Below are 72,089 nucleotides of genomic sequence, written 5' to 3' on the forward strand. Positions count from 1 at the left end.
AGACTCATGTGATCTTTAACACGGTCAAGGAGGGTATACTAGAGATTTTGGATGAGAGGCTTGGAGCCTTTCACGCAGAGATGATGGCTTTGATAAGAGTGCATACGTTGACATTTCGAGTGTTTAGAGCTTGTGGGGCACCAGATTATCATGGGGGTAGGGACCCCATTGCTAGCAGCAGGTGGTTGGAAGATGTTTCCAACGCTTTCCGCACGAGTCGGTGTCCCAAAGGGGACAAGGTCAGACTCGCCTCCTGTCTTCTGAAGGGCAGAGTGCGGGATTGGTGGGAGGAGGTTGTTCATGACTTGGGGGATGATGCCGCGTTGGACGCGATGTCATGGAGTGATTTCTCGGCTAGGTTCAGGGCTGAGTTTGCACCGGTTATTGAGGTGCAACAGTTGGCACGAGAGTTCCAGGATCTTCAGCAGACTACTGAGACGGTGGCGGAGATCACCGCCAAGTTCAGGGAGAGGGCTCTCTTGGTTCCATAATTTGTGGCGGACGAGGAGATGAAGAAAGCTCGATATCATGAAATGCTGAGATATGAAATCAGCCAGTTTGTGAGCAGGTCCAGCTGCAAAACGCTGGAGGATATGATTGCTCGGGCCAGAGAGAGGGAGATTGATCTGGAGCAGATCAGGAAGAGGAAGCAGGATGAGGTTCAGGTAACCATAGGTTCGGGTAAAAGGCCCAACGGGTCAGATTCGAGATCGGGGGATTATTAGAGCCACAGCCGATGCAGAAAGTGTGGCAGGACGCACAAGGGTGCGTGTAGGAGTGGTAGTGGTGGTGATTATGGCTGCTTCCGGTGCGGCCGGACTAGTCATTTTAGCAGAGATTGTTGTGTTACCACCACTCAGGGGTCAGATCTGATATGTTTCCTTTGCAGTCAGTGGAGCCACAAGAAGGCCCAGTGTCCGAGTTTGCTTCCGGTAGTACAGGTGATATCACCTGTCCCTGCCACTTTAAGGATCACCAATGGCTGTCAGGGCCGGGTAGAGGCGCCTACGGTGGGAAGCATGGATTTCGGTTGTCTGCAGTGGATTCACGAGTAGTAAGTGAAGAATTACCCGACAATATTGGGTTAGCAGCTAAGTTTCAGGGTCATTTAGTAACCACTTAATCGATTAATGAGGTAGTCGGGGTAGCTCGGGAGAAGGAGATTGGTTTGGATGGGCAGCACGGTAAAAGGAAGCAAGCACTTATTTCAGGACAAATGGGAAAAAGTGAGGAGTCATACTCAGCTGACTTGGGTGTTGGAAGTCGGGAGGACCTTGAGGTGTGTGGTAAGTATGGAGGAACTCATGGGTTTGCTTGTCACAAGTTCAGGTGTTTCAAGTGCGGGGAAAGGGAGCATGTGTATTAGGATTGTAAGAAGAATCAGATATGTTTTCATTGCCACCAACCTGGTCATTTCAAGTCTTGCTGTCCTGTTTTGGTGGTGGAGAGAGTCTAGGTTTAGGCGCGCATTGTCCCACAGGAAGTCAAGATCGAGCTGCACTAGATCGCAGGTATGTCGTTTGAATTCTCCCTTTTGTAATAATTCTATTGTTAAGGCTCTACATCGGTAATAATAATGATACTTCAGAATTTTGTGGCCTGCTTGTGATTGATTGATATGCCATCTGCATATATTGGATTTTAGAATGATAGTTGGAGGAAATCCCTTGTAGAGCAGGTTACTTTAGATGCAGTAGCGGTAGCAAGTATGTGTGAGACTCGGTAGCATCTCACTACCTTCGAGAAGGTGTTGTTCGGCTATAGATTGGTTATATTCCAGCACAAGGAGTACATGAGGGAGGTGCTAGAGACTTTGAGGAGGGAGAGACTTTTTGCAAAGTACTCCAAATGTGAGTTCTGGTTGTGCAAGGTGCAATTGCTTGGGTACATTGTCAATCAGAAGGGTATTCTAGTCATTCCGGCTAAGATAGAAGCCCTGATACAAGGGGAGTTTCCGAGGTCTCCAATTGGGATTCGGAGCTTCCTGGGTCTAGCAAGTTATTTCCGAAGATGTATTCGGGTCCTTGGAAGTGGTGTGATCTTTTGGACTGGTTAGTATTGGCACACTAGAAATGGTAAGCGTGGTTTTCAGCAGATTGCACATGGAATGGTAAGAAGGATTGAGAATCCTTCTAGTATTGTGTGCTGTAAGACGTTAGTTGAATTAAAGTGGGGGAGAATCATCCAAGGATTTAGAAGTAAGAGTAGTTTTGAAATTGGGATAAGTTTCGCATCCTTTTCAGAAAGGAAGATAGCCCAGGCAGCTGTATGGTTTGAGGATAGTGTGAGATGGAAGTTTGGAAAAACTTACCAGTAAGGAGATCGCGTTCCCGTAATGTTTTCCAGCAAGCCTTAGGGAATCAGGTTGGGAATTCCAGTCAGGACATGGGTTAAGTCTTGAATGATAGGTCATGTGTATACTCGTCATCGAATGTGTTCGGATCAGTAACCAACAAATGAGATAGTGTTAGAGTGTTGTAAGTCTGTGGGTGTAGCCGTAGCATTCGCTAGCATCCAGATAGTGTTAGAGTTTTGTAAGTCTGCGGGTGTAGCCATAGCATTCACTAGCAGCCAGATAGTGTTATAGTGTTGCAAGTCTACGGATGTAGTCGTAGCGTTCACTAGCCTCCAGATAGTGTTAGAGTGTTGTAAGTCTGCGAGTGTATCCATAGAATTCACTAGCAGTTAGGTAGTGCTATAGTGTTGTGAGACTGCGGGCGTAGCCATAAAATACACTTGGCTGGTAGACAACATGAGCGTGTTGTTAGGACGCGGAAGGAACAATAGTACCCACCAGTTCGGGCATAGCAGTAAGGATATGGAAATCCACGGATTGGATTTCAGAATTATCTGGATGGATTAGACCTAATTGACCCAGTGATAAGACTGTAGGAATGCCACTGCAGTTTTGAGATCGAGGAAGAAATGGATTTCTTCAGGTTACTTGTTATATAAGGCTACAATTGGTCATGTAGCAGTCACGTTTAACCGTGATTTGGTAACATCAAGATTCGACGCACGGACCCGATTGGTTGGATCAGGAGGTTGTTAGAGCCTCAGTGACATGATAACTAGTGGTAACTAGTTCCAGAGAAGGATTTTGTTCAGAAGTCGTGTGAGGTGACTAAATAGGGAGTCCTTTGGCTCCGCAGCCGGGCTGGAACCCGATATTTTAGATGACCGACGAATGAATTGAGACCAGGAAGGTCTCGATAGATGTTGGAAAGCAGCCATGTAGCAACATGGTGGTTCAGGCAATTCGGTGTTTCAGGCAGTCAGTGTTTCAGGTAGTCCAGTGTTCAGGCATTTCAGTGTTCAGGCAGTTCAGTGTTTCAGGCAGTCAGTGTTTCAAGCAGTTCAGTGTTCAGGCGGTTCAGTGTTTCAGGAAGTCAGTGTTCCAGGTAGTTCAGTGTTTTCAGGCAGGTCAGTGTTTCAGACAGTTTTGGGTCCACTACTAGAAAAACAGCCTTTTACGACGCTCATTGCGCTTCGTAAAAGGCTCAGACGACGCGCAAATGCGCGTCAAGGAAGGCCCTGTCATAAAGAGAGACGACGCGCATTCACGACGCTCATCTATGACGTGCAATTACGACGCGCGTTTACGACACACAATGCGTATCAAGGAAGGCCCTGTCATAAAGGAAGACGACACGCATTCACGTGTCGTAACCTTACGACACGCGTGTTTATGACACGCAATGCGTATCAATAAAGCCCCTGTCAAGAAAGGCCATGTCATAAATGAAGATGACACACATTTTTGCGTATCATAATTTTTACTGTTTAAAAAAAATATTATTTATAGATTTACTAATTTTCAAATTAAATAATACATTAAAAATCTCATAATACAAAATAAAATACAATAAATAACAAAGATAATTCATTTCACTAATATGTCAAATACAATAGTCAAATTATGTCTTCACCAACCCATGACCTAACAATAGTCAAATTAAGTCTTTGACAAATCTCCATGTATATTACACTAAGTAAAATCGCTGCCAAAAGGGTAGTTTATATATATAAGCTATTAAGATTAGGTTCAAAATTCAGATCTGAAGCAAGTTTATAATATGAAATAAGACGAAAATATACCACTGCCACATTTAGAGCTTAAAACAGAATGCAAGTATGAACATTTTGAATCGTGCGGTTTTTTCTGTTACTTCCAGGATGCTTGCAGCTGCCCTTGCCACTAGTCTGCAACTCTTTGAAATCAGGAAATCTTAAATGAGCAAGCTTGGACTTGAATGTTCGTGGTGGTACAACTGTTGCCCCAGGAGCCCATAATGTCTTTAATAAATCTCCAAATGCCATTCCAATCTCACCCTGTCATCATACCCATAGGCCATAGCCATAAAAAATCAATAATCTTCTACTGTTTGTTTGCTGCTATAACTATTCTTGCAGAAATACAAATGAACAAAACCAATCATTTATATGGGACATTTAGGGCTAATTACATTAATGATGACCAACACCAACTGATCTGTTATGGAGTATAAGAAGGGCAGACATCAAAACAAACAAATTACAAAACCATGTAAGTAGGGTAAATTCAATTTCATTCTTACTTTTTTTCTATCATGTAGATGGCGTACAAGAAGGGCAACACCAAATGCCCCCTTTCCAAATTGCTCAAGCACTTCGTAGATAAAAGTCAACAAACTCAGGGAGTACATGGTCAAACTGTTTCCTGAACATGCTTCTGGTCAACCGAAATCTTTGCGTTTGTCAGTCATGTGATGGATACAGTGTACATTTGATATGAATTATAAAATGTGTATAGTTGTATATATTTTATATTTATCGATATTGTCCTTTTACACATACACACACACACACACACTGGTGTTACAGTTATGTTCTTGTTTCTTGCATAAATCTGCATTTTGCACATGGAGTGTTGACTGAAAAAACCAGGTTTCAAACTTCTCAATTAATGCATTCCCTTGAAAGAAAACTTTACCTTACTACATTTGACTTTTACACCAAGTTAGGTTTTCCTTTTTTTACCAAATTTGCCACTCATTTTTAATCTTTACAAACAACCAAAAAGCAACCAACTTTAACTAAAGAAAAATCAAACCCTACCCTCCAAATGCATCCAAAAATCAAGAACAATCACCATTAATATCAAAGCATAAAAGTTACCAAAGTGGACCCACAAAATAAAAACAAGATTATAAGTTTTTAACCTACCTGAGTATCATAGGCATCTGGTAATTTGATAATGAACGAATGAGCATTTGACACATGTGCAGCTTCTTCAATCTCACCCATGTATGCATCGGGTCGACCCAAGAGGATATTTTCTTTAATGGTGGTTGCAAAAAGTGCAGGTTCTTGGCTAACTAGACCAATTTGTTGCCTTAACCATCGCAAATTCAGACCTTTTATGTCATGCCCATCAAGCATTACTTGTCCTGTGTTGAAATTAAGCAAGATTAGAGGTATTCATGTTGTACTATGTGCGTGTAGGGTTGTACATTGAGATTGATTATTACCTGAGGTGGGATCGTAGAACCTTTCGATTAGAGAAACCACCGTGCTCTTCCCTGAACCACTGCTTCCGACCAATGCAATTGTTTTTCCGGCAGGAACAGTTAAAGTGAAATTGTTTAGAATTTTAACATCTGGTCTTGAAGGGTATGAAAATTCGATGTTTTTCAGCTCTAATTGGCCAGAAACGGAATCCAATTCCAATCCCGATTCAGAGTTTTTGTCGACGCTCGGTTTATGATCGATAATTCTATAGATTTTACCCGCTGCTACTCGTGCTTTCGCAAACGCGGACATACTTGGAGCTGACTGGCCTAAAGCTCTGTCAAATTTTGAATTTTGGAATCGGAATAATTAGAATAAAATGAGATTGATTAATGGGGTTTACTGGAATTTTTTGAAAGAAGAAGACTTACAGGCCACCGATCATGACGGAGAACATGGTGGAAATGGCGAGTCCTTCGTTGGTGTAATGGTGGCGAACAAGATAGCCTCCGTACCATAGAAGAAGAGCATAGCAACAAAAGACTGTGAAATAAGTTGCTCCTAATCCTAATCCTTTTGAAAATCCAGTCTTGTATCCGAGTTTTTGTGAGATCTTTAATGCAGAAGAGTAGGCTTGTAATGCTCTTGATTCACCAACATATGCTAATACTGTTCGAATTTGTGCGATTGTCTGCATTTTTGATGGATCAAGAAAGTATCCAGATGGTAAAAAGAGAATTAGCTTTTTGAGATTGATAATAAGTTCTTGAATTTGGCTTTCAAATTCATCCAACACCCAGATGCAAGAACATGCATGTCTTTTTTATTTTTTCGCTTCAGTTTGTCCAAATATAACAACATTCAGATTATAAAACATTAGAAAGATTATTTTTTTTTTGAAGTTTGCTCTAAAATATTGATAGTCAGATTAAGAAACAAGAAAAATATGGATTTTTTTCCCCAAAAAGAAAAACAAATTAAGCTAAGATTCAGAAATACCCAGATAGAAAATTAGAGGAAAAACTGATATATTTCTTAAAAATCGAAAGAAACATGGAAAAAATGATTTTTTTTCCTTGATCCAAATAGAAAAAAAAAACAGGGGACGACTGATGTTTTCGTCATCTTGAATTTAGGTCAAATCAAACAATACCCAGATGGGAAAATAAGAGGAAAGACTGATATGTCGTTGAACTTAGCTCAAATTCAGCAAACTCACATGAAAAAAAAAACAAAAGAGAAATTACGGCTTTCTTGAATTCATTTTATAGATTTAAGGGAATTATATCTATATAAAAGTAAAAAAACACACCTGCTCAGCAATATTTCCAACTTCCGAAAGAGCTTCTTGACTCTTAGAAGACAGTTTCGCTAATGTAATTGTATGAATAGCTCCAATTATCAATTAAAGGCACCACTGCAAGTGTCACAAGCGCCAATTGCCAAACTGCTGTGAATCCCACCACAAATCCAGATACAAATGTTGCCATATAGTGTATAAAATTCCCTAGCTACACGCACACACACACACACAAACAAACACAGAGTTAATAATCTCATATGTATGAGTCAAAAAGATTTGATCTTTTTCACCTTTTTACTAATGGCGTCTTGAACCATAACAACATCAGTATTGATCGCATATACAACATCTGAAGTTCTGACTTCAGTGTCAAAGAACTGAATATCTTGACTCAGTGCTGCTTCAAGATATTTGATCCTCATTTTTGTTGATTGTCTCTCTCCAACCAACCGGGTTTGTTCAGGTGGAATATTTCACAGTATCTTACTTTATCAGGTGAAATCACAACCAAAAAACTAAAAGACATCATCATCACTACCAAGTTCCTGCCACTTCCTTGATCAAATAAGCATTAATATGCATCAACTAAAAACACAAACAAACCTAATCAGCCAAAAAGATGAACCAATGAAAGAGATGAGAATAAAACCTTGAATTTTGGTACAGTTCACACAAGTCTGCCACCAAGTGATTATAGAAATTGATTTTAGGGACAACATTCTTCAAATTACCTACTCTATAAATGAAAAAAAAAAACCCTAATATAGTGTTAGAAAACCCTGAGCATCCTAATTCGATTGTAGACTTGATTTTTTGCCAATTGAATCGCACAATAGGGACGTGAGTGTGTATCTGATGGTATCTCTCCAATCTACCTTTGCTAAATTCTACCATTTCCTTTGTGTGCGTGAAGAGCCGCAAATCTGTAAATGGTGCCCTACGATTGGAGAGATACCACCTTGAATCGACAGATGACGTGATTCTCTCATCTGTACGAACTCAAAAGGAGAAAAGTATGAGGGGAGGATATCGCACCTAGGAAATCAAACAAGAATGAGAATAAGGGAGAAGGAACGAAGAATACCTGAGATGCATAAAGAGTATAAGTGGGGATCGTGGAATGAAGAGGAGATCGCGGTCTCCTCCACAGGGATGTGAACGAACCCTAACAAATCAACTCCGAAAATATAGGCATCTTTCACTTCGATCGATTGAAGATAATGAAATCGACTGGAGACATTGAAGCGAACGATTGAAGATAGTTGAAGAGATAAGAGTATAACAATATCAAGAAATATTACCTAAAACTTTGAATCAACAATGCCATGAAATTGAACCGGAGGGTGAAGAAGGTGCGACTTCATCCAAGTTCTCATCGTCTGAATCAATTAGGGATTTAAATCTGGGTTTTTTTCTATTGGGTGTTTTAGGGATGATGTGCTAGGGTTTTTCCAGGATGTTGATTTAGGTAGGGTTCAAAATCGAATTGAAATATCGGGGCTTTATATGAACGAATGAAATATGAAACAGCGATTTGATTTTCATGTTGAATATTTTGTGAATGAATAAGAAGATGATTATGGTGAAAGAGAAGGGTGGAGAGAAAGGTAGGAGAAAAGTAGCAAGTGTGGATCGATTTCATGAGGGTTGACCCACTCATCATTGTTATCTTCCATCCCTAAAGTGACCGACGTGGCGTCTTTTTGCTTTGGAGCGACCGTCGCTGCCATATTCTTTCCCTCAAGCCACCATCCCTGCGAAGATCAGTGAGATGAGACAACATTTGTTACAGCCATGGGAGATCTCTACGAAATCGCAGATTGAGTTTTAGGTTAGAGAGAGAGGGGGGAAGACGAAGACCCTAGGCTTCTTTCTTGCTAATTGGAATAGGAGGCGGGGTTTTAATTTTTGAGATTTCATTTCCCGCTTGAAATGCGTGTTTCATTAAAAAAAATATAAAGCGACACACTTACATGACGCACATCTTATGAAAGGCATCCTCCGTATTTCTTTTTTTTTCTTTTCTGACACTAATTTTAGGGCGCGCACAAAAAGCGCATCCTCTATCCTTCAAAAGTTAGAAGAGATGACATTATTTTTGGGGCACACACTTTTGCGTATCGTAAATCACCGCGTGTCATTGTTTTCGCGTCATTAAAGGTCTTTTTTCTAGTAGTGGTCTTCAGCGGTAATGGTATTTGAGGATCTCATGGATGGTAAGCATAACAAATTGCTGAGTAACGCTAAGTCACCCCCGTGGGGTTCATCAATAATGATTTAGTATGAGTGGTCTGTTAGGGATTCGGACCATCTCGAGACAACAAATTTCAGACGGAGTAGATGTGATCTTGTTGCAAGGAATTCGTTCATCTGCAGAATTTAGGGCCTTGCGAAGGATGGCCAGTTGAGTAAATTGATTTCTCAGGATCGTTGGGGGAATTAGAGTGCACTTGGGGATTGTTATTTGACCGGATGAAAGATCATTGGAAGTGGCCAGGGGGAGCTAGATTATTCCGGCTGGAGTGTTGAAAGCAGATTGCAGATCAGTTGGACATAGCGGACTTCGAGGAAGAAGTCTAGTTTAAGTGGGGGAGAGTTGTAACACCTAGAATCTGAAAGACCTAGAAAGGAAAGAAAAGCCCTTGTTCAAAGGAGTCAACTCATCAAGTTCAAGGAAGAACTCGACGAGTCGGAGCGGGCTCTGTGTGGAAAAGTAAGTGACCGACTTGACAAGTCGGCGAGTGGACTCGGCGAGTCTGGTCTGGGTTGGGAAACCCTAATTCCGGGAATTGGTACCATATTTAAGCGTCTTATTCTCTTCCCTAGGGTTCATTTATAGCCTCTTTCATCCAGAACCCAAAACCCTAGCCACCCAACTCCATTGTTAAGCTAGTTCTTGCCTTGAGAGTGAATTGAAGCTTAGAGAAGGAAGAAGGACCTTGGTGGTGAAAGAAGAAGCTATAGATGCAGAGTTGGGGTAGCATTTTAGACCATTTAGAGGTAAAAGCTTATGCCTTGACTGTTAATCATCTAGATCCCCTTTCTAGCATAGATTTGGTCACATTTGGACCATTTCCATGGTCAATCTGAGTATTAAGCCTTTGAGGATGGATTGGACACAGATCTGGACACTCTTGAGCTTTAGAAGCTCAAGGTTGCTGGCTTTATCCGGCTAGACCTTCTTTCTAGCTTGGATTAAGTGTTTTGGCTTCATAACACCTTGCATGGATGTAAAGTTAGCAACTTTACGTGCAATGCTAGCATAAGGAGTCCATATCTATGAGTTGGAGGTGTTGGGATGGACTAAAATGATAGAGTATAGATGTCACAAGGAGGACTCGATGAGTCGGTTCATGGAATCGGCGAGTCAGGTCGCAAACCCAAATCCTTATGTTTATAAGTCGGATCAGTGAGTGGGGTTAAGGAGAATTCATTCAGTCAGGACCCATAATGGTGATGAAGATCATAGCACTCGACGAGTTCGATGAGGAGCTCGGCGAGTCCAAGGCAATCTTCTTAGTTATAAAGATGGACTCGATGAGTTTTTCATACTACTCGGCGACTCAAAGCCTAGACTTTCATGCGATGATGATGAACTCGATGAGTTCGAAGATGAACTCGGCAAGTCGGTTGAAGATGGCCCCAAAGTGTTAGTTGAGGGAGAACCCATCGAGTTATTGCCAGACTCGACAAATGGAATCGAGGTTGTTTGGAGATAGAGGGGCATGGACTCGGCGAGTTGGTAGAACAACTCGGCGAGTCAAGTCAACTGGAAAGTTGACTTTGACCAGGACCTTGAACAGATATGACTTAGTTGACCTCTGGAGGACAGTTTAGGCTAAGTTCTATTATTTGGTGTTGATAGCTCATAGAGCTAGGAGAGCAGCACTTCAGAGAATAGTCGATCAGTAACCAAAGGATTTATCAGCAGAGTTCAGCAGTACAGGTGATTTTTCCTTCAAGTAGGAACGGGTCTACGGCCACAATGTTGGTCCGTTTAGATAGCAGTAGTTCCGGACTTTGGTTCGATGCAGTAGTTCAGTATGCTTGATGTCTTTGTGATTTAGGCATGTTTATATGTTAGTTAGTCCGGACCTCCAGTCTGATGTAGTATGTAGTATATGTGCTTATGTTATATGCTATGATCATGTTATGCTATATTCAGTTTGTCTGGACTTCGGTCTGATGCAGGGGGCAAGGCCCTAGTTAGTCTGGACCTTGGTCTGATGCAGTAGGCAAGGCCCAAGTCAGTCTGGATTTCGGTCCGATGTAGTGGGCAAGGCCCCAGTTAGTCCGAACTTCAGTCTGATGCAGTGGGCAAGGCCCAGTATGTGTTTTATATGTTATTGTATGGTATGTGGTAGTTTGGGGGAGCTCACTATGCTTCGTGCTTACAGTTTCAGTTTTGGTTTCAGGTACTTAGTTTACAAAAGAGGAGCTCGGGAAGATTGCAGTGCACACACCATTTGTTCAGCCTGAGATGTTTATACTCTGATATACTTGACAGTTGTTATAATATTTTGAGATACATTGCTTATGATTTTTATACAAGGTTTATTGACTATGATTTTTATTATTAAGTTAAAAGAAATTTCCAGACTATGTTTTTGGGATGTTAGATAATTTTTTTTGTTATGCCTTTACTCTTACACATGTTACGCTCTCTACTATGTATATTGCCACATCAACCTTTATTTTCGGCCACCAGTAATAGGGTTTTAAGTCCAAGTATATTTTGGTGTTGCCTGGGTGTATATAATACATGGTCTTATGAGATTCTTCCATAAGAAAACCTCGTATACCACCCAACTTCAGCACCCAAATGTGATTCTTAAACGTCTTCAACCCTTGTTTATCTTCTTCAAACATAATTGTGTATCTTCTTCATATGAACTCCGTTTTTGACGTTTTTTATAATTTTAAAACCGCTCGACGAGATCTACAACTTTAGTTTAGACTCCATTGGCTAGCTTTGACTTTATATTTTGCACATAGGCTTAGATTGTCAAAGCCCGTATAAAAAGAATAACTCTCTCATTGAGTGTCCGTTTTCGACATACTTTTTATCGTTGAACTCCTATTAACGAGATCTTCAACTCTCCTTTAGATTATTTTGGCTAAAAGTCGACCAATCTAAAATTCTGTGTTGAGCAGAATACTATTATGCTGAATCTTAGAAAAATCATAACTTCCTCTCACAAAGTCAGATTGGACGTTCTCTACATGCACTCACACAGTTTAACGACTACTATGACTCTTGTTTAGATCACTAAGGCTAAAAATTAATTTATGAAAAGTCTACTTTTTATGAGGCACAAATCCATGCCGATTTAATCATAAAACTTTGAAGAAGCATAACTCCTTTATATAAAGTTGGATTTGAACGCTCCTTATATCTCTAGAATACTTATGACGTATACTACAACTAGGTTATGATTAGTTTTCCTAAGTAATCTTTTATCGTCGACACATATTTTAAGTTTTATTTATTTTATTATTAAACACACCTAATATCATATTGAACACATAAGGACATAAATATATGAATAATCCTTTCATATTCATTCATATAAAGGTTACAACGTTTGACTAAAGAGATTACAAAATATGACTTAATCTAGTAGGAAATGTGAGCGTTACAAAACACCACAAGGTCTAACTACTGGTTGCACACCTTTATCCTTCGTAAGCATCATCAAAACTTTGGTCAACTCGGAAATTTGACTCTCGATCTTTGGTGTGGAAATTTATTTCACTCCTCTTGGAGTGTAGTGTACCATTCATTTTCTTGAGTTTATGCTTGGATTCTTCATTCATATTCTTATAACAACTCTTATTTATATAGGAGTCTTGTCAGGTATTGATCCTCCACTAGATGCATTAAGCAATCTTCTCTTTCAAGGTGACATTCCTTCACAAAAGCACTACAATAACTGATACTCTAAATTCCAGGCTTTGAACATCTTAAACATAATTTCTCGAACCATTCACCGTAAGTATGCAAGGCTTCTTTTTTTTCTATTGCCTTATACCAATGACTTGCTTGTGTAAAGATGAAGCTCTGATTTATGGAAAATACATATCCAAAAAATCTATGCTAGCTCATTCCATGTTGTGACTGACCCCGATGGTAAGTCATATAACCACTCCTTGGCTGAATCTTGTAAAGAAAAGGGAAATGAACATAACTTGATTTAATCTTCAATGACTTCATGTGACTTTATTCCAACACAAAAAACATGGAAATCCTTAAGGAAATGGTATGGGTCTACATTATTAAGGCCGCAGAACGAAGGCAACAAGTGAATGAGTCTGAATTTGAGTTCAAAGTTTATTGCTTCAGGATAATCGATGCATAATGGTTTTTGTGTCACATCTTGTGTAACCCATTGTCTAAAGGTTTGTTTAAGAGGTGGAACGGGAGGATCTTGGTTTCCTCCTTGGTGATTAACCTCTCTTCCTTCCATGGTTGGAGTAGGGATGAAAGTTTCAGGCTCGGGTTAATAAGTGGGTGAAATGATGGTGTGGATTCTTTGGATGTTGTTGAAAGGTTTGATAAAGAAGCTCCAAATTGTTGTTTCTTTAGAAGTCTAGCTTACTTCCATCTTTGCTTTTCAGATTTCTCTATCTCAAAATCAACTGGTAATGGTGTACGTGTGCGAAAAGATCTTGGCATAAAGAATTAGTACTATTGTATCCTCAAGAACGACGCCAATTTGTTTGGGTGTCAAACCAACAAATAAAGGGATATATTAATAACAATTAAACACAAATCACTACTATTGTATATTTTGAGATAATATAAAGCAAGCAGGGTCGGTCCATAGAGATACGAGACTTAATGTTTGTCTATGTTTTCACACAACCTACAATCAATTGTAAAAATAAGGGATTTTGTTGACATTAAATAAAACTTCATAAAATATATAAATTGAAAGACCAACATTCAGGACTTAAAAGACATTTCCGATTCTGATTCATATTAATGTACTATGTTGTAAGGTGTAATATGAATATAAATCATGCTCAATCTTGGTTGGCAATCAAGATATTAATGAGCTCTAATATCCAAGTTAACAAAAGTATTTTACTAAAAACGTGATCTTTAAGTAAAACTTCATCGAGTTGATTAAATACAAACAAGATCTTTGATTAAATCACTAGAAGACTTCAAGTTCATGTAACTATTACCAACAATCAATATTACTCATAAGTTCGAGAATGTAAGAACATCTAATCTTTAGTTACAATAATTTTTGATATATTTGAAACCAACCAAATGTATGTTATCAACATCAAATCATAAAACATATACAAATTTGATAATTTGACTAACTAGAATGATACGAACCCAAATTCAATTGATTAATTGAAAATTGAGAACAGTTCAAATATTTAATGAAGTTCCAACCAAAAGATTACTAGATGATGAACATGAAATCAAGTGCAAATTACAATCTAAACAACAAATACATATGAAATCTAGAATCAGAAATGATAAATAAAGTTAGGCAACTTAGAACACAAATTCAACAAGTTTTAATCTTCAAAAAAACTTACAAAATCAAAATTAAAGTGTTCTTAAAGTGCTATGTGATGATATAATCTCTCAAAAATCGCCCTTTAAAGAGTGTATAACCAGAAGCTCTCTTTTAATCGGACGTTACAAATTCAAATTGAACTGTCCGGCCACGTTACACGACCTGTGTATTGCAAATGTATCGTTACACGGTTGTTTAACAACTATATATCCATTGAAATACTCCAAAGCACGACCGTGTAATGCAAATGCATCGTTACACGACCCACATAATGACCTGAGAAAATTTGATTTTTCTAATTTTGCAACTTCTTCAATCCGGCTCAAAAAATTTCGAATTTTTACCAAGAGCTTCCCCCGACCATCCTAATCATGCTCCAATCTTCATATGACCCTGAAACATCCACAAAAACCATGAAAAGTAGATAGATACTCTCTTTGTCCCGAAAATGAAAAATACATGTAAAAATTACACTAAAATGCAATGCAATGCTATAATTAAACAGGAGATAAACATGTGAAAAGATGCAATTTATGCAGCTAACGCATGGTAAGCATGTGACCACGAAGTGGTGGCTGTGTAGCCTAAGCCTATGAAATTTAGGGTTTTCACCATATTTAAAGGAATGGATTTGTGTTTTAGGGCATTTTCTTAGACTCCATCACACATAGAGCTCATTGGGAGAAACCATAGCCTCCCTATTTATATTTTGAGCATCTCCTCTCTCCTCTCATAATTCTTTGTTGGTTTTTGGTGGTGCTTTCTTTCAAGATTGGTCGTTGGAGCTTTGTATTTGAAGATCTCAAACCTCATTCACCTATTGGACATTTGTAAGTCACAAAGATCAATGCCTTTTGGTATCTTGTATTTGGATCTTGAAGTATTATGAGTTTTAGTCCATTTTGATGAGTTTATGTAAGAATTGGGAATAAAGTTTGCAATTTATTAGTCTCGGAGGTCCGAAAAACATTGTATTCAGATCTAGACTCACAAGTTGTTTTGATGCCATGCATGAGGTTTTGACCCAATTTCTCAACACTTTGACCTAGTTTTGGGAAGGAAATGTATTCGACATGTATGTCACTAAAGTTAAATTTTTTAGGGACCATTAGGGTGCTATGAAGCTTTCTAGAAAGTATTACCAGATGACTTAACAAATTAAGAGCTGAATAAGGATTTGAATCTACTAGGCATATCACGTCGTGGTCAAGGACCGAGCACGACTTGGTAGATAGATTCATCGTGATCTTTTGATTTGAGTCGAACCAGGGCGTGGCTAAGGTCTTGCCAGGCGTGGTGGTCTGTACGGATGACCGCTGACTTTGACCGGCAACCATTGACTTTTTGACCAGTTTGACTTTTGGCCAAACATTGGTAGAATTGATTGTTTACCTAAGGATTAGTTATGGGTTAGCTTTAGGTAGCTTGTGTTAGTTTTTTTGTTGTTGAGGTTGCGGTTGAGCTCTTGCTCTTTAGTTCAGGTGAGTTTTATCATTGTGTGATGCATGTCATAGTTGTTGTGCTTGTTGGAATAGTGTCTAAGGCTGCAACTATATTAGGCGAGTATTTGATCCGGTTGTGCATGGTCCTTTTGGGTTGCCTTCACCATAGCAACTTGATAGGATGATTTATTAAGAGAGAGTAAATATTATTAATATATATTATGGGAATAATATAATGAATAATATATTTGTTATTTGATCAATATAAGTCATAGAATTAATTAGAATTAATTTGGTGACTTAAAGAGATTAATTAAATAAAGGGGTATAAACTGTCAATTGTTTGATAGTTAAGCTTTAGACTGTAAATCCATTTGGATATGGTATGGACGAATTCTAAGAGGTTTAGGATAGCTAAAATCGTCCATATGCTTATCTTAGGAATGGATTTGGATAGCCTTAAGAGAAGATTATCCAATTAGGGTTTAGGTTGTAACTCTTAAGGAGTCTACAAGTATAAATAGACCCTATGGCTGATGGAATTCGACACTTGACCTAAAGCAAGGAACCTCTGGTCGAATTCCTCCCCTCTCCACTCTCCTAAATCATTCTTATTGCTATTGGTGTTTGTAAGCCATTAGAGGAGTGACACTTGTGACTCTAGAAGCTCCAAGACCTCAAGATCAACAAGGAACTCAAAGGTATGATTCTAGATCTGTTTCAATGTTGTTATTTAACCTAATTAGTCATTAGAAGACTTGGATTCAATGCATGTTTATTAGAAAGCCTAGATCCAAGCATTAGGGTTTTGCATGCGCACATAGGAAAGTTCTTATGGCTAAAACCCATCAGTGGTATCAGAGCCTAGCTTGGTTTTCTTTAAATTGTTGCTTGATTAACTGAAACAAACCTGCAAAATTCGATTTTTTGGTTTCTGTGTCACTGACTCGGCGAGTCCCAAGGTGGACTCGGCGAGTAGGCCTGACTCGGCGAGTCCCCTTGTGCACTCGGCGAGTCCAGGCGTCAGGAATGACCAGATTCGGGATTTCTTTGTGTTTATCTTATGGAAACTTACCTTAATCATAATAGATCAACCTAAATCCGATTTTATGATATATATATATGACTATTATCTTGATCTAGAAAAGGATATTTATCAACTAATTAAATATTTAATTTCTTTATATGATAATTAATTAATTATTTAACTATTTTGGTAATTATCTTTCAAAGAAATCTTGAATAAATCAAATATAGATAATTAGGATATTAATTGTTAATTGGAATTATTTGTTATTTGATCCTCCATGTTTTAAATGTTTAAAACCTACCCTCACGTTTTGAAATTTACTTTTGTGATTAAAAGCTTTAATTTAGACAACTTAAATTTCAAACCCTAGATTTTAAAAGTTTTAAAATACAACACTATACAAATATGATATTACTAGAATAATATATATATGTATAACTAAATGCTAGTCTTACCGTTAGTAGGCCTCATTCACGAAGCCGATCTATAAGGTGGGTATAAGGTTGCAGCCTATAAAATGGCACTTAATGAGTGTACACTCACACCCACCGCTTGCTTGATTGGTGGAGGGTCGTTAGCCGAACGGGTAGGATAGGGCAACCTCATTCTCTCATTAAAAGTATAATAAGAAATATAAAGTAACTACATATATTTTTAAAAATTTCCCAAACCTAGTTACTTTAGGAAAAGTGAATTGATGCAATCCCATGAAATTACACTTTGCACCTTGCTAAGATGTTAGTGGAGCGTGTGTGGTTTACCGGCACACTAATTGGTTCTAAGCGAAGGTGGCAAAGGGTGATTCATTGTTTATCATAGTTCGATGGAGCGTGTGTGGTTTACCGGCACATCGAATAGGTGATTGTTACAATGAAGGCACCATGTGAATTTGCATGGTAATTCACACCCGCTTTGTGATCCTCGGCATCCCAGTCACAAACGAGAGGGGCATATCGAGATTTAAACATGCCATTGAATAGTTTCAATGAATCTCATCCGAACCTAGGAATTCTCAAAAAACACTTAGGACTAATAGTGTAAGTTTTATGATGGAGAATTAGTGAATCGTCATTCACTTACCTTCAATTTATTTGCATGTTAGATTACGGCATCCCTTTTCTAGTATGTAAATGTTATTGTTGGATCCTAGCCCTAATTTTCTTATTAGGTGATAATTAGGGATTCTTATTCTAATCTATCTTTGTCCTTTTCTAATTGTAGATGTCGAACGCAAACAACGCTGCTGCTAGTTCTTTCACGTTGATGAGCCTTTGCCAAAAGGTCACCTTCGATGGAACGAACTTTAGCGAATGGATAAGATACATTCGCACCATTGCTCGCTATGAGGATAAGGAGTATGTCCTCGATGAGAAGCTCGAGAAAATCAACCCCGAAATTGCTACTCCCGCCGAAATCACCGCCTTTGAAACTCATGAGCGAGATGCAACGAAGGTACATTGCATCATGATCGCCACCATGAACTCCGAATTCCAAAAGTCCTACGAGGACATGTACCCGTACGAGATGCATCAAGACTTATTGGAGAGGTACAACCAAAACGCGAGACAAGAGAGGTACGAGATTTTCACTAACATGATTTCCGCGAAGATGGGTCATGGAGAATCTCTTACCGTGCACTTCCAAAAGATGCAAAGGTATGTTGACCGCCTCCGCAAGTTAAATGTTGACTTCGGTGAAGACTTGGCGATCGACATGGTGCTTCACTCTTTGCCTCCGATGTACAACCAATTTAGGATGACCTACCTAATGAACAAAGAAGAGGTCACCCTAAGCAAGCTCCAAGGTCTCTTGAGGGTTGCTGAGAGCAACTTCAAGGACAAGTCTGTTGCACCCACTCCCAATCCGCCCGCTGCTCCTGTCTTGGCTATTGGACAAGAGAAGGGAAAGAAGAGGAAAGCTTCATCGAAGAACTATCGCAAGGTGAAAGCCCGAGATGGTGCCTCTTCTAGTGGGACCAAAGTTGATCCCGCCAAGCCCTGCTCTAACCCGAAGGAGGCAGAGTGCCACCACTGCCACAAGATAGGACATTGGAAGAGAAGCTGCCCGGATTACCTGCAAGCAATCAAAGAAGGAAAGATCAAGACATCTTTCGCAGGTATATATACAATCAAATCTAACGATTCTAATCATGCTATTTCTTGGGTTCTTGATACCGGTTGTGGTTATCACATTTGTTCTAATGTGCAGGGACTAAGAAGAAGTAGGGATGTAGAGCAAGGAAGGATCAATCTAATCATGGGGAACAGAAGATCGTCGCCTGTGACCAAGATTGGAGTGTATTCCTTAGTGCTTAGGAATAGTTTAGTTTTAGATTTGAACAATTGTTGCTATTCGCCAGAAATGGCAAGAAACATCATTTCATTTCATGGTTTATATAGACAAGGATTTAGATTTTCTTTTAATAATGAGAATGGTTCTATTTTGGCTTATCTGAATGGTGTCTTTTACTTTGAAGCTATACCATGTAATGGAATATATGAAACCGTTATGATTGTTGATAACTTAGGAAATGATGTTTTGAATATTGATTCTTCCACTAGTATGGATAAAGCATCCTTGTGGCATTGTCGTCTTGGACATGTCAACAAGAAACGCATAGCCCAACTCCAAAAGGATGGAGTGTTGGAGTCATTCGACCTTAGGGAAGATGACACATGCGAGTCTTGTTTGCTTGGAAAGATGACTAAGTCACCCTTCACGAGTACATGTGAAAGGGGCGAGGGTCTATTGGACCTAATACATACCGATGTGTGTGGACCGTTTAGATCAACCACGAAGGATGGGAACCGCTTCTATGTGACTTTTACCGATGACTATAGTAGATATGGGTATATCTACTTAATCAAGCAAAAGTCAGACACCTTTGAAAAGTTCAAAGAGTTCAAGAATGAAGTGGAGAATCAATTGGGCAGGAAAATCAAGATGCTTCTATCCGATCGAGGAGGAGAGTACCTAAGTCTTGAATTCCACGATTATCTCAAGGAGTGTGGAATAGTTTCACAATTGACGCCTCCTAGGACACCGCAGTTGAATGGTGTGGCAGAAAGGCGTAATCGAACCTTATTGGATATGGTTCGCTCTATGATGAGTCGTGCTTCGCTACCAATCTCTTTTTGGGGGTATGCCTTAGAGACTGCCGCCCATATCCTTAACCGAGTCCCTACTAAGAAGGTTGCCAAAACACCTCACGAGATGTGGACAGGGAAAGCTCCCTCGTTGGCACATATCAAGGTTTGGGGTTGCGAGGCTTTCGTAAGACGAGATACTCACGACAAGCTTGAACCTCGAAGTGAGCGATGTATTTTCATCGGCTACCCGCAGACATCCTTTGGATATCTCTTCTATAGACCGAAGGACAATGTTGTCTTCGTTGCGAGGAGAGGAGTTTTCCGAGAGCGAGAACTCATAAGCCAAGGAGACAGTGGGAGGCAAATCGAGCTTGAAGAGATTCAAGAGTCGATAGATGAAGGAACCTCTACCGCTGGCACTCAACCCGAGGAGGAAACTCCGGTTGAACCGATTGACGAATCCTTACCTCTTATACGTTCCGATAGAGTTAGAGTTCTACCCCAGTTTTATGGTTTTCATATTACTACCGAAGGGGACACGTATATTAGTGATGGTACACTAGTAAACCTTGATGAACCTAATAGCTATAAGGAAGCCATGGCAGGCCCGGAGTCTGCAAAATGGAAAGAGGCAATGGATAGCGAGATCCAATCCATGTATGATAACCAAGTTTGGAATTTGGTTGATTATGTGCCCGGACGTAAGACCGTTGGGTGCAAATGGATCTTCAAGAAGAAGACCGACGTGGATGGAAACGTGCACACATATAAAGCGCGATTGGTTGCGAAGGGCTTTACTCAAACTCCTGGAGTTGACTATGATGAGACCTTCTCACCAGTTGCGAAGATTAAATCTATTAGAGTGATGCTAGCTATTGCCGCATTTCATGATTATGAGATTTGGCAAATGGATGTCAAGACCGCTTTTCTTAATGGGAAGTTGGCTGAGGATGTTTACATGGCTCAGCCCGAGGGGTTTGTGGATCCGAAGCATCCGAATAGAGTGTGTAAGCTTGAGAAGTCCATTTATGGACTTAAGCAAGCGTCTCGCAGATGGAATCTTTGCTTCGATGAGAAAGTCAAAGAGTTTGGATTTGTACGAAGCGAAGACGAGTCTTGTGTATATGTCAAAGCCAGTGGGAGTATAGTAAGCTTTCTCGTCCTATATGTCGATGACATATTGCTCATAGGAAACGACATCCCGACTCTGCAGGAAGTTAAGTCCTAGCTCGGGAAGTGCTTCGCTATGAAGGACCTCGGAGAAGCTTCTTACATTTTGGGAATAAGGATAGTGAGAGAAAGAAGTAAGAGACTAATTGGACTTAGTCAGAACACTTACTTGGAGAAGGTACTGAAACGTTTTAGTATGGAAAACTCAAAGAAGGGAGAATTACCAATACAAAGTAATGCCAAATTGAGTAAGACTCAAAGTCCGAGTACCGAAGCTGAGATAGCAGAAATGAGCCGAGTACCATACGCTTCCACAGTTGGCTCAATCATGTACGCTATGACTTGTACTCGCCCTGATGTAGCCTTCGCTTTGAGCATGGTTAGCAGATATCAAGGGAATCCTGGCAAAGCACATTGGATTGCGGTGAAGAATATCCTTAAGTACCTTCGGAGGACAAAGGAATGGTTCTTAGTCCACGGAGGGAGTGATGACTTGAAGGTGCGAGGGTATAGTGACGCTAGTTTTCAGACCGACAGGGACAACTACCGTTCGCAGTCGGGCTGGGTCTTTACCCTAAATGGAGGAGCAGTGACCTGGAAGAGTTCCAAGCAAGAGACCGTAGCTGATTCAACGTGCGAATCAGAGTACATTGCAGCGAGCGAAGCGTCAAAGGAGGCAATATGGCTAAAGAACTTCATCGGTGATCTTGGAGTCGTACCTGCCATAAAGGAGCCCATGGAGATTTTCTGTGATAACGAAGGTGCGGTTGCCTTAACCAAGGAACCGAGGGATCATGGTAGATCAAGACATATCGACAGAAAATATCACTTCATCAGACATCGTGTAGAAGAAGGACAACTCGTAGTGAAGAGGATATCATCAGAAGATAACCCAGCAGATCCGCTTACGAAGGGACTGAGTAGGGTTAAGCACTTACAGCATACTAGGAGTATTGGGCTGAAGGATGATATTAGCATAGATTAGATAGTATTAGAAACGTGTAATAGATAAATGTAATTGACATTTGATGATTAAATAAAGGAGTTTTATTTATGAGTAATGATACTATCTTATGTTAATTGTTTAGCTATTGTTTCACTTTGCATGTTTTGACTTCCAAAATAATTGAGTTTATTAGGAATAATCGAATTATTCAAATGGTCCACAATCGTTCATATGTTGGGAGTAGATATGAAAGAAGATTGTCATGAATTGGTGTGTAGAGTGTCTAAATGGTGTTAGACATAGCAAATGATTGCTGCAACGTTCATGAGTGCTTATGAACTAGTTTTGAGCATTGGAATAAACCCGCGCTTGCTGGAATCACCTTATGGAATACGATATAAAAGGTGTTCGCAAGACGATAATATCATATAGTCTTAAAACCTAGATATATGGTTTATTATTTGTTAATTGATTGTACATTGATAATACGAAAACGCATCAGTAACTTGGTGTTATAAAACGTATTGTTGTGTATAGTTGGTTAATGAATAAGTAAATGCATATAAGTCGAAGTTTATCTGTAAATTTTATCTAAGAAGGTAAAAGCGATATCTCGGCCGCTCGATGATTTGATTTGACTTATGTGCCGGGCCCGGTCAGAACTGAATTGATGTGTTCGATTAAGTTCTATGTCAAATAAATCAGAGATCGAGAAACCTAAATGCTTGACTAACCATTCCATAGGATTGTCAGCATGATATCTAACAGAGGACTGTACGTTCCCTTATCTAAAGGACAAGATTGATTAGATCAGAGTTGACAGCGTCTTTGAGAGCTATGATTGCAAACCGAATTGTACTTGTATAGTTACTAGACTTATCCAAGTGGGAGACTGTTGGAATAGTGTCTAAGGCTGCAACTATATTAGGCGAGTATTTGATCCGGTTGTGCATGGTCCTTTTGGGTTGCCTTCACCATAGCAACTTGATAGGATGATTTATTAAGAGAGAGTAAATATTATTAATATATATTATGGGAATAATATAATGAATAATATATTTGTTATTTGATCAATATAAGTCATAGAATTAATTAGAATTAATTTGGTGACTTAAAGAGATTAATTAAATAAAGGGGTATAAACTGTCAATTGTTTGATAGTTAAGCTTTAGACTGTAAATCCATTTGGATATGGTATGGACGAATTCTAAGAGGTTTAGGATAGCTAAAATCGTCCATATGCTTATCTTAGGAATGGATTTGGATAGCCTTAAGAGAAGATTATCCAATTAGGGTTTAGGTTGTAACTCTTAAGGAGTCTACAAGTATAAATAGACCCTATGGCTGATGGAATTCGACACTTGACCTAAAGCAAGGAACCTCTGGTCGAATTCCTCCCCTCTCCACTCTCCTAAATCATTCTTATTGCTATTGGTGTTTGTAAGCCATTAGAGGAGTGACACTTGTGACTCTAGAAGCTCCAAGACCTCAAGATCAACAAGGAACTCAAAGGTATGATTCTAGATCTGTTTCAATGTTGTTATTTAACCTAATTAGTCATTAGAAGACTTGGATTCAATGCATGTTTATTAGAAAGCCTAGATCCAAGCATTAGGGTTTTGCATGCGCACATAGGAAAGTTCTTATGGCTAAAACCCATCAGTGCTATGATGGTATGATAGACTAGCCGAGTCTTAGCTGGTAGTTGTATGTATGCATGTTATGCTAAGTCGATACAGACCCAGAGTCAATAAAAACTCGTGGTTGATGCGAACCCAAGGTTGATGCGAACCTGTTTGGTTGAAACATACGATTGAGTCAATGCAGACTCATACTCGATATACACCTGGGGTTGTTACTGACCCATTGTTGTTATGTATGTTTATATGTGATGTATGTGATGTTGTAGGGAACTCACCGAAATTTGTGCTTACAATTGTGAATTAAATGTTTTTCATATACTATATTAGTTAATGAGGATGTGAAGACGTGATTGTACACACACATGAACAGTTTTATGATTGAAGATTACATGATACTTTCATTATAACTCTGATTTATGGATTTCCATTTATGAACAAATGGGTTTGTTTTGATCATTCCTTTATTAAAATGAGTGTTTAAGTCAGCTTAAAAATGAAAATTTTATTTTGAAAATTGGGACGTTACGTAATGTATATGTTTGTTTTTATATGTCCCTTCGGGACATCTGATAAAACTGGAACATTACAAAGACGATTAACATGATCTTTCGAAAAAATGAAATACACAAATCGAGAAATGATGGAAAAATATATGCTATATAGGTGATGTTGTACCTTTAGCCAATAACACAGGTTCCTAATGTGGTCTACTTAATACTATAGAGATGGAGGTGAATATATAAATCAATGAGAACTACTTCAAATTTATTTAGATTGATATTTTACATATTTTATTTGTGGTCAGGATTTTAATTAATATAATATGGTACTCCTATAAAATATATAGATGTTTGTAAAATAATTAATATGTAAAAAAGATCATATATAAAAAAATAAATATGGTCATTATGTTTAAATTTTGGAGATATAAGAGAAATGTAGATGTTATAAGAAAAAGTTGGATAAAAATTTAATTGTTAATTAAACTTTAATCGATTGTAGATAGGACAAGGTTAGTAATACTTTAATTATAGTTTAATTAGTAAATAAAATATATAATTATAATTATACAAAGCTCTTAATTTTAAGTTGGTTGGAGCCATTTTTTAAGTTGTTTGGAGCCAAAGCAACCGTGCATGCATTTCATTATATGAAGTCGGGTATAACCGTAAGATAATTTAGGAAACTTAAAACCCTAAATCTTGCATATCTGAAGATCGTATTTAGTAGTATAAATAGTAACCTTCTTTCATTCACATTCACAATGCACCGCCGACCCAATTAATTAATTACCCCCTTCACCCTCTTCGTTCCCTATTTCTTTTCATTCTTTAACCCCTTCGATCCATCATTTGTGTTTTATAATAAAATTTGTGAAGCATGCATGCCTGTTCATCAGAAACATGATGTTCCTTCGTGTCATTCATCAAGAAAGTTGAAAGCATAATTAAGGTGATGTGTTCTTTATAATTGTGTACGTAGCATAAGTTTCTGTGAGTTCCTCTGCGTACCTCGTTTGTGTGTTTTCTTGAGAAAGCTAGAAAGTCTATACATATATATAATGGAGCAGTATCAAATAATGAAAGAAATTGGGAGTGGATCATATGGGGTTGTCTGGGGAGCATTGAATGAATTTACTGAAGAAGTGGTTGCGATCAAGCAACTGAAGATGAAGTATAACTCGGTGAAAGAATGCATGAACCTGACAGAAGTCAAAGCACTGCGCCAGATGGATCATCCCAATATCGTAAAGCTCAAGGATATCATCAAAGAACACGACAGTTTGTACTTGGTGTTTGAATACATGGAATGCAGTCTCTACGAGCGTATGAAATGCAGGAAGAAACCATTTTCAGAGGATGAGATTAGAAACTTGTGCTTCCAAATCTTTCAAGGTCTGGCGTACATGCACAACAACGGCTACTTTCATCGTGACCTCAAACCAGAGAACCTTCTTGTTTCCAAGGATGTAATAAAGATTGCTGATCTTGGTCTAGCTGGCGAGACGAACCAACAGCCATACACTGTTAATGTTGGGTCACGCTGGTATAAAGCCCCTGAAGTTCTTCTTGGGCAACGATATGATTCTTCAGTTGATATGTGGGCAATGGGTGTAATCATGGCTGAACTATTTACAGGCCGCCGACTATTTCCTGGTAAAAATGACGGAGATCAAATGTATAAAATATGCAGTGTGATCGGCAGTCCAACAGAAACCATCGTAAATAGCAACTATCAGTTCCCACAGCTTCCTGGTGTCCAACTTTCTTCGCTGTTACCATCTGCAAGCATGGAAGCACTCAATCTGATTGCCACACTTCTTTCATGGAGTCCATCCGCAAGGCCAACAGCGATGAAGGCACTTGATCATCCTTTCTTCAATACATGGTGCCATGTTCTACCATCCTTTCAAGCAAGTCCATTTTATGGTTTCGAAACAGAAGATTCCTCCAAAAACTTGACTCGTCTGCTCCCAGAAAATCCATTTTGTGGTTCTGAAACAGAAGATTCCTCGGAGAAGCTAGAAAATCCATTTTGTGTTGCCGAAATAGAAGATCCCTCAGAAAACTTGATATGTCTGCTCCCAGAAAATCCATTTTATGGTTCCAAAACAGAAGATTCGTCGAAAAACTTGATTGGTCAGTTCCCAGAAAATCCATTTTGTGGTTATGAAACAGAAGATTCCTCGAAAAACTTGATTCGTCAGCTCCCAGAAAATCTTTTTTATGGTTCCGAAACAGGAGGTTACTCAGAAAACTTGTCCCCTATGTTTCTAGAAATCCATTTTATGGTTCCGAAACTATAGATTCTTCAGAAAACTTGATCCGCATACTCCCACAAAATCTATTTTATTGTTCCGAAACAGAAGATCCCTAAAAAAAATTTGTATGTATCCTCCCAGAAAATCCATTACTTGGTTCAAAGAATTGCGGATTTTTATTCAAAATAGAGAGGAAGCAAAAGAACAAAAAGTTTCACAATTGGTTTGGAAAGCGATGCGGAGCACATTGACGAGCTAGCGATGGCATATATGGATAAGTTGGAGAAGAACAAGAGGGGTATCGGAAAGAGACAACTTCAAAGGATCAAAGGAATTAAAGAGGCTCAGAGCAAACGGACATAACTTGTTATCCTATGTTGAAAGTAAAGGGGTATTTGCCGGGTATCAAAGGAAAATTTTAGTTGGTATGAATAGTAGCACGTCATCAATTTGTATGTTTTGGATTTGGTTTTTGATTGTTATTCAATATTAACGATGTATGGTTGATATCGAATGTTTTGAATGAATTGACAAGCCATTTCTCTGATTTAGAAATTGATAAATCATTTTTCATGTTTGATTAATTATTTCTTCCATTGTATTTGTCGAATTAGTTTTTTTAGGTGTGTGAATATGTAACATACTAGTATGTTATAATCCGCCGGAAACCATAATTATAAAATTAATTAGATTTCATATAAAAACTCAAAATTATTAATCATTTATTTTAATTAAATTATTAATTAATAGATATTTTTATTAGTTATGTAAAATTATAATCGTTGATTTAAATAAATATGTGAAATTAATTTTCAATATATATTAGACATTTTATATTTGTGGATTAATGAAAACAATAATATAAAATTTAAAATTTAAAATAGAGAATAAATATATTTACAAGTACTAAATCACATACTTCAAATTAGCAATATTATCACTTATATGGAAATGGACGTTGGACTACTCATGTATGTGCGATAGAATAATTATTGGCAGCGCTCCATTATCATAACTTTCAAAAGTTTGCATCTCCTTTATGAATATGCACAAATTTATAATAGTTATTCCATACAAAAGTAGAAGGCACGCCTTCTGTTTTGTATGAAACCAAGGCAAATATGATAAAGGAATATGTACAAGCACCGTCAATATCGTCATATTATGCTATGTATAAACCGATCTAGATAGAATTCGAAAAATCTAATTAGAACTCTACAAATATGTACAGATCTAGATAGAATTCGAAAACTCTAATTGGAAGTCTACAAATATGTACAAGTCACTTATTAATGATGGTGGAATATATATAATAACCCTTGAAACTCCATAATTACAAGTTTTGTTTTATAGTTTCTCACTTCTTCCTTCCTCACGCATTCGTGCAACATCCACGACTCGACTTTCTATAATCAGTTTCTTCAAGAACTGCAAATCGATTTTACTCAAGAACTACACTACACAATTCCATGATTGCTACTAGAAATCAACCCGTTTTCATTAATTGTCCTGCCTATATAAGAGTTGGATTTTCAATCATAGTTGTTGTTCGATAGTTGGGGGTAGCGAAAAGGGGTGTCGATTAAAACTGGTGGAACTCTTTCTGGGAAAACATTCCCCCTGTCCGTGGTATAGGTTAGGGCTCTTACATTGCTTCCTCTCCTACCCTCCGTTCCCTAAGATATAAAATTTAGTTGCAAAACCCTTTCATCACTTTGATGATTTTTGTTGATTATAGTTGTTTCTCAATTTGAAGGCAAGGAAGGATATGGATAAATGGCTCTCCTAATTAAATGCTAATGGAGAAGAGTATTGTATCACTACTAGGAAAATGAGAATTACCAACGACATTATCTGTCGCTATTCCGTCGGAATAAGAGGATACCGATGGACTTCCAATGAAAAATTGGTTGTAACGTAATAGTTTGTGGGTAAATATTGCCGACAAAATAGCTACGAATTACCTACAACATACCAACAACATTTTTCCATCGGTAAATTACTGACGTAACACCTACGGAGAGAAATATCAATGGATTTCCTATGGATTATTGAGGGGACTCAATTTGATTGACATTGAGTTTTTTACCGACGAAACCGACAACCTATATTATCGAAAACACGACAAACACGAAAAACACGACAAATAAATGTTAAATCGTGTCAATTTCATGTCGAATTTTAAACACGAACACGACACGACACGACATCGTGTTTTTTACACTTAACACGAACACGACACGAACATGAATTGGAATTTCAGTTTCATCCTAATTTCGTTTCGTGTCGTGTATTTTTGTCGTGCCGTGTCAATAATTGACACCTCTACCAAATACCAAGTTTGACAAATTCTGTTATTCCATTGTCCCAAAATTCCTACCAACTAAAAATTAACAAAAAAATAAAAATAAACAATACCAAATGTTTACAAATTCCATTGTTCCATATTACTTACTCATTATCCTCGGGTAGACTGCCGGGAAGGGGGGGGGGGGGGGGGTCATGGGCTTGATTTGCGGGCATATTCATCATCATCGCCATCATTGTGATTTGTTCTACCATTTGTTCTTATTGTTGGGTTTATTGTGTTGTGTCTTGGGCTCGGTTATTAGTTCAGTTTTGTTACCGGCTTGGGCTTGTCCAGCCGTGTGTTATGTTTTAGGGTTTAGTATATAAGTTGCATGCATGCAATCTTATCATTAACACTTTCATTATTATCATTTGTTGTATTGTAAACCTTAGCTCACCTCTACAGTGAGTTCTTAATCGAGCTCTGCTGAGGTGTGACTATATTGGAATCATTAAGCTCTATTTTGATTCAACTTGTGTTTACATTATTTGACTAGTTGTTTTCTATTAACATGTTGAAGATCTAAAACGGTCTAAAGAGTTTTTCAACTCATCAATTGGTATCAGAGCAGGAGACTGTGTAATTTATATGCATCTCTTCTATCGAAGAAGGTTTCAGAGTTTTTTGCTAATATTGATCTCTGTTAGAAGCCGTCATCTTGTTGTTGACGTAGTTCTTGGATTTCAATTTTACCCTAACTTTGTTTTCAAGTCTTATCTTGAACAGGTTTTTCGCAATATCATCATGTCACACGACGATTCCAACACAAACCCTATCAATATCTCCAAAAACATTGGATCCACAACTAGGATTTCCATTCTATATACTCAGGATTACGAAGTATGGGCGCATCACTTTGAAGACTATGTGATCAGTTCTGAAGACAATGGGTATTTAATCTGGGAAGCGATCACTTTAGGTCCGTTCGCTAACTCTGGCACAAACCGAATCATAAAGACTCAAAAGGTGTACAACCAACTTATGGTTGATGTTAAAGATGTTCCTCAAGATGAAAAGGACAAGTTTAATTTCAATATCAAAGCGCTTAGAATGATCAGATTTTCCCTACAGTCTAACACCTTTCGGTTGGTTAGTTCATGCACGACGGTGAAAGAGGTTTGGGATAGGTTGAAAGAGTTGTATTCTACCGATGAGGATCTTGGGCATTTGATCCAAACTCTATTGCTTTCAGAGTTTGGAGACTTCAAGGAGAAACCTGAGGAGAAGCTTATCCAAGCCTTTGATCGCTTTAATCATCTTCTTACCAAAATGATAAAGCATGGCATAGAGAGGAAATTTATTGAGCAGAAGGTCACATTCATGAATGGCCTAAGATCTGAATGGATGGTTGTAGTGTCTACTGTAAAGGCGCATGAACAATTCAAGGCTTACTCTTTGGCGAAGCTAGTGGGGATACTAAAGTCACATGAAGGTGCAGTGACTAAAGAAACGAATGTGGTTTCTAGCATGGGTTCTTTGGCCCTAATTTCCAAAGGAAAGAATGCAGTTAAAGAAGAAGAAGATTTAGATCTTTCTGAATTTGATCTGACCAATGAAGAATATTCTTTGATGGTATCAAACCCAAAGAAGTTCATTCGCAGAAGGTTTCCCACCAATAAGAACCGAAACTGGCAAGGAAACTACAGTTCAGAAAAGGAAAAGGAGGAACCGAATATCACTACCCAGCAAGAAGAACCGAAGAAGGAGAGCAAGATGTCAAGTGACTCAGGATTTAATTGTCACTTTTGTGGAGGCAAAAACCACTTTGCCAAGGACTGTATGTTGAGGAAGATGACAGAGAAGAATGAGAGTGAAGACGATGAAGCATACTATCAGTGAAAGCTAGAAGAGATTAAGAAGAAGAAAGCTACTGCAAATAACACTATGAATGTTCTTATTATATAGGAAAATGTTGCAGATGATGAATTTGGTGGTGTTGAAGTCTGGTCTACTGATTCAGAGGATGAAGAAGTGAGAAAGCCTACACATGGCAGGGCTTTCGTGGCGAAAGAAGATGAGTATGTTGCTGGAGGAAAGTGTTTGATGGTGACAGTTGGAGTGTCACAGATGAGGGGTTACACCAATGATAGGAGTCAAGATGAAGCTAAGGAACGAGAAGACAGGTGCTTTGCTACCAAGCCTGTTGGTGAGCAGATCAATGAGTGCGACCAGTTGATCAAGAAGGTACAATCTATTCTCGAATCATTAAAAATCCATGTCACAAACTATGAAAAAGAATTGAACGGATTAAAATCTAAATTTTCTAGTTTAAGTGGTAGTTTAACCCAAAATCGCCTCACAAATTCTAACCTAACCGATCAACTCAGCATGGTGTCTTTGAAGAGTGAGGAGAGGCAAATTTGGATTGAGCAAAAGGAGAAAGAGTTGATTAGAATTAAGGATGAGACAATTTATTTGCAAAGGGATAATTTGAAGCTTTTAAAACAGAGAAATGTTTTTTGTTTAATTGTTAAACGTTTATATTCCAATATCACTCAGTTGCATTTAGATTGTGAAATAGGCAGGAAAATTCACAGTATGATTCTTCCCTTCCTTGAATTAAAGGAGGACGAAATTGATGCTAATGTTTATGATTGTGAAGTTGTTGTCTCGTCTGATGAAGTTTCTCTTGGCTATAAAATTGGTCTTGACAAAATTGAATCTTTTATCCAGTCCAAATACCACAAGGACATGCTTAAGAATTTATTGGACGAAAATGATAAATTGAAAATTAAAACCGAAACCCTGCAGAAATTTGACTCGTTGAATGCAAAGTTGAGTTCAAAAACAAAAATTAATGTTGACAATACTTTTGAATTCAATGAGGATGATGACATGTGTGAAATATCTCTGGAAGATGAGTTAGATTGTTCCGAATTTGTCAAGAGCGAACCCGAACCTACAAAAATCTCATTTCTGAAAACTCGGTTGAATTCGCTCGTTTTTCCCAAAATAAGTCCAAAGTTATGAAAGAAAAGGTTGTGGTGTATCAGAAGGTCCAAACCACGCCAAATCAAGTTGATGCAGTCACAGGCGTTACAGAGAAGCAAACAGCCGAACTCACAGCATTAGTGAACGAAGATAATGCTGAAGGATGTGATGAATTTTTTTGGTCAGCACCAATAGACAATGCTGGTGAAACGGTCGGCCTATCTGAGAAAACATCATGGAGGGTTAAAGGCAAATATGTGGCAGAACCACTCAACAAGCCTACTCATTTTGATATGCTAACAACCAGTGGTACCAAAAAGATTCCAAGTGAATCAATTAAGGTGACAAGAGAAACCTCCTTGTTAAAGAGCGACACTGATGGTGAAAGGTTGAAACCGAGGGTCAATATCCATAAAACTCCCAAACAGGTGTCTGAAAAAAACAACAATGTAACAGGAGATACAAGAAGAATCTCACTGAAAGGAAACAGTTTTGGCAGTCCCAAAACCCAAATTACGTTCGATCAGACAAGAGTTCAACCGCTAAGGATAAAGGAGTGTCAAAGAATCAATCTACTTCTTGTACTCAATGCTATTCGTGTAGCCAAGCAAACCGAAAGGGAAGTTTCGGTCCTCAAAATAGAAGAGAAATAAACCGAAAGAGGGGTTTCGGTTCTCAACTCAGCAACCGAAGGGGCAATTTCGGTTCATCATCTACAAGAGAAAGGACCCAAAAGCAAGGTTTCTCTTTTAAAACACATTCCACTCACTCAAATCAAAATCCTAAAGAAGATGTGAAAGGAAAAGGGAAGATCGTCTCAGGAGACGAAAAGAAGATAAATACTAACCTAAGGAAACAAAACCAAAAGTTAGAAAACAATAAATATCCAATTCCTAAACCTAAGGTTAATGCGTCAAAAGATAATAAAATCAAAGTTTTTACAATCAAAAGAAAAGATGAAACAACCCTAATAAAACGAACTTACTTGGTTGATTCTTTTATTGTTATACCCTGTTCTGCAAAAGGCTCACAAGGACCCAAGAAATTTTGGGTTCCTAAATCTGCTTGATTTTTGCAGGTTTTGTGTGACGAGCAGTTCGACAACAAATGGTACATTGATAGTGGTTTCTCACGTCACATGACTGGGAGAAAGGAAGAACTTCGGGAGTTTCGAGCTCTGACGGATGGTGGCTGTGTAAAGTATGGCAACAACTCATTTGGTACAATAAAAGGCTATGGAATGATCACAAATGGCAATTTCTCGATCAGAAAAGTAGCGTACGTGGAGGGCTTCACTACTAAAAAAACAGCCTTTTACGACGCGCAATGTGCGTAGTAAAACGCTCAGACGACGCGCAAATGCGTGTCAAGAAATGCCATGTCATAACGAGAGACGAAGCGCTTTTACGTGTCGTGTATAGACGACGCGCATTTACGACGCACATTTATGACACGCAATGCGTATCATTAAAACCCTTGTCAAGAAAGGCCATGTCATAAATGAAGATGACACACATTTTTGCTTATCGTAAATTTAAATGTTTAAAAAATATATATTTATATATTTATTAATTTTTAAATTAAATTTTCATTTAATGTTTCATAATAGAAATAAAATACCATATACAAAAAATACAACCCATTGCATAAAATTTAATGTCATACAATTCTATTGCTTACAATATATAAATTTGCATTCATCTCTAATCTACTCTGTGTTTCATACTAACAATTGAAATAAAGAATGCAACACTTGCATTTGACCTTTCTTTTCCTCTTCTAACCCTATAAACACAACACAAATAAATGAGTTAATTACTGAAACACACCATTTATTTCACATATAAGTATAACTGACCTTGGCCAATAGGATTTTTCTTGTTAGTAAAACAAGATTGAGCACTTTTGCTCACCAAATTAGCAAAATAAAACCCTTTTCCAAACTACAGACATAGAAAAGATTACTTTCTTAATTAATATATAATAGATTAATGGATTGATTAATATATATATATATATATATATATATATATAGAGAGAGAGAGAGAGAGAGGAGGAGGAGGAGGAGGACCATGTAGCCGGTTGCAGGAGCTTCAGGGGGGGCTATTCGTAATCCTTGGCTTAAAATACCAACATAGTTTGTCAAACGAGAACCTATTAAGAACAATAGATTTCATTAACATCCATGCAAAAGACATTAATTCCCTTCTCATCTTGCATGAATGATATAACTTAACAAAAAAGGTTTGAAGCTACAATACCATTCCAAAGGAGAATCTCTTCCTCGGCTTCCATGTCAGCAATCTTTTCTTGAAGACTAAAGATATAAGAGGAAAAAGTATAAATTGCATTGCTATTTCCTATAATTTTCTATTATAATAAAAGACTTGAAAAACATAAATAATATCAGAATAAAACCTTTGCATGTCAATCTTTATATCAATTATCCGATTTTCTGCTTCCATGGCTTCCTTCAACCTATCTTCACTCAATTTTGTGGTTTCTTCCAATTTCGTTTGTGTTTCACTAATTTCCTGTTCTAGTGTACTAACCTTTTCCTGCAAGTGTTCAGATACCATGAAATACAATCGTCAAAACAAGATAAAAAACTATCCTAGAATTTCACATTATCAACAGTAAGGTTTTCTACTTTCTCATTGTGAGTAGCAAAAAGGTGCTCGAGTTCTATCAAACTCTCATTGTCTTTCAACTATGAAAACTTCTTCCAGCTCAAGTGCCCAATCCTACATTTTACAAAGTACAAACAAGGCCTCCTAGCAAGTTTTTTCCTACAACCAGAGTACAATGTCAATTTCATGTCATATATTACAAAAAGACAAAATAAACAAATCAAAAAACATATGACTTCATTAGACAAGGAATCAGAAAAAAGTTTACCTGTAAAATTTAGCAAATAGATCTTTAGCACCGATGTAGGCAAGCAACTTTACTACATGCAAATTAGTTCAAAAACTCAATCACTTATGCTTACCATTTGCTGCACAGGAGCCTTTCGATGATGAAATTACTATACTAACCTTGTGGAAAAGAGTATGGTTCATGAAACAGTCATTTACATATGCCAGATACTTGTCATGAAGCTAAATAACTTTTCTAACAAAAACCTGGAGGAAAGTAAGTAAACAGATATAAATAAATAAATAAATTACTAATTTATGCAAATTTAATGTTCTTGTAATTTTACCTGTTCCTGTAACCCAGCCACATCTCTCTTTTCAGCCTGCAAAAAACAATAAGTTCAAAGTTATTCATCATTGCAGCTTTATTTATAAAATACAATTTTGTATTAGGAAGATATGAAAGTAAGATGATGTAATAAACAAATAAATCAAAGTAAGTTGCTATAGTATCAAAAACATATACTTCACCATTTGTAGCAAGTGTCAAAGTAAGTTGCTATAGTATCAAAAACATATACCTCAGCCTCTCATTTATTTTTTCCTTCCATTTACCCAAGTTTGCAGTCACTTTCGACAAACATCATTTATCCAGGGGCCAAAAAGAAACATGATTGTGAATCAACATTAGTATATAGTATGTATAAACAATATTGAGCACTTTTGCTTACCCTGAACGTATGAATCCAATCCAAACGTGTGGAAATCTGAATAAAACATGAGCTGGCTTCTGCAAACGTGAGAAATAGAGCAAAATTGAAGATGAGAGAAAGGATTCAGAGTCTAGAGAGAGAAAATTTCTGAGAAAGTGAGAAAAATGGGGCGTTGAAGGAAATGGTGAATCGCCATGTATGCTTGGCACCAATGCAAGCTCGAAAAGTACTCATACAAACACACAACACACACACACACACACGGAGAAAGAACCGTTGGGTTTTTCATTTTCATTATTAATCAAATTAACACATAAATATTTTACCAATTTATGGATAAGTAAATCGATATAAAAATCTAGACAAAATTTCATATTGCACATTGAGTATAGTTTATGTAGCTAAAATGAGCATACATTACATACATACCCATGAATGCACGATGCATAAATCATGTGCCACATGTGTCACTGCTGAACACGCTTCTGTAACCAAACAGTCCCCTGAAGCCTCAAATTAACAAAAACATAAGCAACTTCTTTTTATCACTTTTTTGAAAAAAAAGCATGTTGATAAAATGACGAAACTGACCTTGAAGGACAAGTTAATGTGATCCTAGTCCTACCAAAGTTTCTAGCAACAAGGCTCATGTTAGTAACCTTAGCTCGCCTATGAGAAAGCGCTTACATCACCATCCCCACATGCTCTTCATTCACCTTAAATTTATAACAATCATATAAAAAATCCATATCATTAAAATACAAATACAAATAGTAAATCAGTGTTTTTTTACCTCATTGGTTACTTCTTCAATTGGCTCTAGCTTCACACCTTTCTCAATCTTGTACCTAACATATTATACAAATAATAATCATTATGAACCCTAAAAGTTCATATAAGAAGTAGAAGATAGAGAAAAATTACATAACTCTTGGAGTGGATACAGAAAGCTCAAAATTTTCACGCCTCATATTCTCAAGCAAGATGCTTACAAAGTGAGGAAGTTAGCATACATAATAATTCTTTGGTGATTTTTTTAAAGAATATGATGAATTAAAGAGTATATGATATGACCTAATTGAAGTTCTCCTCTTCCTCGAGCCTCATATGATTCTGCTAAACCAGGGATTATATTTATGGCTAAGTTTGTTTCTGCTTCAGCCAATAGTCTATCACCAATCTTTCCTCCAGTTAACTACACACATTAAAGATGATGAGGTGTATACAAAGTACAAACATTGGATTACTTGAAAAGTTAGAGAGAACTACAAGAATAAGAAGAAGAAGAAGACAAGTTATTTTTCGCTTACTTGAGAACCATCAAGTCCAGCTAGAGGAGAATCATTCATACCATCTTCTTCTCCTCTTGATGTTACGCAGGACCCTAAACACCAACTCGATATGCTGCTTCTCACTTTCTTCATTCTGACAACAACTGTGTCGTTTGAGATTCCCTATCACCAGAAAAAGCCCAATAAGAAGTCAGAGATTGCTGACTCCGTTCCAACCTCCGACAGTCCTCCTCCTCCTCTACATCATTTTCCTGTCGAGTGTTACATACACAAAGGAAAACAAGGCAGAAGATTTGTTATCGCCAGTTAACCATTACCGCCCACCACCTCGTTGTCGCCGCTGCTATGATTGGTTGTCCCCTCCATCACCGGTGCCAATATTCCCTCCGTCGTCCGTTTTCCTCATTGACCATCGCCAAAAAAGAAAACAGAAGGGCCGCAAGCTGCTATCGCAACTCCACTCATTGACCACCACTGCAGTTGTTGAGAATCTCCGGTCACCACCACCTGCTGCTGCTCTGATTTCATTTCGATCGTTGCTCCCTACCGATGCTTCTTGACCCACTGTTCCTAATCGTGTTTCGAACCCCCTTCCTACCGGGGCAATTTCTTGAAAAAGCCCTAGCTATTACAAAGAGGAAACTAAATCAGAGGAGGAAAAAAAGGGAGGCGGGTTTTTTAAGTTTTGGGGATTTCATTTTACCCGGATGAACACGCGCGTTATATTAAAATTTAAAAAACGACAGTCTTAGACGACAAACATTTTATTGTAGGTGCCCTCCATGTTTTTAGTTTTTTTTTTGTTTAGACACTAATTTCAGGGCACGCAAAAATGCGTGAGCTTAATCCTTAAAATTTTGCGAAATTGACATTATTTTTTAGGGCACGCACAAATGTGTGCCCTCTATCAGCGAGTGTCATTGTTTGCGCGTCATTAAAGGGCTGCTTTCTAGTAGGTTATACAACACAATCTCATCAGTGTTTCACAATTGGTGGTGGGAACTGGACTAAAGGTTTCGTTCGATGATGAAGAATCTGAAATAGTAGATAAGAAGACCAAAACAGTTCTATTAAAATCCAAAAGAAAAGGCGAAATGTACCCACTGAACCTCAATCCCATTCGAGGGAAGCCAGCTGTGTGTCTGCTAACGAAAGCACACTCAGACGAAAGTTGGTTATGGCACCGAAGGCTCTCGCATCTCAACTTCAAAGACATCAACAAGCTACTTCTTGGTGATCATGTGCGAGGACTTCCAATACTCAATTTTGATAAAGAACATCCGTGTGATGCATGTGAAATGGGAAAGCAAAGCAGGAAAATTCATCCAACACGTGTGTCACACCGCGGCCGTCGGCGGAAACACCGGGCGGTGTAACGTCATTTCTCGTATCATAGTTATCAACTTCCTGAAAACACATACAATTTAAAATACGTCAACATAATGTTGGTGATTCCACATGTTTTGACTCCATATAAAAATAATACATTTTCCAAGTTCAAAAATAGTGTTGAAAGTATCATTTGACTCTCCAATGTTTAGCATATATATATCCTACGCATAAAAGTTTACTTACCAAATAAGTAGTTTACCTATAACTCTCATACACTATGAATATAAGTGTTTGTAATTCCATACAAACGAAAGTTGCTACGTATAAATCTTATTTGAATTCTATACGAGTAAGACCGCTACGTATAAATCTATTTCAATTCTAAACGAGTAAAACCGCTACGTATAAATATATTTCAATTCTATACGAGTAAAACTGCTACGTATAAATCTATTTCAATTATATACGAGTATGTGTGTTAGGTATAATTATCTACTTAATATACAAGTAGTATACCTACCAGTTTCTTGTACCTAGAGTATAAGTGTTTGGGAAACTTATACTTAACATTAATACTTGTATAACGACAAAGTATAATGCTTCTAACAATTTGCTATCACGAGTCCGTAACCGCGGCTATATGACTAGTTTCAAACCTCTGCTTGATGCTACAAGTTTCACATCTTAAGATAAGTTCCACACGCTTCATCAACGTCGGAATAATAAACAAACAAAAGGACAGTTCGTCACTCGCACACCGTTTTGTTGTAGCTAGCAACCACGAGTGGGGTTGTCAACCCGTATCTTATTCATACATGACTTCCTCGCTCACACACGATTAACGATTACAGGTCAGAGGATTTTCCCTAAGATTTCCAATCTTAGTTGATGAATACAATAACTCATGTAGACTTGTCGAGTTTCATTAGTTCTAGTAGTAAAATCATATTCGTGTCTAAAACCCTAAGTTATTAGATTATGCTTTAAGCGTTAGTCGTAATATATATAATACTTAGGTAGTACAATAGCTAAAATTTGAGTTAAAACCAGGTTTTATCTTAACATAAAACCAATAATAACAACATATAACATACAAGGTTTTATCTTGATATAAAACCAATAACAACAACATATAACATACCTGGTTTTATCTTGACATAAAACCAATAATAGCAACGTACATATCAATTAACATATAGAACTTCCGAGTATAACTCTGGAACTATATCGCACACGAAATATACATAGAATCATAAGTATAACTCAAGATCTACATTAATACAAGAATATGCTAACAAGTTGATAATAGTTGTATATATTCAAAATATTATATTTAGAACAACTATATCCTGGTTATTATAACTATCTACATTGACACTAATATACTATCATATAGACATAATAATAACGTATATAAAATATTTAGCATGCATTTCCCCCCGAAATATTAGAAAGTGGGGACGTGAAACTCACCCTAGTAGCGTGATCTATAGATTCTAAACGGATAGAAGCTAGTCTTTGTCAGGCCCGGGAGGGGAAACGGCCTTCGAAAATGAGAGAGAGTTAAAGGAAAAGGTGTAAGGAATGAATGAACTTTGATCGCTATTTATAGGCTCTTCTGGGCCCATTCACGTCGTGAACTTCCATGAGTCATCCCGTAGCCTTAACATGTGTTTTCTAGCCCTGATTAGTGTCCCTGACACGTTTCACGTCGTGAACTTCATTTTCACGTCGTGACTTAAGGCGGCTAGGGTTTCTGCCACGTGTCATGTCCTTAGACAGCTGCATCTTTGGAAGGTCATAACTTTTGCATACGAGCTCCGTTTTTGATGTTCTTTATATCCACGCGTAGGTATTTACGAGTACTACAACTTTCTTTTAGATTCCAATAGCTAACTATAAGACTATTTTAAATTCCTCTTATTATAGTGATTTACAGCATTAGGGTTTATCATAACTTCTTCACGCGAAGTCAGATTTAGATGTATACTTTGAGTTGTATCTTTGGAATCGTATGGATGTATACTTTGAGTTGTATAATAAATTATGTATGAAAGTTCATACTTTAATATGAATTACATAGTAAGTTTTTCACATTACTAGTTTAACAAAATCACAATACATGATTGGCATAATCACATGTGATTGTTATTGACCTAATTTTAACTATTGTTACAACATGTCAACATGAAGATCATCAAACCGTTTGAGCTTCTGCATATAGATTTATGTGGACCTTTGGCTATTGACAGCATTGGCGGTAACAAATATATACTAGTAATAGTAGATGACTTTTCTCGTTTTACCTAGTTATTCTTTCTTAAACAGAAATCAGAAGCTACACCAAAGCTCAAGGTTTTTATCAAGCAAATAGAGCTTCAACTACAAAAGTTGGTAAGAAATATTCGAAGTGACAATGGGCTGGAGTTCAAAAACAATGAATTTGAAGACTTTCTTGCTGAAAAGGGAGTATCTCACAACTTTTCTGCTCCTTACTCTCCACAAAAAAATGGTGTCTTTGAAAGGCGAAACCACTCATTGTGTGCAGCGGCCCGTACCATGCTCAGTTTCGCCTCATTGCCATTATATTTCCGGGCTGATGCTATTGCTGCCGCTTGCTACACACATAATAAATCTCTTCTCAACAAGAATGTTTCTATTAATACATATGAGATCTTGAACAATCGTAAGCCAAATGTCAAGTTCTTCCATGTGTTTGGTTCCAGATGCTTTATTTTTAATTCAAAGGAGCACCGAAACAAGTTTGATGTCAAAGCTGATGAAGGGATTTTTCTTGGCTACTCATTAAACTCCAAGGCATATAGGTTCTGAACAAACGTTCCAAGAAAATTGAAGAAACCTATTATGTCACCTTCGTTGACAACTACGTCAAGAAGCTTCATACAACTGAAGGTTCAATGGAGGAAATCTTTCCAACGTCTGGTCGAGTCACTGTTTCCATTCCGAATTTATTTGAGCAATACATGTTATTATTCGATGAACCAGAGAAAGCCATTCACTCCGAAGCAAAGGCAGCTGGCAATAAGATTTATACCTTGAAGCAAATCATTGATGATGCAGCAAAGGATATGGAAAAAGAACAACCGTGATCTACCGAACAACCTAGTCAAAGCGAACCTCCAAAAGAAAGTTCTACATCTCAGGGGGAGGGTTCATCTTCATCCGATAACCCTGAATTTCCATTCCAATGGGAGAACCCATCAACCACCATATCAACCAAACGTCCAATTGAGGGGGATAATTCAATGCCTGAAGCCGAAACTGTCTCATCATTTGAGGGGGAGAATGGAAATACAAATGATGATGATACTCAGTCAGAATTCGAAGAAGAAGTAAATCCTAAGTTGGATCCCTCCTATGATCCAAATCACCCTCCTCTCACCAAATGGACAAAAGATCATCCAAAAACCCAAATCATTGGTGATTCATCAGAAAGAGTTCTTACTCGTTCTCAACTGAAAGCGAAGCAAACTGCATTATTCTCTCAAGTGGAATTTTGCATGTTTAATTCCTTTGTCACTAGAATTAAACCGGAGACTGTCAACACTGCACTCGATCACTCCGATTGGGTACAAGCAATGCAAGACAAACTCAATAAGTTTGAGCGAAACAAGGTATGGAGACTGATTCCTACACCAGAGGATGCATTTGTAGTTGGACTGAAATGGGTATTTCGAAACAAAATAGATAAAGAAGGGAATGTAATTCGTAACAAAGCAAGGCTGGTTATGAAGGTATACTGTCAAGAAGAAGGGATAGACTATGAAGAGACCTTCGCTCCAGTAGCAAGGTTAGAATCAGTAAGAATCTTGTTGGCTTATGTTGCTCACAAGAACTTTGAAGTGTATCAAATGGACGTCAAGTGTGCATTTCTAAATTGAGAATTAGAAGAAACGGTGTATGTAGAGAAACCACCAGGTTTTGTGAACGAGAAATATCCAGATCACTGCAACATTCTGTACAAGGCGGTTTATGGTCTGAAGCAAGCACCAATAGCATGGTATGAAACATTAACTCAATTTCTAAAAATGTCAAAGTTTAAACAAGGTTCGGTTGACCCAACCTTCTTTCATAAGAAAGAGGGTGACCACCTTATGATTGTTCAAATTTATGTCGATGATATCATCTTCGGTTCCACAAATCCTGGCTTAACAACAGAATTTCAGGAAGTTGATGGAGACTACGTTTAAAATGAGCTCAATGGGTCCAATTAAATTTTTCCTTAGTTTAAATATTAGATAGGGACCCGAAGGCAATCAAGAGGCTTACGCGAAGACCCTGCTTGCCAAGTTTGGAATGATGGGAGACTCAAAAGTGAAGGTTCCTATGGCGTTTGGCACGAAGTTAACATCTTCTCTGGACAAACCGGCTACTGACATGACCCTCTATCGTCAAATGATAGGGTCCTTGATGTATCTAATAGCAAGTCGAACAGACATAATGTTTTCTATTTGTTATTGTGACAGGTTTCAAGCTAATCCACGCGAACCTCACCTGTTGGCTGTGAAAAATATATTTCGGTATTTGAAGCGAACCTCTTCTCTCAGTCTATGGTACCCAGCAAAATCAAGTTTCTTTGTTCAGGCATTCTCTGATGCTAATCTAGGAGGATTTGGACTGGACCGAAAGAGCACTACTGGAGGATGCCAGTTCCTTGATGGCAAACTTGTCAGCTGTAAATCGAAGAAACAAACCTATGTGTCTCTTTCTACAGCCGAAGCAGAGTATATAGTTGCAGCATCTTGTACATCACAGGTCATTTGGATACAAAGTCAACTACGAGACTATGGCCTGAACATGAACAAAATTCCATTATATTGTGACTCTGAAAGTGCAATAACGATATGTCACAACCCAGTGCAACACTCCAAAACAAAACACATAGCACTGAGGTATCATTTTATTAAGGATCACGTGGAAGACGGTAATGTTGAAATACATTTTGTAAGAACCACTGATCAGTTAGCTGACATCTTTACAAAAGCCTTGCCTGAAACAAGTTTTAATAAAATCTTACAAGGATTAGGAATGATGAAAGTTGAATCTGTACCGAAATCGCTTTCGCCTCATTAAAAGTTGGAAGCGAAATAGAGCGAACGTTCGGTCTATTTCGGGTCCTGATTTTTCGGGAACCGAAATGAACCGAACGCTCGGTCCATTTCACCACATATACAATGATGATATTTCGATTGTATCTTTTGTACACTTTAATATATCTTTATTTATTTTATGTTTTTCTCTTACTTTTCAAAAAATAAAAAAATATTTACTTTTCTGTTTTTAATTCTTTTTAGAAAATTTCATAAAATCCAAAAAATATTTTCTTTTCTGTTTTTATTTCTTTTTCAGAAAAGTCACTACAAAACTCGAAAATATTGTCTTTTATGTTCCTTAAGAAAATATCAAAAGATCAAATATAATTTTGTTTGTTAAGTCTTATTCTTAGTCAAGGTTATGGGCTACTTCTTATGATGGAGCTGGGGCAGGTATTATTATTCATCTTTGTACTCGCTAAGTGTCCCTAGAAGCATGTTGCTGCATGTCGACCAAAGCCTCCAAATACTCTGATTAAGCCTTAATGACTTGATATATACAAATCTTGTCTTCCCAATTAGGGTGCCAAATTTACTATAGTCATGACCCAATTATACAAATCTTGTCTTCCCAATTACTCTTTTTCCTTTTGGGTTAAGAGTTTTCTGCATGGTCCTTCTATATACCAGAGGTACTTTCGGATCTTTAACCACCTCAACCTTTTCTCCTTCTCATTTCGCTCCACAATTGTAACCCTTGAGACTTTCAGCAATTACCATTGAGGTTTATGGTTACACAGCATTTGTGTTGATGATCTTAGATACATTTACCATGTGCTAACTGAAACCCAAAATCCAACACCTTAACTGAATTGACGGTGAACACGTACACGTTTAAGCTATTACTTGTTATCTCACGAGATCTCTTTTTATTTTTATGTGATCTTTATGAAATTGTCTAACACCAAGACATTTCTTCCCATAAGATCCAGTTTCATTTTTTTTGTTTTTGAGATTTCCTATTATCACCAAGTCATTGAAAAAGATCCAAACCTACTTGTTTAACAGGCTACACTTGTCTCACAAGTAATTCTTCCACTTCCAGTCTTATGTCAAGTACCCATGTATGGATTGAAGCGAAAGCCACCCTAATAGCTTTATATAAAAAGATTCCTTTCAATATCTCTTTATAGGCATTTCATCGTAATTCAACGGGAAACCAAACAAGCACTTTGAAGTCTCTCTTGACTTTGAAGGTAGAGATTCGTGTCGGGGATTCACTGTTTTATGCCTTCCTAGACATCACATATATCTCACAAATTATTTTCTTTATTTCTTTATCTTTGACACTATCTTGCACAAATATCTTTGATTTCCCAAAATCTGGTTTGATTTCAAATAAGCTATTTTCAGAAATATAGCTTCGGTTCATTATGATGGAATGGAGCTTTTTAAAAGAAAAAGGATGAGTCTGCATGAATTTGAAGGATCTAGAATCTGGAACGATAAGGATGAGATGAACATGGAAAGGCACGTGAATTTGAAATAATAGCTAATGCCACGCTTGTTCCGCCTTTTTCGGTGTAACAGTTGTCCAATCACGATTTTCTAGGCATCGATTGAGATATTTTCGCCTTTGATATGATTGCGATTTGTTTCTCTCTCCTAATTGACAGTATAAAGGGTTTTCTCAAATTACCTTTACCCTTTTACTGCTCTCATACTTTTCAAAGACGCATACCGACGATTCTTCCTCCACTGTTCATCATCTTCTTCATTGAGCTTCAACAATGGCAGAATCTTCTTCCGTCCAAGAAACTTCTGCTCGATCGACTATTCTCTCTATCAAGACGAATCAAAATCTTCTAATCTATTTCACACCGTTTGCATATGATCCATATATGCTTAATGTGGTGGAATGTCTCAAGTACTCTGCACTCGTTATCGCATTGATGAAGGTTGAATCAGTCCCAATGTCTTTTCTCCCTTAGGTGTACTCTACTGCAACATACGACAAGACAAAAGAGAGGGTTTTATTTGATATCCTCGACCAATAAACGTTGATTTCCAAGAATCGGTTTTGCTCACTGCTAAGGCTTTCTGACGACGCCTCCATGGTCAACCCTGACTCCACCACCACTACTCAGCTCTTTTCAATGTTCTATAATATGGGGTATACGGAACTCCTTACGACAGTGACTAAAGTCAAGAAGTCTTGCCTTCCTCCTCAATGGAATAGTCTCTTCACTCTGCTGTTTAAAGGCCTTTCTGAGAGGGTTGTTGGTTCGGATGGGGCTAGCAAGGTTTTCATGACCCTTCTCTATGGTCTTTACACTGGAATCAACATGGATTATGGATCTGTTCTTTGGATTTAGTTGGTGCAAAGTCTTTCCTCTGCTTCGCGTCATTCTAAAATCTCATGTGGAAGGTTTTGGACTCTCGTTACTCACTGGGCTATGGAAAGGTTTCACGTCCCTATTATGGTAGACTCATTACGTTCTTCGATTGCTACTTTCCATACGACAAAGATCATAGTCATCGATCCTTCCAAGTTTCCTTTCAACGGGTCTATTCCAGCCTCAATGTATGCTTGTGTGCCTGAAGCAAGCAAACTGATCCAAGCATACAAATCCCTTCCGTCTTCCGGGCCAAGGGAGTTAACTCCAGAGATGATCAAGTCCTTAGAGGAAGCTGATAAAACCACCAAAAAGGGGCAAAAAAGCCTGATTTGAAAAAGAAGGAGAAGGAGGGTCAAGTGTCCAATGCGACTACTCCAAAGAAGCGAAAGTCTGAGAAGGCAGCTCCATCACAACCGAAGAAGAAAAAGGTTAAGAAAATGGCCAAGAAATCACGACGTGTTTCCACCAGTGATTCAGACTACACTCCCTTAGATCAACAACCGAACACTGCACTAAGCGAAAGAGAAAGTTCTGACTCAGACGATGAAAGTTCGGTCTGTGGTGATACACCTCCAATTTCGCCTACGCATGATGTACCCATTTGCTCCAACCCAACTTCACCTCCACCTATCTCAATCCCAATATCCTCAATTCCAATCCCACCTATTATCACCTCCCAACCCACAACAACTATTCCCATTCCTCCTCCAATATTTACTGAAGCAACCACCGTCACTGCTACCCACACTACTGAACTTGAGGTTCGTGCCAACGTATCTGATACGGGGGTTCGTACCTCAGTGGCTCTCTCTCCTATATCATCAATAGAAACCAACACAGTTCTTTGGGGTGAGGAAGTTGAATTTGACTCTTTCGACTATAGTCCCTACAGGGTGCAAAGTGATGATGATGATGATGCCCCTGTCACCAAGCGGCATCTTAAGGAGCTGAATGAAAAGCTAGACAAGCTTATGGCCTCCTCATCTACTCAGGATTATTTTTCTGAGTCTGCTATGAAAGTGATGATGGCCACCTGGGTTAAGGAACACAAAGCTTTAATCACCAAAGCCACATCAGCTATTGATGCTTCAACCAAAGTCTACACAGAAGTGATCGAAAAAGTCGATAAACTAATTCAAAACGCTAATCTTTTTCTTGAGTCTTTACAGGGTGCTGCAGAGCAAAATGCCAACCATGTCAATGCCTCGGTTCAGACTCTAACTCAATATCTTCAACAAGAGAAAGAGCATTTTGAGGTGTTTCAAAAGAACCTAACCTCTAATCATGTCAAGCATCAAGTATCCGTCTCTAAGCATTTGGAAAAACTTCAGGCATATCTTGTCTTGGAAAGCAGAGTGATGGATGAACTTGCTCTACGAACCACTCAACTCAAAACCCAGACTCTGAAGCTCAACCAAGCGAACAAGGAACTTGAAGCACTAGGTTCGGAGCGGTCTGTGGTAAAAATCTCAGTTGGTGATGTACACTCAATTCTTCTTCATCTTCTCGAATCCCACGATTCAATTCTTACGATCTCGGTTCGACGTCATTTGGCTGAGAAGTTGAGGCCTGATCTTGATGTTCTAAGTCAAATTGAGGCTATTCTGGTGTCCGTTGTCTCTCCGCAACAAGGGGAGAAGAAAAGAAGTCTTCATCTTCATCTCTACCACCGAAACCTCAACAACCGAAACCTCAACAACCGAAACCACAACAACCGAAGGTGGTTACTGAACCGAAGGGGAAAGAAGCTTCGGGTTCTGGTATATCAAATAAAGGAAAAGGTATTGTTGATGTTGATGATGATGATGATGTTGATGATATAGAAGAAATGGCTCCTAAATCAAGTTCTCACAAAGTCAAGCCCACCGTTCAAGAGGTTAAAGAAAGAGTTAACGAAGCTATTAATCAGACGAATGAAGAGAGAGAAGTGAATCTGCTTAAACAAAGGAAATTGAAGTTTCGACTGTGGTCGTTGGAAAGGCTTCAGAAGGAAATAATTGAAGCTCCAAGCTCACATTGGCTAGAGCCTGTTCTTTCATTCGATGTGGTGAATTCTAAAGATTCTCAATTCAATATGCCATTCACTTGTAAGGCTTTCATCTTACATTGCTTTGAGTCTGCAGTGGCGATTCCTTCTCTTGACCCGAAGGTTGATCAAGACTTGCTCGAGTACTATCATGAGTTCTCTCAACCACAGTACTTGACTTGGAGTTGCAAGAAGATCACAACAGTTAAAGTACTAAACCCTACTCCATCAGGGAAGTTCATAAATATCAAACTCAAAGTGACCCAAGGATCAGACGGTTCAGTTCATACGATCTCTCTTGCTGATTTATCGAATCTGAATCCACATGATTGGATTCTCCTGAACAAAATCTTACTTTCCAACCCAAAGGTGTATGAGCCAATTATAGACCACATCAAGCGTATGCTGGTGTGTTACATTCATGAAGTAGCAAAGATGGATCAGGAGATTGCCACTGCTATACGAAAGAAGCCCTCAATCAAGTCAATCGGGAAGGCAGGTGACATTAAGCTATTGGTGAAGGGTAAATAAAACCCACAGTTTCAAACTGTTATGTTTCTTAGAAGCGAAGGTCAAAGGTGTCTATTTGCTCTTGTTGATAAACATCTATTCTCTAATTCCTGCTTGGAACACATTCTTGAGCTTATCCATGGGTGTGATCAAAATAGTGAGGCAGACAAGAAGCTGTTTTCATATATGCTTTGATAGTATATGGCTTTCAGACAGACTCTACTTGCCATCATACCAAGGTTGTGAAGCGAACTCCTCAACCTCCATTGAAGTGACGTCTCGCCCCAATTGACGCAAAGGGGGAGATTGTTGGGTTTATTGTGTTGCGTCTTGGGCTCAGTTATTAGTCCAATTTTGTCACCGGCTTGGTCCTGTCCAGCCGTGTGTTATGTTTTAGGGTTTAGTATATAATTTGCATGCATGCAATCTTATCATTAACGCTTTCATTATTATCATTTGTTGTATTATAAACCCTAGCTCACCTCTATAGTGGAAGTTCATAATCGATCTCTACTGAGGTGTGATTATATTGGAATCAGTAAGCTCTATTTTGATTCAACTTGTGTTTACATTGCTTGATTAGTTGTTTTCTATTAACCTGTTGAAGATCTAAAACGATCTAAAGAGTTTTTCAACTCATCACTTATATTTTTTGCATTGTAGAAAATTCCTCACGTATCATATCAACTTTAAAACGCATAACACAATTTAATACTTAAACCATAATAACAATGTACTTGAGCTTATTATAACAATCTATTATAGTTTATAATTATAACAATGTACTTAACTTTTAAACTATAATAGCAATGTACTTTTTTTTATTATCAGTTTAATTCATATTAACAACAAGCTACTTAACTTTTATACCTTAATAGTAATGTACATTTTTATATTATCAACTTAATCCATAATCACAACACACTACTTAACTTTTAAACTATAATAGCATTGGACTTTTGTTTATTATCAATTTAATCCATTATCACAACAAACTGCCTAACTTTTAAACTATAATAGCAATGTGCTTTTGTTTATTATCGATTTCATCAATATTAATAACAAACTAACTAACATTTAGATCATAATAGCAATGTACTTTTGTATAATATTTATTTAATCCATAATAACATACTAATTAACTTCTAAACCATAATAACAATGTAATTTTGTTTATTATCAATTAAATTAATATTGACAACAAACTATCTAACTTTCAAACCATAATACCAATGCACTTTGTTTTTAATCAATTTTAACCATAATAACAACATACTACTTAACTTCTACACCATAAAAACATACCTCTTGTGGTGTGTTTTATGGTTGGGTGGACTGGGTAGATTGGGAAGATGGTGTCCCAAAAACCAAAAAATTGATATATGATGCTCTTATACCTTATGTATGACCGTTCTTCTTTCCTCCTTTTCTCAGAAGTTGGGTTTCAGCCCATACCCCAACATCGTCCTCATGGTGTGTTAGATCTTCTCCATATTTGTTCATCAACCCTTGTAGATAGTCTTTGAGCAATATTCCATATTTTCACAGGCTCCCTCGAAATATATTTTCTTGGACTCACTACTGCCATGTGTCTTCACAAATAGATATTAAAATATACGTTCTTTACCTAACTGTTCTTTCTACATAAAAGACAAAGTACAATTGATGCAGCTAGTGTTAAAAAACAAGAATAACAAAATTTATAATTATGATACTTACCAACTTAAGATGATGCTCGGCATATGCTATGCTACCAGCTGTATGCATTGATTTTCCATTAGAATAAGGAGTGTTAGGTTCTTCTTAGCAGCTTGTGGCTGCTTTTTCCATTTCTGTAACACCCTTGTTCCAAATTGATTTAGCTTACTATTTATCAGGGACCAAAGATGGAGTTTTGGGTAAAAATCTGTAACATCCAGATTCTTGGGTATGTTATACTATCTATATATTTTGATTTAATCGAAGGGACTCAACGAGTTGGTGGATTAACTTGTTGAGTAGGGGAGCGATCAGGTGACGTGTTTAAATGAATGGACTCGACGAGTCGAGCATTAGACTCGCCGACTCAGCGTTGTGGAGGAAAACCCTAATTGTCCGGGTTTGGGACCTATTTAAAGAGCCTTAGGGTCTTCAATTGCGGCTATCCTTACCCTGGAGAAACCCTAAATCATCCTTGAGAACTTGGAGAGTAAAGAAGAGCCATTTTAAACATTTTGGTGTGTCATTTCTAAAGAGAAGATGAGATTCTAGCAAGAGGGACCAGAGGGGGTTGATTTGCTGAGGTTATGAAGCCTGGAGCTTCACTTTGAGGTAACAAATCGGACCATTTCTCCTGTTTGATGTTGATTTCATGAATCTAGGGTTTCTTAACCATTCTCTTTAAAGGTTTATGGAATGTTTGAGGTCCCAATGTGGAATAAGCCTTAGATCTGGACCATGGGAGGTCCAGAGAGTCCCTTATGTTCAACTTTATGCAGTCACATAGAGAGTTTGAGCCTAAGTTTCCATTTAGATGGCTATTTCTTCATTTATGGCTCTAATCATGATGCATGGATGTAAAGTTTAGACCTTTACGTGATTTGTGGGTGCCAGAAGGATAGATCTACAAGTTGGTGAAGCAGATCTGACCTCATAAGGTCAGATGAGTTTGGTCATGGAGGAGACTCGCCGAGTCCATTCGAGGACTCGACGAGTCGAATTGAGTTTACCCGAGTTTCGTGATCAGTGGAGACCCGACGAGTTGGGTGGGTGACTCAGTGAGTCGAGTGAGACCTTGTGAGGAATCTGATTACGCGTGTGGACTCTCCGAGTCGTTGCCTGACTCGACGAGTCTGGTCAAAGTTGGACCGTTGACCTCCATTAATTTTTAGTATTTAGTCAACCAGTGGACTATGGGGCCAAGGGAGGGGTAGAATGGTCTTTTACCCTTCTGGGAAGCATAGTACGAGACTTGTCTTGCCTTTAAGAGCCATTTCTGATTTAGAGTTACTTATTTATGTGATTAGGCAGTGGCTAGATCGGTATTTAGAGTTCGAGACTTTTCGAGAATTACCCGAGGTGAGTCTTCTCACTATACGTTACCTTGAGTGGTAGTTATGTGTGACCGGAGGGTCATATGTGCTTACATTAAGTATTATGTTATATGTGATATGCTATGCATCATGTCTTTGTGATTTATGCTATGCGGAGTATATAGACCGAACCGGAGGGTCCAACGATACGGAACTGGAGGGTTCTGCTGAGACACACCGACCGGAGGGTCATATTGTAGCCTTGAGTGGCGTATGTGTTGTATGTGGTATTTTGGGGAGCTCACTAAGCTTTATGCTTACCGTGTTACGTGTTATGTGTTTCAGGTTCTTCAGAATCGCGGGAAGGCGGTGGCTCGATTGTACACACACAAGAGAAAAGAGTGATGAATACTGTTGGATTAATGTCTAAGTCCATAACTATATTTGGTAAGACTTGACCCGACCCGGCATGGTCCATTTGGGTTGCATACCATCATGCACTTGAATGAGAGAAATAAGACACTTATGGTTATTAATATATTATAAGTTCTAGTATATTAATAATAAGAATAATAAGATTATTTAATTAGTATTGATCAAGAATTAATCTAGGATTAATTAAGTGATCAAAAGAAGACTAATTAAATATATGGGTTGATTGTGTAAATCATCCATACTTGTATAGTGGGCTAATGCTCCATGGATAATCAAGTTGGGCTAAAACCCATAGGATGGTCCATGGATGCTCCATGGTGTATTTGTACCCATGGATCCAAGGAAATGGAAAGCCATGACAATTAAGAGTTTACCCTAATTGTGTAACTATATAAGCATCTTATTATTGAGGAAAAATCGGCCACTAGAGATAGTGAAGAAAGGGCTAGCCGATTTTGAAGAGTGTAGAATTCTCTCAAATCATTCCAAGTGTTTTGATGATTGTGATTCCATTTGAGGTGTCACACTTGGGGCACTAGGCACTCAAGCTTCATGAAGACTTTCTACATCAAAGAGGTATGTATTCTATCTTGCTATAGTCATTGTTTTGTATGCTAGATTAGGATAATACCTTGGAAGTTCTTATTTGCATGTATAATAGAGAAAACATAGATCCAAGGTATTTAGGGTTGCATGTACACTTAGGAGTGTTAGAATGCTCAAAACCCAACAGTGGTATCAGAGCCACGGGTTGTTTTCTGTTATATTGATGCAAATATTTTATTTTCAAAGTTGAAAAAAAAAGAAAAAAAAACATGAAGTTCGTCAAATTTTAAGATAATTACTTGTTCTTGTGAAAAACTAATTATTTGTAAAATTTGAATAATTTGCTTTATGAGTTGAATTAGGTCAAAATTTAATAAAAGATAAAATAATATGATTATTTTATTAGTTTTAAAAGTTTGATCTAAAGAGTTTTATTTTTTGAAACCTCCATAAGTTATGGATTTGAAAAGGTTTTAAAAAAAAATTGATTCAAAGTATTTTTGGAGTTACAAAATTTGGTGTTAATGTTTTAAAGGATTACATAACTTAAGAATAAGTTATGGATCACCAAAAGTTTTTGTGTTATCTTGTTTTATGAGTGAATTTGGATTAATGATGAAAATTATGTGATAGTTGGTTTTAATCCAAATTAATCTAAGAATTGATTCAAAAATGTGTTTTTGTAACTTGTCCTCAAGTTATATGAAAAGTCACATTTAAGAATCATAAAACTCATAAAAATTGGCAAAGGTTACAAAATGAAGAGTCTAGTTCTAATTAAATGGTTTTATGACTCCATAACTTGTCCTCAAGTTATGGAGGACCAAGAGTCTCTTCATTTAATAAAATAAAATAAAAAAAAAAAAAGGTGTAACCTTAATTAATTCCATAAGTTATAAAATAAAGAAAAGTTAATTCTTTTATTAGTTTAAAGTCTTCCATAACTTGTCCTCAAGTTATGGAACTTGAAGAGTTTTTGGATTAAAACTACTTTAAACACATAAGTTATGGAATTAATTAGTTTTGAATAGTTTCAAAACTTGCCCTCAAGTTTTGGAATTTGTAAAGTTTTCACTTATGAATACTTTAATTCCAAGTTAGCCCTTAGAATTTTAAAAGTTAAAATTCAACCCTTATACTTTATAATATTATAAGTTAATAATATATATATGTATAAGAGTAAAGTCAGTCTTACCGCTAGTACGCCTCATTCACGAAGCCGGTCTATAAGGTGGGTATAAGGTTGTTGCCTATAAAATGGCAACTTAATGGGTGTCCACTCTCACCCACCGCTTGCTTGACTGGTGGAGGGTCGTTAGCCGAACGGGTTTGACAGGACTAGAATTCTCCCTTCATTAAAAGTATTAATGATAATACTAAGTAACTAAACTCTTAATAATACCCAATCTTAGTTACTTAGGAAAAATGTGAATAAGGTGCTAACCCATGAAATTACACTTTACACTTTGTCTAAGCCGTTAGTGGAGCGTGTGTGGTTAACCGGCACACTAACTTGGACTTAACAAGGTAGGTAAAGGGTGACTTAATATTTATCATAGTATCGATGGAGCGTGTGTGGTTAACCGGCACATCGATTGAGGGGTAAGTTATTAAGGGTACCAAGTGATTTGCATGGTTACTTCACACCTTGTTTTGTGATCCTCGGCATCCCAGTCACAAAACCTGAAGGGCACACTCGAGATTGAAACATGCCTTTGAAAAGTTCAATGAATCTCAAAGATCTAGGAGTTTCAAAACCAATTAAAACCTAATAATACATTTCGTTTATCTTGGTGGAAATTGGTGAATCGTCATTCACCTACCTTCAAATATTTTATAGCTTGGATTACGGCATACCTCTTCTAAGTTATAAATAGTTTGTTGGGTCCTAGCCTTAATATTTCATATTGGGTGTCATATTAAGGACTTTAAATCAACTATCTTGAATATCTCCCAAAAGATGTCTGGTTTAGACACCTATGATCTTCCCAAATCTCTTGAAACAAGGTTTCCTAATGAAGATGATGTCCCATGGATATCATACTTCTTCACCTCTTCAAATTATTCTCCCTAACCCACAAGTTCTTGAAAAGTTTAAGGTCACTCAGGCCCTATTGGCAAGGCAAGGTCTAGGTGTGGTCACATCTTGGAGATGTAGTCACATATTGACAAGCCGGGAGAGTTGGGTGTCAAAGTCTTGAGAAAGTTGGTGGTTCAACTACTTTCTAAGTCACATAGTGAGTTCTTTTGGAACACCTATGAAACAGACTATGACAGGACCCTTAATGATCTTATCTATTTGTTAAGATCAACTTCCTTAAAACTTGATGGACATTGACAATAGTGACACAGGAAATCCAGAAAAGCATTCTCTTCCCAATGGAAAGGGATCGGCCATAGTCAACTCGGTTGACCAAATGGTAAAGAGAAAAGCTAAGTCTGTGATAGTCCTGTGTATCTTTATCAAAGGGTCCATATGTTTATATTGCCAAAGAAAGGGGCATTGGTTACGAAGCTGCCAAATTTACCTAAGGATGTTAAAGTCAATAAGTTTGACTCTACTTTAGGTAAATTCCACTATCTAACTCTGTTAAGTTTCTATTCTGAGATTCTTGATACATGATGTGACTGGGTCACATGGTGATGTTTTAAGAATGAAAGAAAGGTGAAGAAACTTAAAGAAAGAATATGCTGAATCTGATCGCATAGATGGATTTCTATCGCGTAGTTTGAAAAATCGGATTCTTGAGCTACTTCTTAGGAGTTATGAGATATTGCTTAAGGAATAGATAACAACAAGTTTTCATATGGATTGTAAGGATAGTTTTTCCGCAAAGTTTTAAAATAAAAGGAAATTTTTGATTTTATTTATTTTAAAATATCCTTACAATGGCATCTGTGGAAATTTTTGTTGCTTATAAGATTCCATTAGTAGCAAGAGTGGAAGTATGAAATTGATTCTTTCATTTGTGGTAATGTCTAAATTTACCAAATAAGGAAAGATTCTCATCACCCAAGTTTCAATTGGACCGGAACTTGGAATCATGCAAGTTGTATAGCATGATGAATGAGAACTTTCAAGTTTTGGAAAATTAAGACTAATTACTTGTTCACATGGATGTGTGAGTCAAGTAAAGGACTTAGGGATCGAGTACACATTCTTGTGCACTGATTAAGTCCACCACTAAAGATCGATAAGAAGAATCAAATAAGGCAGAAGGATAAAAGTTTCTCAAATCTGAAAAGATGGGAGAGTACTTTAGTATCAGTTTTGTGATCATCTTAATGATTAAGAAACCATATCACAATTAGTTCTCTAAGGAAATCTTAGTGCATTCTTATGACTAAGAAGAGGAACTTGAATTGTTGAAATGGTTAAATCAAGAAGATGAGTCATACTTCGTTCCAATACAAGTCTTAGAGTCATACTCCAAGATTGTCATTTGAGTGACATGTCTTAAAGAAGGTTTAAAACACTTGTCAAATGTAAGAGTAAAAGTTTTCTACTCTTGTACATTTGAAATTGGTAAGTTGTGATGTTTTGGATAAAACAAAGACCAACTTAGGCCAATTGGGTAAAGTGTTTTTCTTGATTAGAATCCGCACTATCTCTTGGATATTTGACAAGGGAGTCTTATATGTCAAGAGGACAGTGGGAGTCTTAAAGGTCTTGAAAGTCTCAAGAAATAATCAAGAATAAAACCTGAAGTTCTTCGCTAGCACACGACTTGAGGTTTATAACCTATCGTGTTGACATATCTGTGCCCATTCTAGTTAAAGTTGGCTTTGCATATGAGTTCTTAGAGTTCTCAATTTGTTGCACAACAACTTGGAAGCAATGGCAGGCCCTTGAGCTGCCAGGTGGCAAGAAGTTAAGATTGAGTTCAATCCATATGGTTTTGGATTTGTCATTATCTTTGTCTTGTGATTATGGTTTGACAAATTCATATGGGTAGGAACTCATACACCATATAAATCTAAGTGTCATAAGGTTTCTCTCTGATTCATGAAAATGATGGTGAGGAAACACTTTCACTAAGTAGATTTTATCTAGATAGCAATTGTGATATTTGCATTCTCAAAGTCGTTAGTGGAGCGCGTGTGGTTAACCGGCACACTAACCTGGACTTGTGAGAAGTGGCAAAAAGGTCTAAACATTATGATTACGGCATCCCTCTTCATAATTGTTTAGATACACAAGTGTGCTATCTAAGGGAAGGTGTATGATTTTGATAAAGACTTATCAAAACAATCTAGTATCAGAAATCTGAACTTTGGTAAGAAAGTCAGCTGATTTCTGAGTACATGTCAAAGCTAGTGGGAGCATAAGTGTTATGCTAATAATCATCATGTTAGTGGGAGCATGATAATTATGATAAGTATTGCAAGTTAGCAATGTTAATTATAGAAAACAAAAAATTTCAATTGGGAAAAAGTTGTTTTGCTATAATTAAGGGAGAGGAAATTATACTTCATATCAAATCTATAAGGTTTAGATCTGAGGTTTTAATCATTTAGTCAAGGATATATATATGAATTTCATGTTGGAATGGCTCAACATAAGGAAATTCTGTATATGAGTCCATTATTTGCGTTCTAAAATTCGATTATGATTACGGCATCCCTTTTCATAATCTGAATTATGAGAACTTGGCAAATTGAAATGGAAATGTTATAGCAAAAGACTGGTTTAGTCTTTATGTGAGACATCATGAATCGTGTCCCATATGCTTCGGATATAGGATCGATTACATGTGTTATATTCACCCGATCTAAAATTTTCCAAATGCCTAGGGCATTAAGAAGGGAAAAGGTTTAGAACTGGATATGACTAAAAGGATCAAACAATTGTCGAGGACAATCTAAGGTTTACCAAAGATTGGTTGCTCAAGGACAGTTGGAAGTATAGTGATAATTCTGGAAGGACCATATTGACATAATCTGTAAGGAGGCAACTCTTGATCAGAAGTGATAGTCAAAATGGAATCTGGAAATGTTTCAAAGTTAGAATTTTCAATCTGTTTAAGATTAGGAAACTTAATGCAAGAAGGATGTTTCCAAGGAGTTGATCTCCTTTGGAATACTCTGTAATGATTTTTGGCAAGTCTTTCTGACTTTGTGCATAATCGTTACAAGAGGATCAATGCATATAAGTTTAGAATCTAACAGATTTCAGTAAATGGCATGAATTTGGAATTCTTGCATTTGCAGTAAGGATTTGGGAGTGTGAAAAGAGAATCATTGAAGTTATGTTCAATTGATCTAGTTCACAAAGTAAAGATCATAGACAAACATAGTATGCATACTTGGTGTGTGGCATGACTAGTGTTTAAGAAAACATAGTGTACATGCTTGGAGCATGGGACAACTATTGTTTTAAATTCAAGAATAAAGTTGATAGCTGAAACAGTATACAATGAATAATGTGTAATCATATGGTGATAAATAAAAGGTGTTTTATTTATGTTCAAAGGGTTGATACCATATTAGATTCAATTATTATTGTGTTTCACTTTGCATGTTTTGACTTCCCGAATAAACTAGGTTATTCTTCCGGAATGACTAAGTTATTCAAACCATCCACAGTCGGTCATATGTTGGAAGTAGATATGAATTAAGACTGTCATGATGGGTTGTAGAGGTCTAAGGTGTTGGACAAGGCTACAACAATCATGAGTGCTCATAAGTTCTGAGTATTGGATTCAACCCGCGCTCATTGGAATCACTTCATGGATTTTATCACGAGTGATCATGAGACGATAATATCTTATATTCTTCAAACCTAGAGATATGAGTTGTTACTATGAGTTGATAGTACATTGATAGCACGAAAACGCATTTGGTAACTCGGTGCTATAAAACGTGCCTTTGTGTATGATTCAACAAGTAGTAGAACAAGCCATATGAGTCGAAGTTTATCCGTTCCTTTTACCTTCGGGATAAAAGCGATATCTGTGCGCCCCTCGATGATTTGATGATGACAAATGGAAGTGCTCGGCCGGGCCAGGACTGATTTGATTTGTTCAATTAGTCAGTTATCATAAATCGGAAATCGGGAAACAACAAATGGACAGAGAGAATGATTATAATCCATGTCTCAGTCCATATGATATCTAGAATGGAGGAATATATGATCCCTTATCTAATGGACAAGTCATTGACAAAGGTCAGAGTTCATCGACAAGGTCAGAGTTCGACAGAAGCTTTTGAGAGCTACGATTGTCGGTTGGTTCCTGAAGTCATACGCAATAATAGTTTTAGACTTATCCAAGTGGGAGACTGTTGGATTAATGTCTAAGTCCATAACTATATTTGGTAAGACTTGACCCGACCCGGCATGGTCCATTTGGGTTGCATACCATCATGCACTTGAATGAGAGAAATAAGACACTTATGGTTATTAATATATTATAAGTTCTAGTATATTAATAATAAGAATAATAAGATTATTTAATTAGTATTGATCAAGAATTAATCTAGGATTAATTAAGTGATCAAAAGAAGACTAATTAAATATATGGGTTGATTGTGTAAATCATCCATACTTGTATAGTGGGCTAATGCTCCATGGATAATCAAGTTGGGCTAAAACCCATAGGATGGTCCATGGATGCTCCATGGTGTATTTGTACCCATGGATCCAAGGAAATGGAAAGCCATGACAATTAAGAGTTTACCCTAATTGTGTAACTATATAAGCATCTTATTATTGAGGAAAAATCGGCCACTAGAGATAGTGAAGAAAGGGCTAGCCGATTTTGAAGAGTGTAGAATTCTCTCAAATCATTCCAAGTGTTTTGATGATTGTGATTCCATTTGAGGTGTCACACTTGGGGCACTAGGCACTCAAGCTTCATGAAGACTTTCTACATCAAAGAGGTATGTATTCTATCTTGCTATAGTCATTGTTTTGTATGCTAGATTAGGATAATACCTTGGAAGTTCTTATTTGCATGTATAATAGAGAAAACATAGATCCAAGGTATTTAGGGTTGCATGTACACTTAGGAGTGTTAGAATGCTCAAACCCAACATACAGATCCTGTAATTTCATAATGTTATGAAAACCTTGTTGATGATTTTCAAATAAAAAATGTTTATATAGAAAAATGTGCATTTTTATGTAATAAATATGAATAAAATAAATTTAACATTTTTCGGTGTTACAAAATTTGTGCCACGACTTGGTGTAAGGATGCCCAAAACGTGGCATGGAGTAAATGGAACACATGTTTTTAATGAGTGCAACGATGTGTCAGTGGGTTGGCCATGACGTGGCCGTTGTAGTATTTCACCTTTGTAGTATTTCAAACTTATGCATATATATATATATATATATATATATATATATATATATATATATATATATATATAAAAGTTATAAAGATTATAACTTAGATTTTATACATGTGCTTGTGATCACTACTTTGAAAGGTACCTCTTTATAAAAGTGAGTATATTGCATTTTTACGTACATACCAAATATAATCGGCTTTTATAAAATTTATGCAATTCACTATGCCTAGTAACTTATCCACATATAAGTTAGGGTTGAGGGCTATTCATGTACCTTAGTAAAGGGCTTTATTGTGAGACACGAGTCATTAGGTAAGTCTAAATACTTACCATAGCCACACTACTATAACCTTTAATTCTTGGAGCGAGATACGTATATATAGATCTATACGGGGTTGATATCCCCACCCGTGGTTGCTAGCTATAACCTCGACCAATAAAAGTTAGGGTTGAGGGCTATTCATGTACCTTAGTAAAGGGATTTATTGTAAGACACTAGTCATTAGGTAAATCTAAACACTTAGCATATCTACACTACTATAACCTTCAATTCTTGGAGTGAGATACGTATATATAGATCTATATGAGGTTGATATCCCCACCTTGGTTGCTAGCTACAACCTCGACCAATTAATCGAAGCGGGTGATAGGTATCCACAATCATTACTATGATGTACAATGAAGCATTGTATGGGCGTACATTCAGTCACATAGCTTGGTTATAGGAATCTTTATAAACATTAACAAGAATCTCTTTCTCTCTCTCTCTCTCTCACTACAAACCATGTATTTGGTTTTTCTTAAAATAGTTTTAATTATGGATTTACTTATACAAAGACATTTTTTGGTTTTCAATGTTCATTCATAGACTCTTTACAAACACATTTTTAAGTATGGAGTTACTTATGTGAAGACCTCTTTTTGGTTTTCAATGGTTACTCTCAGACTCATTACAAACATGGTTTTAAGTATGGTTTTAATTACATAGAAACTACTTTTTAGAATTTTGAAACATATCACTGTTGTTAGAAGAAAACCTGTAACTCTCACCAATCTTGTGTTGACCCTCAAAACTACATGTATTATCAGGGAATCAATAATCAAATAATTCAGTCGATGGATTAGTCATGGATTTCAGGCTATCTAGTTAACTAATTTTTGTTATGTCTTCATACCTGTTTAAGGCAATTCATGTAATATATTATTATTTGTAAGAACCATGTATTAAAACATCAAGATGAAATACAAATGTTGTTTTTTTTATTGTTGTATTTGTGTTATATATTCAGTTTACGAATGATCCATGAACTAAGTCATATAGCCCGACATGTTCCGCTGCCTCGATCGGGGGTGTGACAACAATGTCTTCTAAAGACATTCCTAAACCACTTGAACAACTTCCTTATTACATGTTTTGAGGTTGAAATTGAGATTGATGAGAAGGTTGATAGGAATGGAAATTTGGTTGATGATGCATTTGATTCTGAATGGAGGTCTAGGTTGGTAAGGTGGTGACCTTGGTTGAAAATTAGCATTGGGTTAGTGCCAATGTGGATTGTTTATTGGTGGAAAGTTGCCTTGTTGTTGACTAGAAAATCCCATGGATTGAATTTCCTCCACATATTCTTGCAACACAGGACACATAGCAGTGGGGTATCCTACTTGGGTACAACACCACGAGCTCTAACTACCGGTTGCACACCCTTGTTCTTAGCAAGTATCATCACAACTTTAGTCAACTTGAAAATCACGCATTGTTAATCCCTAGCCTATATAAGGTGTGGTTTGAATGGCAAGAAAATAATGCATTCTTACTCCAAAGATAGACAAAATTATCTTTGATCTACTTTCACTTTTCTCTCAAGTCAATATCTTTCATAAACATTTTTCTTGTTCATTTATTGTCTTTACATTGATTATGCTCCTAGTCTCTTTATTTAATATTGTGTACTTTGTTGAATATTTCATTCAAGTCCTAATTGGTATTACCAGATTCGACTGGAACATCTAATTAAGAACAAACATTGATCTTAAAGATTAACTCAAGGTTTGAGTTTTCAAGCCTTGTCCTTGCGCAATAGTTTCTTGTACACACAATTGGTATCAGAGCTTGAGTGGTTGTCATTGAATCCATAAGAACATATTATAGTTGATTCGAAATTACCTTGGTATTTCGATAATTTCTGTGTTCAGGATAAAAGTTATTCTATATACCGCTTCTGCTCTAATATCTTAACTTCAATGGCTGCTCTTAATTCTTAGCAAATGTTTTTAATGAAAATAGAAAATAACGTGGGTTACCCTTCTCGTGCCCCATTTCTAGTTGTTGAAGAGTATGATCACTGGAAAGTCAGAATGGAAAAGCTTTTACTTGGTAAAGAAAAAGGTAAAGCTATCTGGAGATCTGTAAAAGAAGGTCCACATGTTCATGTTAGACAAATTGTAAGAGATACTATTGCAACTCTCATGGGAGAGGAACAACAGCGTCATACATCTCTCACTACTGATGACATAGAGAAATTGCATGCAGATATAGTTGCTTTTTCCGAAATGATGTTTGGTGTTCCTCCTCTCTTTGAGCACATTAATTTGTTTAAATCTTCTAAAGGGATTTGAGACACACTCCAAGACCTGTTCAAAGCATCAAAAAAACATGATGGATAAGCGTCCGACTTCTGTTTTTAACAAGTTTGATGGAGACCTCGACCCTGAAACGATGGACTCCAAAGTACGCTTTCACCAAGAATTTTCTTTGTTATCCATGAGATATAAGTGTCCGTTCAATCCCACTCACCAAACCATATCACAACCGTTTCCAAGCTTCTTATCAAAGTAATCCCCAACCATTTCCTAAACCATCATAAAATCAACCTATTAATAAACCCAAAATCTCTACACCGAATCATACTAATCCCATATGGCCTCAAACCTTTGAGTATAAATAAAACACCTTTTATTTATCACCATATTGATTACTCATTATTTGTCGTTTCGGGTAATCAACTTCTTACTTGAATTCCAACACTTGTCTCATGCTCCTAGCATGCACACAATGTTTACCTATGGTTCTTACTTTGTGAAATAGATCACATTGAACACATTTCCAATCCTTCTCATTTCACAACTCCAAATCCGTTTTTCATAAGTGCAAGAATATCAAATTCTTGCTACTTATAGAATATGCTAGATTCTAACATTCTATGCAACTATCCTTTCGTAATGTCACTGCACCAAAGTCACAAAGACTATTGCCAATGATATTATAAAGTCTTCTATTGGATATTGTTACAAGACAATTCCATAGATCCATAGATGTGATGTCTCTCACTCAAAGTACTTTCTTTGAACATCCTTTTGCATAGAAGTTTCTAATCTAGTCATAGATTTCTCAATATTCAATTCCCAATATGGACACACTTCCATATGTTCCATATGACAACTCATTCTTAATAGAATCTTATCTATTCATAATGATGTCGATATGGTCCAATACTATACTTCCAACTACTCACAAGCGACCAATCCTCGTCGAACTTGGATTGTCCTTTGATAGTTGTTTAATTATTTTAGTCAAAACCAATTCTAGTCCCTTTTCCCTCTAAATGCGCTCGACATTTGGAAAATTTTAGAATGGTCAAACATTAAATCATTTGCAATCGATCCTATACCCGAAGCGTATGGGACACGACGCATAATGTTTTATTTGCTATGTTCTCAAAATTCGAATTGTGAAGAGGGATGCCGTAATCATAATCGAAATTTTAAGAACACACTTTGTACCTTTGACTAAATTTTATTAATATTTCTCAACCTAAACCTTTAGATTTGAAATGAAGCATAATATTCTCTCCCTTAATTATAGCAAAACAACTCTTCAACTATTGCGACTTTGCAAAGTATGACTCTTGTTTTCTATAATTAATATTGCTAACCTTGCAATACTTTCCTTAATAATCATACAATCATAACTTTTATGCTCCCACTATCTTGATGATTATTATAAAACATAACACTTATGCTCCCACTAGCTTCGACATGTATTCATAAACATCTTAACTTTCAGAAAACAATGCTTATTGAATTTCTTAAGTTCATGTTTCTAATACTTAGTGCTTTGATAATCTTTTATCAAGGATTCTTTATACACCTTTGCCTTCGATAGTTCATATGTGTGTCTAAACAATTAAGACTAATTGCCAAACCTCACAAATTAAATTATGGAAAGGGATGCCGTAACCATAATTGAATTCGAGAATGCAATTTTACAATCACTATCTTCTTAAAATCTGTCTTAGTGAAAGCATTTCGTCACAATCATTTTCATGAAGGAGGAAATCTTATGACACTTAGATTTAAACAGTGTATTTGTTCCTATCCATGTGAATTTGTCAAAACCAAGGTTTACGACAAATTCAAACTCTTATGGATCGAACTTTCTTGATCTCGATTTCTTGCCTTTATGGTAGCACAGCTGCCCACCATGTCTTCCAAGTAGTTAAGCAGCTCACCCTTTCCTATCAATGTACCTTTCATTGATTAAGGTGTTTTGCCTTTTATGCGTTCAAAATGAGAACTCATAGAACTCACATGCATAATTAACTCGATTGGATTGGCACAGAATCAAAATAATGTCAACACGATAGGTTGTAAACCTCAACTCATGTGCTAGTGATGATCGATAAGGTTTATTTGATTTGTTCTTGAAACCTTTCAAGACCATTAAGACTCCCACTGACTCCTTGACATATAAGATTCTCTTGTCAAAAACCATTTCTTGACAAACAAATATTCAAGAGTTAGTGTAGCTTTTATCAAAACACTTCATAAATTGGTCCTAGTTGGTCTTTGTCTTATCCAAGACATCACAACTTTCCACATTTAATGAAAGTTACAAACCTTCTTAATACCTTTCACTCAATGTCACGATCTTAACTTTAAGACTTGTTATTGGAACGAAGTATGATTGACTTATTGATTTAACCATTTCTTTAATTCTTGATTCCTCTTCTTAGACATATCATTGTACTAAGACTCACTTAGAGGATCAATTGAGGTATGGTTCCTAATCATTAAGACCTATCATAAAGCATAAAAGGTACTCTCCCATCTTCTTAGAATGGAGAAACTTTTATCTTTCTGCCTACTTGATTCTTCTTATTCGTTCTGCTATTGATCTAAACCCTTTAATCAATTCAGAATTACACTTAATCTTGTAAGTATAATCATATTTACTAAACCTTTAGTAAATCATGACGAATATCATTGTTACTCTTATGGTGGTCTTGATCAACACGCAACATTGTGTGCTTGATCTCTTAGTCCTTCACTTGACACTTTGTCAATGAATTTGTCTAATTTCCAAATATGAAATTTCTCATTCTTCGTGCAACCAAGTTGCGTGATTCCAAATTTCTGTCCAATTGAAACTTTGGGCGATGAGAAACTCTCCCTATTTGGTAAATTCTTGACATTTCCATAAATAACATAACTAAGAATCATGTCCATTCGTTGTAGAAATATTTGAACATCAATTTTCATAACGATTTCATTGTAAGGAAATAAACAAATAAATAAATAAGTCAAACAAAATTTATTTTATTTATAAAAGCAGCGGAAAAAACTTGTCCTTACAATGCAAAATCCATTGAAAACTATGTACAAAAGAAAATTTCTAACAATTCTATCATAACTTTCTAAGCTCAAAATCTAATCTTCAAGTCCATGCGATCGAGATCCATCTCTTGTGATTAGATTCATCTTGCTTTCTCTTATCAAGCTTCCTTTCTTTTCACCGACCCTGCAAAACATTCAAATGCAATCTTATTACATCATGTATTAAGAATCAATGAATAGGAACTTAATTGAGTTAGATAGTGGATATTTACCTAAAGCGCAGTCATACTTTTGACTCTCCCATCTCTTAGATCTCTTAGGTAATTAGGGCAACTTTATTTCCAATGCCCCTTCTCTTGGCAATAAAAGCAAAATGACTCTTTTGGAACAACACATGGAACTACTTTAGACATCGCCTTTCTCTTATGATCAAACTTTTCGATCATTGCATGTCTTTCATTGCCATTGTCTATATCCATAGAGGTCTTGAAGGCAGATTCACCAATCAACTTTGCTTTTCTATTGTGCCAAACCATTACTGATTCAGTAGCAATAAGCATGTAGGTGAGATCTATAAGGGTCACGTCGTGATTCATCATATAGTACTCTCTTACGAACTCACTATATGAGTTGGGAAGTGACTGAAGAACCCAATCAACAGCTATTTCCTCACAGACAACGGATCCCATCATTCTTAGTCTATCAATGTGCGACTTCATCCCGAGGACGTGTGCACACACCGACTTACCTTCTTTATGTTTACTTGCCAAAAGGGCTTGAGTGATATTGAACCTTTCAATTTTACAATCTTGTGGGTTAGGGAGAATAATTGGAGGAGGAGGAGGAAGTGAAGCATGATTTCTTGTTCCTCGATCGAATCGTGGAATATCATCTTCATGTGGAATGCTTGTTCCACGGGATTTGAGATGACCATAGTTGTCGAACTTTGACATCTACAAAACGGGAGAAAAACGAATTCAAGTTAGTTGATAGATTGAGTCCTTGGTAGATCACCCAAATGAAATTCCAAGGCTAGGACCCAACACAATACGCTACAACCTAGAAAAGGGATGCCGTAATCTAGTTGCAGAATATTTGAAGGTAAGTGAATGACGATTCACTAATTTCCACCATGAAAAACGAAAAAGAAATTTAAGTTTTAAATCTATGAAAACTCCTAGATCCTTTGAGATTCATTGAACTTTCAATGGCATGTTTAAATCTCGATATGCCCCTCTTGTTTGTGACTGGGATGCCGAGGATCACAAAGCGGGTGTGAATAACCATGCAAACTTACATGGTGCCCTCACATGTTACAGTCACCTATTCGATGTGCCGGTAAACCACACACGCTCCACCGAACTATGACAAACATTGAGTCACCCTTTGCTACCTTTGCTTAGACCCATTTAGTGTGCCGGTAAACCACACACGCTCCACTAACGTCTTCGCAAGGGCACAAGGTGTAATTTCATGGAATTGCATCAATTCACTTTTTCCTAAGTAACTAAGATTGGGAATTTTATGAAACATTTAGTTACTTTAATAATTCATTATACTTATAATGGAAGGTTTCGTCCTATCCTACCCGTTCGGCTAACGACCCTCCACTAGTCAAGAGTGCGGTGGGTAAGAGTGGATACCCATTCAATCGCCATTTTATAGGCAATTTCCTTAAACACCCCTTATAGACCAGCTTCGTGAATGAGGCCTACTAACGGTAAGACTGACTTTTAGTCATACATATATATAATGTTAGACTTTTAATGTTATATATAGTATAGGGTGTATTTTACACTTTTAAAATATTAGGTGGTTCAATTTAACAATTATACTTTTAATTCACTTAAATTGTAAACCTAAACTTTTATGGATTTATTAAACCTCTTTAATTAAACACCTTAATTAGTCAATAAAACCATAAGGGTGTGATTTGAACTTTTTCAAAACTATACTAGAGTTTTAGAATTTAACATTCCTAATTAAACTTTTAATCAACTTTTAAATTCCAAAACTTGAGGGCAAGTTTTGAAACATTTCAACACATTAGGGTTTAGAATTTAAATATGCATCAAAATTAAACTATTTAATCAAAATTTAAATTCCAAAACTTGAGGGCAAGTTTTGAAACCTTTTTCAAAACATTAGGGTTTCAACTATTTAAATTTCAAAACAACAAAACTTTTGGGGTTCAAATTTAAACTATAAAACCTAAAGGGCCAAATATGAAACTTTTCACAACAACAAGGATCAAATAACAAATAATTCAAATTAACATTTAATCACATAATTATCCATATTTGATGATTTCTTGCAAGATAATTTATCAATTTACTTAAAATAATTAATCAATTATCTTATAAGGAAACAATTATCTTATTAACTGATAAATATCTTCAATTAGATTAAAAATATAGTCAAATATATCATATAATCGGATTAATATTAATCTAACATGATAAGGTAATTATCCCAATGCAAAAACAGCAAGAAATCTCGAGATAAGCACTGTCTGACGCACCGGCTCGCCGAGTCACCCTCTGGAACTCGCTGAGTAGGGCTGACTCGCCGAGTCCAAGAGTGACTCGCCGAGTCATGTCGAACAGTGAGGCCAAAATACGATTTTCAGTTACATCAAGCATCAATACAATAGAAACCAATCATGGCTCTGATACCACTGATGGGTTTTGGTCATAAGACATCCTATGTGCTCATACAAACCCTAATGCTTGGATCTAGGTTTCTCTATTGTACATACTTTGAATCCAAGACTTTGAACCCTAATTCTAGCATATGGAAATCAGAATTCACATGTAATTAGGTTTAAGAACATACCTTGATTGTTATATAGCAATAACAATCCAATTCCTCCTTGAATTGACCTTGGAAGGCTGAGAGTCACAAGTGTCACTCCTCTAATGGCTTACAAACACCATAAGCAAGTGGAGAAGGTATAAAGAGAGAGGAGGGAGGTTAGAATTCGTCCTTAGGACCTCTTGGGAAGGGTTACACGAATTCCTATGCCTTAGGGGGTTTATATAGGTGTAAAGATTAGGGTTTTAGTCCTTATCTTTATCTAGTTGCTTGTCCACCAAGCAACCATAAGATAAGTCCTAGAAATCCTTATCCTAGTCGAATTCTAAGAGATTTACACCTCAAATTCGTTCACCATATATATAAGATAATCCTTACCTTATTTTGTAACTATCACATAATTACAATTCAGCCCCTCTAGTTTAATTAATTACACTTGATCACAAAATTAATTCTTAATTAATTATTGACCAATATTAATTAAACAAATATGATTTCTCCTTTAATATATTATTCTTATAACATATTAATAAATCATAATAACCTCTCTCTCTCTATTTATTTCTCCAATCAACTTGCTTTGGTGAAGGCAACCCAAAAGGACCATGCACCATCGGGTCAAGTACATACCAAAATAGTTATGGACTTAGACACTAATCCAACAGTATAGATATGAACAAAACAAACGAGCCTTTCACGCACACTTTCCTGGATCAAGTAAGTCTTCGGGTACCTGTATTATCATTGACCTGAGAACACAAGCGGTTTGAAAATCAGCATAACGCTGGTGAGTTCATAAGTAGTTTTGTTTTGTGAAAATGTTTATGTTTCCTTTTTGTTTCTGAAAATGTAACACACGCCAAGAAAATCCCACATTTTCTTAAAAGTTGGTTGTTGTTTCACAAATGTATAGTATAGTTTAATTATCCAAATTCGTTGTTCTATTCCGTTTATGTACCAGTGTATTCCCAGGAAAGTCCCATACTTTCCTGAATGTTAATTAATGTAAAAGATGTATTGTTATTTAGTTGGTTACACTTTTCTAGTTATGTATACGTTACCCAGGAATGCCCCATGCTTTCCTGTATGTTGGTTTTCGATGTGAAAGATGTATTCTGTTAGACATGGTTATGTACAAGGTTTCCTAGGAAGGTCCCATATTTTCCTGAATGTTGGTCATCAATGTAAAAGATGTATACATGATATGTTTGATGTTCTCCCCAGGAAAGTCCCATACTTTCCTGAATGTTGGTTACCTTATGAAAAAGATGTAAAAGATGTAAAGTATGTAAACCGAAACCTGGTTATCTGTAAAGTGTGTAAAATGGTTTATTATTACTATAAGTAAATCTCTGTTATCCTAGTTGCGAGTTCCATAACCATATTATAGACTGAACCTGCAGCAATAAGTAGTCCACAACTTTGTTGCAATAAGTAGTCCACAATCCTTATGACTTTCGTCACCCTTGAACCATTTCGGTTCGGCTGTAGCTAGCAGCCAGGTGTGGGGTAGTCAGCCCCGTATAGATCTATACACTCAAGTCACGCTCTCTAAATTCCAGAGATTCTGGTTACGGGTGTAGTCCTCCACTCGCGTATCTCTATGGAGTTTTCGCCGAGGACGTGTCTCCAATCATACAGGAATAACAAATTTACTAGTAATAATAGGATAATCCTCCGTTCGCATATCTCTGTGGAATGTTACCGAGGACAAAACTGTGTACAAATTATGTTGTTCATGTGTTCTAATGTCATGCTTTTAACTGATAAAATGTGGATACTATTTGTGAAATATATAAAGCGTAACAGTTTATAAACCCATTTTCAAAAATAAATGTTTATATGATCTGTATGTTCTACCAATTATCAGTTGCGTATATCAGTATTAAAAGCATATAAATTGTGAAATACACACACACGAAAATAAGTTTTTAGTACAAGAACCCTTGTACTTTGCTTGTGTTCCCCCCTGAAAACAGTGAAAATCAGTGAAAAAGGTAGGGGTATGAACTCACCGAACTCGGAAATATGTCGTTTTTGGATACTAGACGTGGTTCGGGGATTGTTTACTCGTGATGTCCCTATGTAAAATATAATAATGTCCATATATAACTAATTAGACTTACAATCACTAATTAATTGGGACATTACACTCCAATGAGGTTAAACATCTCAAAACGAGCGTTTGGAGTGACCCGGGTGACATCTACGGACGTGTATTGGCACTAGGGACTTGGGACTTGAGTTTACTCTCCAAAAGTAAACATTTAAATGAGTTTACAACCACAAAACACACCCATACATGAGTTTACGGCAGTAAACTCATGTTGGTGTGAATTTGTGTGTTTAATGGTTTGAATGGACTTGGGGATTGATGGAATGATTTACTAAAATGCCTTGGAATGTTTTGAAAGGATTTATATCATTTAAAAGGGAGTTTACGGCCGTAAACTATACTATGGTGAAGAAAAATTGATTTGAGGCACAAGCAGCAATCACATGTGATTCTAATTAATTTTCCAAGGTTTGGTATGAATTTTAGGCATCAAATAACATCATTTTAGGAGTTTACGGCCTAGAAGCATGTTCTATGGCCGTAAACTCTCCTATACTTATGAATAATTAGTTTTTGGTACATAAAACAATCACATGTGATTCTAGAAATTTTTCCAAGCTTTTAGGGTGAATTAAATGCATCATTTGACAAAGATTCATGAGTTTACGGCCAAGGGTATGCTCCTAGGCTGTAAACTTCTATATATGGCATTTTTGATGTGTTTCAAACCCCAAAACTATTTTTAGATGGATCAAGAATTTACCACAAAGCTATTGGTTAAGTTACAAGGCATTTGGACATGTTTAAAGGCACTTAATCCCCATTTTAGAGGAGTTTACGGCCCAAGAACAAACCTTGGCCGTAAACTCTCTTTTGTCCCTTATAATTCATGTTTTAATTGTTTTAAGTCTAGATTTGCAAGCCTCAAGGTCATATCTAAGTCCCAACTATGATTTGGAAGGGTAAATTTGGCTTAAAAACCCCATTTTGAGGAGTTTACGGCCCAAGCTTGCTCCTTGGCCGTAAACTCATGTTCTTGGTCCCAAAACTTAACTTAATCATCAAATTGAAGGCTAAAGAGGTTGTATAGCATGCTAGGGAAGTTACCTCAAAGATTTGAAGCCTTAAACTTGAGATTTGGACCTTTGATTCTAGTTTGAGGAGAGAGGTTGGAAGTGATTATGGAAGAAATGGCCGAAAGCTTCAAATGATAGCTTAGAATCACTTATATAGTGCTCGGGAATTGGACACGACGGAATTCTACCCGATACCGACGTTAGACGAAGCTTTTGGTCATACCCGACCAATTTTTCGTGACCCGATATGGTCGATTCTAGAATTATTCCGATAACTATAATGGGGTGTTACAATGATTCTAATTGACATTAAGACACCCATTAAGTCATTTTAGGTCAACACAAAATAATGACTTAATAAAATGGCGAAATCGGAAACGAATTTGGAAACGACATTTGGTTGATCGAATTGGATTACAATTGAGTTACAAGATGTGATATGAAATTTCGGGTTGTTACATTATCCCCCCGTTAGAGGGAATTTCATCCCGAAATTCAAAACAAGATACAAGACAATACAAATCATGGATCTAGAAAGAGTTGTGGATACTTCTGTTTTATCGAGTCTTCTCGCTCCCAAGTGAACTCCGGTCCCCGCTTGGCATTCCAGCGAACCTTCACCAACGGGATGCGACTTTGTTTCGTACGTTTGACTTCTCGATCCATGATTTCGATTGGTTCCTCCACGAAGTTGAGGTTTTCATCGATCTTAATCTCGTCTAACGGAATCACTAGGGTTTCATCGGATAGGCACTTCTTGAGGTTTGAAACATGGAAGACGGGATGGATGTTACTGAGTTCGTGAGGTAAGTGAAGCTTATAGGCTACCGGACCAATCCTGGCGAGGATTTCGAAAGGTCCAATGTACCTCGGATTAAGTTTCCCACGCTTACGAAAACGTATAGTACCTTTCCAGGGCGAGATTTTCAATAGGACACGATCTCCAACCTGGAATTCTAGTGGTTTCTGACGGTTATCAGCGTAACTCTTCTGGCGATCACGTGAAGCTTTCAGTCGTTCTCGTATTTGGATGATCTTCTTGGTGGTTTCACGGATGATCTCAGGACCAATGAGAGCACTATCAGGGACTCGACTCTTGGCTAGCTGTGTATCTCCCACCTCGGCCCAGCACAGAGGGGATCTGCACTTACGACTGTATAAGGCTTCGAACGGGGCAACCCTAATGCTGGGGTGGTAACTGTTGTTGTATGAGAATTCGATCAAAGGTAGATGTGCATTCCACGACTTTCCAAAGTCAATGAAACATGCCCTAAGCATGTCCTCCAGAGTTTGGATTGTTCTCTCACTTTGTCCATCGGTCTGAGGATGATACGCCGTGCTCATATCTAGTTTTGTTCCAAG

At 37.1% G+C, this 72,089-nt stretch overlaps 1 protein-coding gene, 1 non-coding gene and 1 pseudogene across 2 annotated transcripts; 2 read left to right on the forward strand and 1 right to left on the reverse strand.

Annotated features, from left to right (window-relative positions):
• Positions 1 to 5,196: 5,196 nt before the first annotated feature.
• LOC122198158 (ABC transporter B family member 1-like) lies at positions 5,197 to 7,215 on the reverse strand (annotated as a pseudogene).
• Positions 7,216 to 24,205: 16,990 nt separating this feature from the next.
• Positions 24,206 to 24,306, forward strand: LOC111921094 (U6 spliceosomal RNA). The gene has a single exon (XR_002860063.1). It is a non-coding gene; the product is annotated as a U6 spliceosomal RNA (small nuclear RNA).
• Positions 24,307 to 25,215: 909 nt separating this feature from the next.
• Positions 25,216 to 27,898, forward strand: LOC111921059 (cyclin-dependent kinase F-4). Its single transcript, XM_023916649.1, has 2 exons — positions 25,216 to 26,042; positions 27,769 to 27,898. Exons 1-2 carry the CDS (start codon positions 25,216 to 25,218, stop codon positions 27,896 to 27,898), a joined length of 957 nt encoding a protein of 318 aa, XP_023772417.1.
• The last annotated feature ends 44,191 nt before the right edge of the window (positions 27,899 to 72,089 follow it).

This window comes from Lactuca sativa, chromosome 5 (genome assembly GCF_002870075.4).
Source record: "Lactuca sativa cultivar Salinas chromosome 5, Lsat_Salinas_v11, whole genome shotgun sequence".
Classification (NCBI taxonomy): Eukaryota; Viridiplantae; Streptophyta; class Magnoliopsida; order Asterales; family Asteraceae; genus Lactuca; species Lactuca sativa.

Excerpts from the sequence above, each read along its gene's own strand:
- LOC111921059 (XM_023916649.1), top strand. The coding sequence starts at position 25,216 with ATGGAGCAGTATCAAATAATGAAAGAAATTGGGAGTGGATCATATGGG. Across the intron at positions 26,043-27,768 it reads CATCCTTTCTTCAATACATG|TTTCTCACTTCTTCCTTCCT; the intron begins GTGCCATGTTCT and ends TTTGTTTTATAG.